This window comes from Rhinolophus hipposideros (genome assembly GCF_964194185.1).
Source record: "Rhinolophus hipposideros genome assembly, chromosome: 23".
Taxonomy (NCBI): domain Eukaryota; kingdom Metazoa; phylum Chordata; class Mammalia; order Chiroptera; family Rhinolophidae; genus Rhinolophus; species Rhinolophus hipposideros.
The window spans coordinates 39,716,404-39,788,243 of record NC_138069.1 but is presented as its reverse complement, the minus strand read 5'-3'; the positions used below and the strand labels follow the sequence as shown (position 1 = coordinate 39,788,243).

General features: G+C 48.3%; 1 protein-coding gene across 1 annotated transcript; it reads left to right on the top strand.

Moving 5' to 3' along the window:
* The first annotated feature begins 36,051 nt into the window (after positions 1 to 36,051).
* STC2 (stanniocalcin 2) lies at positions 36,052 to 50,820 on the top strand. The gene is made up of 4 exons (XM_081035915.1): positions 36,052 to 37,454; positions 39,505 to 39,647; positions 42,157 to 42,368; positions 47,329 to 50,820. Exons 1-4 carry the CDS (start codon positions 37,304 to 37,306, stop codon positions 47,729 to 47,731), a joined length of 909 nt encoding a protein of 302 aa, XP_080892041.1. The 5' UTR covers positions 36,052 to 37,303; the 3' UTR covers positions 47,732 to 50,820.
* The last annotated feature ends 21,020 nt before the right edge of the window (positions 50,821 to 71,840 follow it).

Here is a 71,840-nt window from a genome sequence, read left to right as displayed (position 1 = left end):
TATTATCTCCTTTTCATTCATTACCTCCAAGTAAGGGAAATCTGTTATTTTAGTCCAGCCAGCACCTAGGCCCCCTTTTTGGGGGATAACAACACACTTTCCTTTGGGGGAGTTATTCTGCCCCCCTCTCCCTCCCCACACTTCCCCCACTCCCCACCCACCCATTGCATACGGTCTTGATGGGCCTGCCAATCCAGGTGCCCTGTGCTCCCTTGCCCAAGGAATGGGTACTGGACCCAAAACTGGTCAATTAGAGCTTCTCTCACCCAGGAATTCTGAAGCTAGAGTAGAGTAAGACAAGGCCAAAAAGGTTAGGCATGACGTACTTGTCAGTAAAGCCCTGGCAGACAGCATTTCAGTTCCACTCACCAGTCCTCCGTCCCCCCCCCCCCCAGCGTTGTCCCAGTTCCCCTTCTTTGCATGACCTGGGCACTCAGCTTTTCTTTTGATCCTGTGAATGCACTCAGTGTCCTTCTGATAAATTCCCAGTGTTTCTACAACTTGCTGTTGAAAAACCTTGCCCACTACACAGAGCAAAAACAATCTCAGCAGATTCCCATTTACCTTTCCAAAAATCACTGGACTTAAAATCTGAAAGTGACCAGAAAGCCTCCCAAATGGCCTAACCACAATTTACCAAAAGAGGACACTGCTATCTTGAAAGGGTAGACAACACAGCCAGTGTCCTGCCATTCATTCTCGGCAGTCAGGTTTCCCACCGGCCTGTTTCCTCAGCGGATTCCCAAACAATTCCCATTTTCCATGGAGATACAACCCAAACCGCTCTGGTTAGGAGGTCAGCATTGTGACTATTTTTCCTCCCCGCCTGTGCCAAAACAGGCGCTCCTCCGGAGAGCACATGCAACCTTTAAATAGCCCAGGGAGCATTTGCACCCCCAAAATGTCCACAGTCTGCCGTTCATCACAACCCTTCAGCTCCGTGATCAGAAGCCTCCTACCCTGAATAAGGAGCTCCCAGTATGGAGCATGGCAGTTCCCACCCTAGGGTGCTTGGCAGTGGCTCACCAGGGGTCACCACACCAAGGACATTCCTATCCTAAGTGTGGCCCCAATATGTCTCATTTCACCTGCAAAGCGTGAGTTTACTCTGGAGAGAGATGTTTCAGGCACCTTCATAGTAGCCAATGAGCAGCACATCCTTGTACGCAGAACACAAAATCATCACATAAAAATCCGACCCAACTGCGAGGGTGGGGTTTAAAATAAACAAACTCACCCCTAAAATTACCTCTCTGGGCTGGCCAAGTTTGCATCTCGGAGTCCCAGGCTGCAGTGGCGATGAGGGTCTGGCGGTGCGGAGTCCGGCGGTGTAGGGCCCATGACAATCAGAGCGCCGTGCTCTCCGGTTCTCTGGGAACAGCTGGGGACCAGAGCCTCCATTTTCCTCTGTCCAGCCAAGGTCTTCACTGGTCACCCTGTACACAGTCCAAACCTGCATCCTTTGAAAACAGCAAAGACAAACGAGAGCTGGTGCCAGTTCTTCTCTGCAGGGCTGCCTCGGGCTTTCAGGTCAAGGGCAGGAAAGGAAACCAGACTTGCCTACCCTCTCCCAGGGAATCAAGAAGCACGCTGCCCTGCCCATACCAGCTGGCCAGCCCTGGGTCTTTTCTCATGCTTTCCCTGTGCTCGGGACATCCTTCATTCCACCTTCATTCCAGGAAGCATTCTCCAAACCCCACCTGCCTCCCAACCTGAGTGAGGCGCCCGCAGCCCCAGTATCCCACTGAGCTTCTCTGTACCAGAACGCCATCATGCTGCTTTTTCAGCCCTCTCTCCCACTGGACGACTGTGAGCTCCTTGAGAGCAAGGCCTGGGCGCATTTGTCTCGGTGTCCCCAGTGCCAGCACAGTACCACCACATCCACAGCAAGCACTCAATGGACAGAATGGAGCTAGAGACACCAGAGCACTACGGGCAGTGATGGCCATGCTCCTGCCCCAAGAGGGAGCAGCTCTGTCGAGGGGCCACGTCATTCTGCCTGGGCTGATGCACCATGCCCAGGGAACAGATGACCTGGCCTCACTATCTGCGACTTTTCACAGGGCCAGCATTTCCCAAAGCGTTGGGACACATGGTACCTTTACACTATTATAGAGTAGCATTTGAGATCAAGGGATCCAGAATGAGATAACTAGATTCAAATTCTGCCTCCACTATTCACAAGCTCTACGAATGTGGGTAAGGTCACCTCCTGATGCCTCAATTTCCTAATCTGTGAAATGGGGATAACTGTAACATAACATCATAGGGTTGTTGTAAAGAAAAGTGAGTTAATCTACATAAAACACTCAATGCCTTCACTATATAAGGACTGGTTCTTAACACCTAAAGTGGTTTAGGTGGTACCCTGACAAAACCTTAAATAACACTGGATCAAGGAATTAACTTGTTCCCAATTCTCTTTCACGCTTTCTGATCATGTCAAGGAAAAAGTCACAGTTTAATGCTAATATGACTTCCACACATCTCTAAAACTTGCTGCTCTCCCTTTTAACAAAGAGGAAGAAGACCTCAAGCTCAAGTCCCTGGAAGGCAAAAAGATCTAGCTGAAATGCATAAAATGGCTTTGCCCTTCTTGTATTATTATCTTTTAATAGCAATTGGCACTGGTTTTCTATTTATGATAGTGGAGTAATTTTCCATTGGAAATCAATGTGTTGATATTAAACAGTAGGTTGAAAGGAAAATATGAAATAATATAAGTAGTTGCAAAAGTATCATGGCAAAAATCATGAAGGTGAGACCCCATGCCTCGAGTATGGAACTCACCAATATGCACGAGGTCGGGGGTGGGTGCTAGAAGTAGAAGATCCACGAATGCATGCTGTGCCCGGGAGCGCTCGCTCCGGAAGCTAACCAATCACAACGTCCTGCCTCCAGAGGAAACCAGGACCTCAACGTGCCCCCTCCCCAAGACAGAACACAGCACAAGCTGGGAGTCGCTGCAGAACTTACAGGTGAGTTTCCTGCTCCGGCCTGAGTACAGGTCAGCAGTGGGCGGAAGTAGTTTGGGAAGCCCCAAGGAAGAGGGTAGCTTGCTATGGAGGGGACACTGGCCTGGGAGCATCAATACCTACTGCAAGGCCAGGAGAGACGAAAGCCGACTTCAGCTGTCTCCAAGTTAGGGTCATCCAGGCCCAATGCACTGCCCAGGAGTCCACTGTCTCCTGCGTTCCCGGCCACCCATTCAACTGAGGACAAGTGCTGGAAGGAAGAGGTTTCGAGTGGGCCTTTCTAAGCGGTGCTGCAAAACAGCTCGGCGGCCTCTCTCTGCAATTGGGCTGCTCAGCCCACGCCATGATCCCACGATTGTCTTTGTTTTGGCTCATCTATTTGTGATGCTCATCGGAGGGGAGGGGCTTCGGTAAATACGTTAGCTTGCTCTTCACACCAGCTCTGTTCCTGTTCCTGTGGCTCAGAGGCTGGGCTCCCCCACAGATATAGACAGCCCTCTCATTGTCTTCTGCTGGCCGGCCACCAAAACCACGCCCTCAACATGCCTGGAGAGGGGCGTACAAAGGACTCACTATGCCTCTGTCCCTCGACCAGCACAGATGACAAGACAGAGGCCAGCCTTCCAGGATCGCCCAGGCTCTTGGGCCAGAGTTATACAAGTAGCTCTAAATCAGCAACAGTTACCATGTCTTAAGGGTCTCTGCACGTGATCTCCAACCCTCACGGGAAACTCCCCATCTTATACAGGAGGGAACTCAGCGACAAGGCCACCGGCAGCCAGGAAGTGGCACTGGCCGTTGTGTGGACCCAGGTCTCTGGGCCTCGAAGCCCATGCTGTAGCCATCCACTGCCCCCACTGCCTCCAATGGAAATGAGAGTCTGATGTGCCTTTGAGAGTGTTTATTGGGAGAACACAGATGCAGTTCTGCTTAGGGCAACAAGGGCAGGCTCCCCAGAGAAGGCCAAATTCGAGCTGAGATCTTCAGGACAAGTAAGGACTTTGTGGGCAAAACAAAATAACTCAACTATGTTCATTCATTGCACACTATATTTCTGACACTAGGTTAGGTACTAGGAACATGGTGGTGAATAGACACAGCCCCTCTCCCCAAAAAGCTTTACTTCCTCGTGGATGAGAGAGGGAAAAGAAGGCTGGATAAAGTCATTACTAATTGTGTATGTTGTATAGAGACACGTAAGAAATTGCAATAGAGAATACCTGGGAAACCCATTTCAAGACACTCAGGGGAGGTCTTTCTAAGGAGGTGACATTTTTGCTGAGCCTGAAAGATGAGGTGGAGGTGCTGTCCATGTAAAGTAAGAGGAGAGTGAGGGTTCCAGGCACAGGGAACGGTGTGTGCAAAGGCCCTGGGGCTGGAAAAGAAATCGTATATTCATGGCACTGAAAGATGAGTATGTCTGGAAGCAAGTGAGTCCAAGGAAAATCATCACTCAAGGGGAGGCTGAGAGGGGGGCCAGAGCCAGATGGTAGGATCTTACAGGCTGTGGAAGAGGGTTTTACTCTAAGTGCAGTGGGAAGCTCCTGAAGGGTTTTCAACTTGGAACTTAAAATGATGCAATTTACCTTCTAAGATCAGGCCTCAGTTCCCTCATCTGTAAGATGGGAGTAAGTAAGAGAATGCATAAGAAAAGCTGAGTACCCTCCCTGTTTGGAGAATGGACTGAACATATTCTGAAATGTGAACTTGCATCAAAATCACCTGAGGTGCATGTTAAAATCAAGGTTGCTGGGCCCCAGCCCTGGAGATTCTGACGCAGTCACTCTGGGAGAGGCCCAAGAATATGCATGGCTAGCAAATTCCGGGGACACTGCTGCTCTTGGTCCAGGACCCCACATTGAGAACCCATGGATTAGAGAGAACAATAAAGAAGGGAGAGGTGCGATTGGGGTACTGTTGCAATGGTGAAGAGCTGGTGGAGTAAACTGACGTCAGTGAGGTGGAAAAAAATGGTCCAGAACGGTTCTATTTTGGAGGTACCATGGCCAAGACTAGCTGACGCACTGGATCTTGGGGATGAGGGAAAAGGAGAACTCAGGCAGGACGCTCCTAGATCTCTGGCTTGAGCAATGAAGCAACGGCAGAAACTGGAATGGAGAACACTTGAGGCCGAGCGGATTTGGAGCCAAGGGCTAAGACAGTCTAACTTTGAGATCTCTGCGAACCCAAATGGCAATATCAAACCGGCAGGTGGAGCCTTCCGGAGGGCAGCGGTCCTATCGTGTACTCTCCATTATGTCCCCAGACCTGGCCCTGGCCTCCTGGCACAGAATAAATATTCAGGAAACCCGGGTTACAGGTTGAAGAATAGAGGCGGTGGAACTAGGATAACCGAAAGCACTGGGGTACAAATATGCCACCATGTTTGAGGAGACCGCGAACAGCCATTCTACTGAGGTGGCACCACGGGACCAGCTACACCGTGAGCTCCATCACTTCCTGCCCTTGGCACGTACGGTGACCTGGGGAGGTTGGGGGCAGGAACAAGAGACAGAAGTGAGCCACCCAATTCATGGTAGGGTTCCTCCTTCCGACGTCAGAGCTGTCACACTTGAGCCTTTCTTGGGTGGGTTTTGAGACGGAAAGGTTTCGACGGTGAACATCGTGATCACGAAGGCCAGAGAAATCTGGCTAATGTGGGTTTTCTTTATAAAATAAATCATGGGAAAACCAAGCTGTGCAACTCAGGGAAATGAGGAGGGAGGGATGGGGAGCCAGGGAGAGAAGAAACAGAGGCCAGACCGGAAAAGCAGCTTAACCAAGAAGATTTGCCCATCAAGGGTGGAGGGGACAGCCTCCAGGACGTGACTTCCCAGGCCGACCTTGACCCCGGGATGCTTGCCACCTTTTGAGCAGGCACCATGGACCCTCAGCCTCCCCACTTACCAAGTTGTAAATTAACAGGCTGTAATTCCAGCCAGGGGTTCGGTGACATCATAACCCACAGAACCACAAGCTCAATTCACCAGAAGCCCCAAGATGGAATTACACCCTTTTTTCCTAATCCTGGCAGCTCTGGTCACTGCCATTTTCTCATGATATAATAGACGCAAGCAATATTTTAACCATTTGTGTGTGGCCTTTCTTCTCCAGCCACAGGGCCCCCTCCCCCCCCCCCAGTCTCCTGGCCTCGCGCCTCATCTCCCACCCACTGTGTGCCTTCCTCCTAAGGGACTTCCTTCAGAGATGTCCCCTGCTGTCCGTGGCTCCCCCTCATGCAGGCTGCTCTGTTTCATCTTTCCTCCATATCTCTTCTGCTCTGCTGTCTTCTCTTATGAGCTAGCAGTTCCCTGGCTTCTTCTACCTTCAATCTGCGTTTCAAGAGAAGCCCAGTCTCTTCAAGTCTAAGGCAAAATCCTGGAGACAGACCCCCATCATGTGTATGAAATACATTCCCAAAAGTAGTATGAAAATGAAGTCATGTTCTAAATGAATCAGGGAAGTTTACAACTTCAAAGAATCTCTCTGAAAGCAAATGACTGCTTCCCAGATCCCTTTGTTTTGGTTTGGTTTTGGGTCCTAATTCTCATAGTTTTGCTTAACACAAAATATACCTGGGCTTCACATGACCTGGACCCATGCTTCACTTAAGTTCCTCCGGGAATCTCACCGAGGGGGAAAAGCCACAGGGAGGGTAATAATAAATACAGCAATTATGTGATGGATATTCCCTACGTCTCAGATGCTTACGCTATTCTCATCACTTTCACAGAGATATTCTTTTCCTCATTTTATGGAAGACAGAAATAGGCTCGGAGATTGGAATATGCTGCCCAAAGTCCCACAGCTACTAAGTAAATCCCTTGGATTTGACCCCATTCTATTTGACTCAAAAGTCTATGTACTCATATACGTGCTCTTTCCGTGCCCCTCCAAATAAAATATTTTGAGAATCAGTGTTGCATGTGACTCCAAAAACACTTTAAAGATTGATCTTCGAGTAACATGATTTCTTTTTTAAAATTTCAGAAGTGAAGTAAATTATTCACTATTTTAGGGTACAAGAGTCAAAAACACATTCCAATGTTCTGTGTATTTAAAAAAAAGTAAATTATTTCAAAAGGGTTATGACTGCCCCCAAACAAAAAAAACAAAACAAAAAGAAGCTTAACTCCACATTGAGATAATTTGGCAGAAACGAGGTGGACCAGTGACTGCTTTTACACAGTGTCATGCATGAAACACCACTTCTAGAGATGGTAGCTTCCAAAAGACTTCACAGGCACAAGTCTGTCTACCCAGGCTCTGCGTGGTGTGCAGTGTGAACTCTGGGCATCTCGCAGACGTCCCCCAGGGGGAGAGGTCGGGTGCCAGGGCATCTTGGACATGTCCCCCTGTGGCTTGAAGGAGATGAGCTGCAGAGAGTTGATACTTCAGGGGTTAATAACATCAGAACTTTGTTCCAGCTGAACAGAAAAGGCTCCAGGTCAAGTTCTTCATAAAGACTAAGACACATATTTGGCATCGTTGCAGAATGCTGTCCGCAAACATTTGAGAACACAACAGTCCTGGAGAAAAGTTGGGCCAGAACAGAAAAAAGACAGCACCCATTTCGTCTTCCTCAGAAAATGCATCTCTTTGCCTAATGAAGCACGTGTTAGGATGGTTTAAGGAGGATGTGTGAGGCAGTGGCCTCATTTTTTTCCGCTAGCATCAGGGACAGTAAATAACGTCTTCCCAGAGAATACAAATAGGGAAACACCGTCAGCATATATTACATGAAGTTACCAAGTAGAAGTGAATGCCACAACGAACAAGCTGGCGTCTCGCTTCCCCAACTTCAAAGTGAGATGACAAAATCTCCTAGTGATGGAGAACAATTTCTTCACTCCCAGCAACAAACATTTAATTACCAAATTAATTCCATCTCATTGTACTGCATGGTGGAAAATCATCGTCATTTTCTAAATGTGGAAAGACAATGAATTTGGAAACATCTTGTGGGTTTTCATCACAGACTGAACGTCCAGGATCCCACTGGTTGTGCACACACGTGGACCTGCCACAGAGCCAGCCTTGGTCGACTGCAAAGAAGGCACCCGACCTTCATGGTTTGTACCCAAGGGTTCCCATGAGGCAGGCTCTGGGCCCAGACTGCCTAGGGCCAAGCCTGGCTGTGTGACCCTGGGCAAGGTTTTGCCTCCATTGGCTTGTCTGTAAAATGAGGGTAAGAGTGCCCTACCTAATAGGCTTGATGTGAGGATTAAATCCAATAATACAAAGTTCTTAGAACAGTGTGTGGTGAGCACTCAGTAACCAATATCATGAGGCTTTTCTCTCCCATTATGCTTGGGGATTGGGCTAGGACTAGAGCTGGCTAGGACTCTTGCCAGGGATCGAAAATCTGACTTGACTTTGTTCATATAACTGAAAAGTCCAAGGTAATCCAGCCTCAGGTACAACTTGACCCAGGGGTTGCAATGGCACTGTACGCCATGGTTTCTCGCCACCTCTTGTATCTCCTTCCTCAGATGTGGCTGTATTCTCAGACAAGCTCTCCCCTCACGGTGGCAAGATGGCTGCCATAACATCAACCTGTATCTTTCCAAGTTGGAGTCCAGCAGGAAAGAACAGAGCGCAGGCCTCAGTAGGTCCTGCACAAACTCGAGAACTCAGTCTAACCACACCAGTATGAACCACTGCTCTTCATTTCCCTGATTACTGACAAGGTGAGCACATTTTCATATGTTCACTGGGTTTATATCATTAAACGGTGCTAACGGCATCATTTTATTCAGAAGACGTAACATTCATTGTACACAATGTGAGAGGAGGGTATATTTCCTTGCAAGTAAATTAGTGTGCGGTATGGGATGTGCCTGAATCAGGCAAAATGACAGGTGCCCCCCTTTCTGCACAAGACCTCCACGCCTGCACTCTGTCACTCTACGGGAGCATTCTGTTAAAACAGTGACCCCCATGTGGCCATGTTCATGCTCTACCTCACTGGAAACAGCTACCATGCCCAAGCCTCTTCCCCTCACGTACTTGGCACCCCTAAGTCCCAGTCTGACACCCTTTTGGCTCCTGAGGCTGCTAATTTCCTCTAAGCACCACGGAGAAAGCCTGGCATTAGTTGTACCCATTCCTTTTGTCATCACATTAGATCAAGTCCCTGCTCTTGATGAAATACTCGATGAAAACTGCTTCCTCGGCTGCCCATACCCCCATCCCTCAACAAGAAGTACTGGAAGAGCTGACCTGCCAAACACACACAGATTTCCTGAACACCATGGTTCCAGGGAGTTCACTGTCTAATGCTTCTAGGGAGTCTGGAGCCAAGAATTCTCCCCACCAACGCACTCAGTGCCCTTGGTTTTGCTCCCAAGCTGTTTTTGGCCCAGGTAAGGCCTGCTCTCTTCAAGGACTTGACTCAAATGTCACCTGAATCTCCAAAACTAGGGTTAGTCATTCCGGCCTCTCTACTCTTGGGCCATCTGGCTTCTGTAGGAACAGTGCTGGGCCGAGCTTGTTGGCTTTCCCACCCACGTCTTCCCCCACCTGCCTACACGGAGCACAGTACCCAACACAGAGTTCCAGTGTGGCACCAGTTGGCTGAATGGGTCCCCATATGAATGATGATACATGTCTGCACCCAAGAACCCCACCATCCTGAGGCCCCACTGCAGCGCTTCCCAAAGTGTGGTGGACATCAAACTATCTGGGGGAGGGACATTTATCTGGAAATGTCAGGCCTAGTAAGAATGAGGGGACTGAATCATTTAGCAAATTTCCTCTTCCCAGTCGCTGTGTATGCATGTATGTAGAGAGACTGAAAATTCTCCCTGTAAAGGTTCTGAAACTAATACTGAAAATCCCAAATGACAGCAATTATGTTCAGAATATTCCTTTGCAAATTTCCATTTTAAGCTGATCCATTAGAGAGTGTCCTTCGGAGTCCTCAGTGGTGGGTGATGATGGCTTCATAAACTGACGCCTTTGTTATTATTCTTTATGTGCTAGGTAGAACAATGCCCCTCCCCAAGATATCCATGTCTTAATCCCCCAAAACCTGTGACTATGTCACATTACTATGGCAAAAGGAACTTTGCCGCTGTGAGTAAATTAAAGACCTTGAGCTGAGATTATGCTGGATTATCCAGCTGGACCTAATGTAAACCCAAAGGTCTTCATAAGAGGGAGGCAAGAGGGTCAAAGGCAGAGACATGTGACAGCGGAACCAGAGACTGCAGTGATGCACATGGAAGATAGCGGAAAGGTCCCTCAACCTCATCAACTCTAAGCCAAATGCCTTGTCAGTCTCCCAGGGAAACTGTCAAGGCCCTACGAGGTAATGTTATCTCAGTGCAAACAGACTGCAGAGTGACACTAACAACCATCCCAAAGATGCAAGAAGTCATGAATTCCAGGACAGTGATGGTGGAGAGCTGCTCAAATTAAGTGCAAGGCTGCTGGCAACAGGATCTGGCCAAAGTCAGCCAGCTTATAATTAAAAAGGAAAAGTCTGTAGGGATGTTGCTAAAATAAAGAGTTTCAAAAAAGAATGATTTGAACATCAGAATGCGATGTCCTCAAACATCAATGTTTTTTACCATAAGACTCTTGATATCTAGTGCAATCTTATGATTTGGTTTAAAAAAATTACACCAAAGTAATCAACATTTGACTCTTAATCTGTAGGTACCAAGAGTTAGTACGCAGTTGCCCTTATAAACTAAATTTGGTTAACTGTATGGTGCATTTTTCCCAATTAAATGGGGTGATGGGTAATCTCATTGAGGTCTTGATCTGAATTTCTCTGACCCTAATGATATGAGCAAGAGTTCATAAATTTATTGGCCTCTTGTGCTTCCTCTTCTGAGCAATATCTGTTCATGTCTTTTGCCCATTTTTCTATTTTATTTTCTTATTGATTTGCAGGCGTTCTTTTTATATTCTTGATACTACTCCTTTGGTGTGTGTATTGCAAATATCTTCTTTTTGTAAGCTATCATTTCAATTTGACAGTATCTTTCAATTAACATTTTGATCAAGGGTTTTTGTTTGTTTGCATGCTTGTTTTAGATTCAATAAGAAATTTTAGCCCCTATTTTAAGCAGGTTTACTTTAAGAGTTGTTTCTCACTACCAATTACTTCAGATAAGAACTTCTGCAGTCCAAAATCAAACTGTTTGCCTTCACATCAGTGCAAGAGGCTTATAAAGTTTTACTTTCTTTTTCTTTCAACATTCTTCACAAGCATCAGGAAATAACCCAACCTCTTTCCATGGGGTGGACCAGGTCAGATGTATTTAACAGGATTAGTATTTCCCTTACAGGATATGGTTTGTTTTAATACTGATCACTTCTATGGAAGATCTTCAAGTAATTTTAAGTTCCTTGCTGGGAATTAGGAAACATTCTAATTGCATCAGTATTACACTTAAAAATCATTGATTAGTCTAGCCATTTTCTAAGATATCTATTTTAAAAAGTCAATCTTCTCATTAGTTTCCAATGTAGAAAATAACATGTTATCTTTATGAAAATCCTATAATTACATTGGATTTCATTCACCATCATACATTAAAAATATATATATATATTTCTCCATGTAGCAGAAAAAGAAAGTTAGACCCTTACCTCACATCACATAAAACAATTAATTCCTGACAGAGGAATGGTCTAAATGTAACAATAAAACAATATCAGAAGAACATTTTCACAAAGTTTATGAAGACCTTCCTAAGTAAACAGGCATGAAAGTTAGAAACACCCAAAGAAAGAACAGGTAAATGCAAAAACAGAACAAGTTTAATTTTTTAGGCTGTAAACTTCTTAATCAACTCAATTGACATGAATAAGCAATAAGGACATTTAACCACCAAAACAAAAACAAAAAACAAACAAACAAACAAACAAAAAGCCAGGCTAGATCCTGGCTTGGTTCATTTGGTTTCCGTCATGCCATTGAGAGCCCAGGCTCTTCCTTTCTCACTCTGCAATCCTGAAGTCGCAGGCTTGTCCCAAGATGCTACAGCTGCTGCCATCTCCACATCCTTCCACGACAACGTCCTCAGGCAAAAGAAGCAGCTCTCCTTGGGTCCCTTTTGAAGAGTGGGAAACCCTCCCATTGACTTCCCTTCTCAGAAATCCCCCAGTAGACTTCCCTCACGTGGGAAGTCTACATTCCCCTACATCTCGTTGGCCACAATCCCATCTCAAGCCTATGCCTAAACCACAGAACTAGTAAGAGTGAGATAATCATGGTTGGCTTGGACTCATCAAAACTCACCCTCTGGGGATAGGGAGAAGCCCACCCCCTCAGCCCTGACACCCACAGCTGCTCCTGTTAACAAGGAAGAAGGGGTGACAGCCATTGGTAAGCAAGCCACCGTAACTGCCATGGATAATATAAAATCTCCTCAAAATAAACAAATATTTGCAGAGTTTAGAATGAGTGCCAAGATGCCCTCTAGGGCGAGAGTTGGCAAACTTTTTTTGCAAAAGGTGAGACGATAAGTACTTTAGCCTTTAAAGGGCATTTGCTCTCTTGCACAACTACTCAGCTCTGCCCCTGTAGCTCCAAAGTAGCTGTAGATAGAACACAAACAAATGGGCGTTGCTGTGTTCCTATAAAACTTTATTTACAAAAACAGGTGGTGGGCCAGATTTGACCCAAGTGCTATAGTTCGTGAACCCCAGGTCTAGTGGAAAGATAAGCATGTAAACCAAAATCTCACACTGGCTTGTCGGCCTGTTTTGTTCGGCAAACACCAGGTTTAAGCAACACATTCCCTTTCCAATGACCACAGTCCGTACTATTCCCTATTGCCTTAAGCCCTGCGACTTTTCACATTTACTGGCATGATTCCTGAGTAAAGGTACAAGGCTGTTTCACCCAGAATTCCCAGAAATACCCACTTGCTTCATTATGGCATCCTTAGAGACAGATTTCTTCTGTACATAAATTTCATTACTACCACACAATGAAACCATTTGTTCCACTGTGGTCCTTCGTACACTATGGGACCACAGACACACACGCACAATTTAACTAAGTTATTTGGGCCCTGATTTTTCTAGTCATGCCGTCCACCGGAGTCCTGTGATAATCCTTTCTCGGGAGCGATCCACGGCCGCGAATGGTCCCTGTGGAAGAGCTCGTGGTAACCCAACCTCTGCATTCTGCTGACGAGCCGCACTCCCGTGGTTTATGAGCTCAGTGGAATCCTCAATAGAATTATACCCTTTGATTGAGCCCTGAACCATATATTATCATGAATACTAAACCAGTTCAAATGGTCCGTCCCCTCTGCCTCAACATTAGACAAAGCCTTCAGCAATTACCCTCCTCTTCAAAGAATGTGTTTTCTTTGGCAGTGAAAGCTGCTGAAAGCTGATGTGCCCAGGCCTTAAGCACTGTCCCTCCAGGCTCCGAGAGGCTGCCCCCAACTCACATCGGTGAGGACTACTGGGAAGCTAAATGTCTCCCTTTCCATAAAGAAGAGGTTAGCAAGGATTTAGAGCGGGCTCAACTTCAGAGGGAATGGTTACACCCCTTACAAAGAGCAGCTCTTTGTCACCCGACATCTTCAAGTGATGTGAGGCACTTAGTAAGCATGCTTTTCTCCCCAAGGAGTTCTCCAGAAAGTGGTGCTTTCTTCAACAATTCTAAACAAGGAGACACTCCATTTCTTTTCATTCATTCAATAAATACCTATTCAGCGTCTGCTGGGTAGGTCTTTATTGGGCTGGGCACTGCAGATTTAGTGGGGAATGGACAAGCCCCGGAGCTGGCAGTGTTGTGCAGTATTGAGGGGGAGTCGGGAGCAGGTAATAAGCAGGTCACCAAGTCCGTGACGTGAAAGTGAGTCGTTGTAAGCAATATGAAGGAAAGGGGCAGGTGTGTGTCCTGTGGCTGCTGTAACAAATCGGGTGGCTTCAACAATACATTTATTCTCTCACAGCTCTGGAGGATAGAAATTCAATATCAAGGTGTGGGCAGAGCCACGCTTCTTCGAAGGCTCTCAGGGAGAATCACTCCATGTCTCTCCCAGCTGCCGGTGGCCCCAAGTGTTCCATGACTTGTGGCTGTGTCAATCCAGTCCCTGCCTCCATCTTCCCAAGGCCTTCTCCCCACATGTTTCTCCTCGGTCTCTCATAAGGATATTTGTCACTGGGTTTAGGGTCCAACCCAATAATCTAGGATGCTCTCATTTTGAGATCTTTAACTTAATCTGCAAAGACCCTTTTCAAAATTAGGTCACATTTGCAACTTCCGGGACATATCTTTTGGGGACCACCAGGCAACCCTGTAAGAAATAATAATGGGGTAGTCTACTCTAGATCAGAGAAGGCCTCTGAGAGGTGAGATTTTAGCCAAGACTAGAAGGAGGAGGAGGAACACACCTCGTGTTCCCACCATGCAGAAGAGACGCGGACTGTGGGGAGGGAGAAAGGTTTTGCCCACTGAGGGCACAGCACAGGCCCTGAAAGCAGCTCAATGTACAGTAATCCAGAACCTAGAAGAAGGCCAGAGCAGAAGGAGTACAATGGCCTGAGATGTCCTGGGAGGGGTGGGCAGAGGCTTCTCCTGAAGCTACCATTAGCAAATGGACTTTTCCTTCCAGTGCAAGGAAAAGCCACTGAAGAGGTTTCAGCATAAAAATAACATGATGAAATTTACATTTCATCTTGGATAGATTTTCAAACAGCCTAAGTGGCTTCCGTTTAACTTGGGAGTTGTTTTTATTGCAGGCTTAGCAGTAACAAATGCATGGTGTTTCATGCATTAACTCATTTAATGACTATCATGCGTGTAACCCAAATACAAGCCAGGGCACCATGGGGTCCGGGGTCTGTCTGATATCACGGTTTAGGAGGTGCAGCCGAGAGATCAAAGATAATTCAAAGTAATTCCAGTCTACCAGTATCTCTTCTAGAACATCAAAGGGGGTCTAAGTCACAATCCATGCTAACACTTAAACGCTCTTTCCCCACTGCTCTCCTTCTCAGCGCTCAGCTCTCCTAACCCATAGCTTCCCCAGAAGCCTCCCTCCTCATGCCCAGCCTTGATGAATATCCCATCAAAATCTCTCCCCTAATGCCAGCCTAAGGTTCTGGACTCCATCGCCCCTACACTCCCTTCCTGAACCCAGCTGGAAGACCCATAGCCCCCCTTAGCAGAGGCAGGAGACAAAGCCTGAGCAGCCAGGAACAGAATTCAAAAGAGAAAGAGAGAGAGAGAGAGAGAGAGAGAGAGAGAGATTGATTCAGATTCAGATACAGATATCTGGAGAGGCAACAATTGTTATGGCTTATCTGATTTCTTTACACATAAAACTTTTTAAGATTTTAATTATAACCTCCATGCGGGCAAAAACTACATCTTACACATTTTGCATTCCCTACACCATAGAGCGGATCGCTTTGAAAAAGGTGAGACAGACTGATGACAGACGCTTGCCTGAGACCCCGAGTCCATGCTCTGTGATGGAGCATTCTTCCTACATCACTCCAAAGTAACTGAGCTGAAACTGTCTGGTCTTAATTAAGCTTTGGCGACATCTGCCATGAGTGATTGGTGACATTTTTCCATCCACTCATCACTCCTAAAAATGGATTCGTTCCTGCTAATGAGGAATCAAGAGACTAAGGCCACCCAGAGCACAGGTAAAGAAGGGTGCGGGAGTCACAAAGGGGGCGTGCAGAGGGGAAGGGGCAAAGCAGCTGTCACACTGGAGACGCTGCTCCCAACTTCGGCTAGCGTGGACAGCAAGGTCCCCTTCCACCAGAAGCGTGTTCTATCAATGAGACATGGTCCTAAAGGGATGGAAGAAAGCAGAGAGAGAGAGAGGGCATCTCCAGGAAAAGCCTGGAAAGACCAAGAGTCTGTGTCTCAGCATGGACTGCAGGCTTCTTAGGGGCAGGAACTGTGCTTAATGCAACTGTGCACTTCCTGCCTCCCCTCCAACCTCCACCCCCAAGCTCCTGGGCTCCTAGCCTAGGGCCTGGCATTCTGTGAACTTGGTGGGTCGGTGATTGGTGAGTTGGTTGTTGGTTAAATGAGCAACTATAACCTCTAACAAGAGCCCTATATTCCTTTCCCAAGTGCTATTCCTCTGAGATTTGGCAAAACCATAGGCCACATTTGCCCCTTGCTTCCTTAAGCAAATCCCCAACTTCCCAGACTGTGAAAGATTAATGATTTCTTAGAATCCCAGTGTGGAATAAAAAAACATATACAGAGGGTGCCAAAAAAAATGTATACACATTTTAAGAAAGGAAAAACTGCATTAATATATACCGATAACAAAAGATGAATACAAGTCACGTTTGACTTCTGCAATTACAAGAGGTGCTCAAAGTGGTTCCCATCAGCGTCCAGACACTTCTGATTGACGGCGAACTACTGCTCGAGCAACGCTGAGCAAAGTGTTAACATCTCTTAAAATGTGTGTACATTTTTTGGCACCTCTGGTATATTTGGTCTTTGTCCTGGGTTGCTGGCACTGAGCTCCTAAAACCCTTGACATTTTCTGAGTGATAGGAAGGTCCTGTTCCTAATGAGCCCTTGGAACATACCTGAGTTTATGCTGATAAGGGGACCACTAAGAGGCATCTAGATCGGTTCAGGATGGGAGCTGGACGCCAGAGGAACCCAGCCCACCCCACTCTGCACAGCCCTCACCTGGGGAGAGAGGAGAGAGGCTGGAGATTGAGCTCAAGTACCAACAGCTGATGCTCTAACCAACAGAGACTGAGCAAATCAAAGATAATTCACTGATCTTCCTTCAGGAAGACAAGGTAATTAAACTTTGATTAAATTCTGAAATACGAGGCTAGGGGAGTTTTCAGGCTGGGGAACACATGGATGGGCTGGGAGAGTGGCACCCAGCGAGGGCAGAGAAGCTCTGCCCCGACCCTAACCCGGCGTCCTTTGCATCTCATTCTAAGCTTGTAAGACCGCTTTAATTTTATCCTTTGGCAAACTTCACTTAAATCTCTTCTCAAAGCTAGGGGAGGATTCAAGACAGCAGAGTAGATAAACACTGTGCCTGCTTCCTTCCCTGAACACATTAACTACAACTAAATTATAGAACAAACAATCTGGAGATCCATCTGAAGTCCAGCGAACAGAAGCTTTATAACTAAGAATATAAAGAAAAAGTCACGTCGAGACTGGTAAGAGTAACTTATTAGGGAACCCCCATAAAGCTGTCAGCTGATTTCTCAACAGAAACTTTGCAGGCCACAGGGATTGGCACAAAAAATTCACATGATGGAAAGCAAGGACATACAATTAAGGGTGATCTACCTAGCAAGGCTATCATTTAAAAATTGAAGGACAGATAAAGAGCTTCCCAGACAAGAAAAAGCTAAAGAAGTTCACCACCAAACCAGTATTACAAGGAATGTGAGAAGGACTTCCTTAAGATGGAAAAAAAATATCAAAATTATGAATAAAACGGCAATAGCTATGTATTTATCAACAATTACTTTCAATGTAAATGGATTAATTGCGCCAATAAAAAGACATAGGGTGGTTGAATGGAAAAAAAAACAAAACCCTTAATATACTGCTTACAAGAGACACTTCAGATTGAAAGACACACACAGACAGAAAGTAAAGGTGTGGAAAAAGATATTTCATGAAAATGAAAATTTTTAAAATTTTAAAAGCTGGGTGTAAGCTATACTTACACCAGACAAAATAGACTTTTTAAAACAAAGGCTATAAGAAGAGACAATAAAGGACCCCGTAATCCCACTTCTGGGTATTTATCTGAAGAAACCCAAAACATTATTTTGAGGGCTCCTGTGTATCCATATGTCCATTGCAGCCTTGTTTACAATGGCCGAGATGTGGAGGCAGCCTGGGTGTCCATCGGTGGCAGAATGGATAAAGAGGAGGTGGTACACATGTACAACAAAATATTGCTCGACCATGGAAGGGAATGGGTTCTTGCCATCTGTGGCAGCATGGTTGGACGTGGAGGGTATTATGCTGAGTGGAGTGTCAGACAGAGAAAGACAGACGCAATGTGATTTCACTTATATGTGGAAGCTAAAAAACAAAACTAAAAAACAAAACAGAAACAAACTCATAGATACAGAGAACATTTTGATGGTTGCCAGATGGCAGGGGTGTTGGGGGTGTGGGTGAAAAAGGGGGAAGGGATTAAGAAGTACAAATTGGTTGTTACACAGTAATCATGGGGATGTAGGGTACAGCATAAGGAATATGGTCAATAATACTGTAATAACTATATATGGTGTTAGATGGGTACTAGATTTTTTGGGGTGGGGGCAGGATAACAAAGGTGAAGGGATTCAGAAGTACAAATTGGTAGTTACAAAATAGTCTTGGGTACGTAAAGTAAAGCATAGGGAATAATATGGTAACAACTATACATAGTGCCAGGTGAGTACTAGACTAGTCAGGGGGGTCACTTCTTAAATTATAGAAATGTCTAACCACTATGCTGTACACCTGAAATTAATATAAAATAATACTGAATGTGAACTGTGATTGAAGAATTTTAAAAAGGAGGGAAAAAGTGAAGGGGAATAAGAGGTCCAAATTTCCAGGTATAAAACAAATAAGTCATGGGGATGTAATGTACAGCATGGGGAGTATAGTCAATAATATTGTGATAGCATAGTGTGGTGTCAGATGGTTGCTTATCATGGTGATCACTTCTTTAGGTATATAAATGTGGAATAACTATGGTGTACACCTGAAACTAGTAGTATAATATCGTATGTTAGCTATGTTTTTAATACAAATCTTTTTTAAAAATCCCTTCTCAAACATAAACATTTTTTAAGCACCTACTATGTGTAAGGTGCCACAGGGCAGGTGATCTGCAAAGTTTGAAGCTCATATTAGTACTAAAATAATTCTGATACGCTATGTAGACCCTTGCACATTTTTATACATTTAAATAGTACAAAGGATGCAATTCCCACTGTATTATAAATATCAACATTACACACATACATATGTACACAAACTGTTACATCATTCTTTTATGTTTTCAATGGGATCTAAATGACAGTAATTTGATACCCACCATCAGCTATTTAAAAAAAATACATGAACAAATCTTCTTTGTAAGTCAGAAAAGTTTACATTTTTCCTTTTTCCTCCTTGAAATTTCATTCGCTTTTCCCTGCAGAATTTTACTGTAATATAATTGTTATGACAAAAAGTAGTTCACTATCACCCTATCATAAATCTGTGTAGGAAAAATGTATATAAACTGAAATTCTAGTTTACTTTTTAACTTCTGTAACTATTAGACTCTGAGTGTTCAAATGTTTTCCTCTGCAATGATTATTTTACATAATTGATCATGGCAATATAGACATATTACAAATTTGGGTACATAGGTGTTAAATATACAGGCACAATTTATTGAAATCATGTCTTAGTCGGGGTGAGGGACCACATGAAGATACTGGTATTTTGAATGTCACTGGAACTTTGAGGTGAGGGAAGGCTGAGTCTTTTCTTTGTGAATGTGAGAGAAAAGCATCTGGAAGGAAAGGAAGGAAAGGAGAACGGGGCTCCATGCCAGGGGTATTTGAGCAAGGGACACGTAAATGGAAACTCGTTTTGCTCACAACCCCTTAGAAAGTTCTCCCACACCTCCAGGGAGACCAGCAGCCCAGGTATGAAAATCAAGTTGTAAGCAACTGTAAGAACAAGACACAATTTCCATCTTGTGGGAGTTTGCATCTGGATAGGGCGACAGGCTATCCACACGTCATCAGAGCTCAATTAATAGTAAAAGATCTAAAGAATTGTTCCAGCAATAGATGTGGCAAAACGGCCCCAAAGATGTCCACTTCCCGACCCCCAGAACCTGGGACTGTATCACCTTACATAGCCAAGGGTTATTAAAGTTGTTAAGAAGCTGATCTGCAGATAAGGAGGTCATCTGATTAGAAACATGACGTTCTTTTAAAACTCATTTTAAAACATTGTAGACAGATGAACCTTATGACATGGGATGGGGGCTGTTTACAAAAGGAATGTGTAAACAATTCTCATTTGGTGCAAATATACACGTCTGTACATGTTTACACGGGAAGACTATACACCACTGCTGACAGGAGGGTGGTTTTTATTCTTTCTGATTATCTGGGTGTTCTGAATACTTTATCAGGAATTGGCTTTGCTTTTGAAACAAGGGAAAATCAAAGGAATTGGTTTTTAAAGCAATAGTTTATAATAAATTAAGATGTTTGAAATTCTAACCCAAAGTATTTTTGTACCTAATCCTATATTAGTGAGGGTTGCTAAGGAACCGTGTGATGCAAATTGGGAAGAATCCCAACTGTAGCCGGCAAGGCTGAAAACAGAGGCATGCAGGCAGGCAGGCAGGTAGACCAACGCCTATGGATGGTAGGAAGGATTCTGAGGGCTGGGTCTCATCTTGCTGGCTCTTCTCCTCCAGTTCACATGGGGGGGGTGGGGGGGGGAAGACAGCCTGTTCTCCAAAGCTCAAACGCTTGGGTTTTGAGTGCAAGACAATAAAGGCCAAGCAGCCAAGTATCTCCAGATAATAGCCAGGGTCGGGAGGAAAGAAGTAATCATCAGTACTGATCAGATACCATGTGCCAGGCACTGGGCTCAGCATTTATTTAATTCTCACCGCACCCCAAAAAGGTAGCGTTGTTATTATACCCATTCTACAGACAAGGAAACAGACACAAAGAGTTAGGTGACCTGCCCCAGGTCACACAGCCAATAAGTGTCAGAGTTGCCCTCTGAGCCCAGACAGCCTGATTCCGGACACTGTGAATTGATAACTGAGCCCAGAGAAGGCAAGTGAGAGCTTTCATTCTGTCAGAGGCGAGAATAAGACTCAGGGCAGCCTTCAAAGCCCAACTAAGAGTGAGAGGAAGGGGCAGCCCCTCTCCTTAAAGCAGAATGAGAAAGAGAGAAGGAAAAAAATGAAGTATTAATAGTGAAGGAGTAGAGAGAAAAGTACGCAATTTTATGGTGACATCTATTTTATTAATTCCTGCTCGCTTTGTTGTTTCTATAAATAGGGTGTTGTTTGATGTTTATGTTCGCTTGCTTAACAAAGTAGTTGCATGGTGAGTGTGTGTCCACGTGTGTGTGTACTTGTGTATGAACGTGTGCATGTGCGTGTGGACACATGCCCACGAGCGTGTGCGTGTGGGGTGGGTGCGTGCATGTCTGCACATACGAGGGTGTGTGCATGCATGTGCGTGTGTGTGCGAGCACCATGAGTGACCTCACCCATGGGAAGCCTGACTGCCCAGACCATCACCAACACACTTGTGTTTTCCCAGCGGCAACCTGGTCTAATTCCTCCTCGGAAATAAACAGCCTCCTGGGAGCCAGCCCTCCACCCCGCCTCAAAGTGGCTGCAGATGTCTCCTCCTCTGTCTCCCCATGCGCCCACAGAGCCCCGCGGACAGAGCGGCTCAGTCTCAGTTGTTGACAAACTGACAGCAAGCGGGGCTGTGGCCGGGGCAGGGGGGGTGGGAGTGCCAGCGGCACAGCCAGCGGTCACTCCTTTCTGGTCTGACACTCGCCTTTCATACATTCCTCAGATTGGAAAGCAGAAGAAAGCTTGCTTATTCCACCCTCCCTGCAGACACACAGGGTGGCAAGGACCATGGTTGGTTGTCAAGCAGAGGCCCAGGCAGCCCCACGTGTCCCGGTCACCAACCCCTCCTTCTGGATTGGATGCACAAGTTAACACACACGGTCGAGCTGGGCTCTTCCGGCTGTGACGATGGCCACACACTCAGGTGTGTCCATTAGACCGTACTGTACTTGACCCCATGGGAGGGGGTCCCACTTCTGGAGCCTTTCTTGGAACCAGGCAAGTAGCAGCAAAGCGAGACCTGATGGAAACTTCTTAGCAAGTAGAGACCTCCTTCGCCTACCCCTAATAGTTGTTAACCTCCAAGAAAATTGCAAGGACTGAAACAAAGCAGTTTTGCAGCTTTTCCTCGACTCAAGACAACAAGCAAAGCCTCCCCCAGGGCAGCTTGTGGGAGACTCCACCTTAATGTGACAGCAAGAATCACCCAGAAAACAGGTCAGAAGGAGAGGCAGCCCAGAGAGCAGCCTCTCCACAGACTTAGGGAATCTGAAGTTACACCAGAAAGGATCCTCGCCCATCTATACAGCCAGAGAGCTCTGGGATCATTTCCAGAGCAAGGGAAGCACGTGGAAGGAGTGGAGAGCAAATTGCAGGAATGGCGCCGACCGAGCATTTAGGTTACTTTTTAAAGCATCCAGAAGAAAGGTCTCAATTCCCCAAGAAGGTAAATTGCAGAGTAAGAAAAGGCCAGTGGACAGCTAATGCACAATGAGACGGGGTGCTAGCTGATCATTAGAGCTGCAGGAAAGACAGCCCCGGCACAAGCAAATGACTGTCAAAAATGTCGCTGAGGACCAAAACCATTCCTTCACCCCACAGACATCTAATTAGCATCTGCTCTGACCAGGCCTTAGGTTGCACACATTCTGAATGTGTGAAGGTGCCAGAAGTCAGTCAGCTCAGCAAGGAAAGCAGTGAGTAAGGAGGCCCCTCCATCTCCCTCTGACCATGTCTGTCTCCCCTTCTGAGGAAGCCAGCACCCCTTCCCCTCCTAGGCTTCATCCAGCCCCGAGAGACCAGCAAGGCCCAACCTCCTCATTGCAGAGATGAGGGATGGAGGGTCAGGCCCCACCACACCCAAGGGGCAGAGGCAGGACTAGGACCCAGATCTCTTTAGGCCTGATTCATTGGTGGCGCCATTTCACACTCAAGGACCCATCCCACATAGGAGTCTGGAAGCAGAGCATGCAGCCTGGCTCCCTTTGCCCCTCAAATTGTGCTCAATAAGACAGACCTCCAAAAGCACCCAGTCATAAGTGGGGTGTCATCCCAGGCTGAATCTGACACCACTTCTCATCTGTAAAATGGGCGCGAATCCTGAACCCTGATCCCTCAGGCAGCACATATTCAGAGACACCCCCCCCCACAACACTTCTTGGGGCCTGTGTACCAAGTACTGGGCTACAGGGTAAGAAGTTTTCAGTGCCTTAAAGTGCTAGGCTAGTAAGGCCAGGCTTTGTCCTGTAGGGACGTTATATACTGTGAGAAAGATGGTGGAAAGATTCTCAAGGGTAGCAGAGAGCAGATTTGCATTTTAGAAGACATGGTCTGAGCCACATTGGGATTAGAGAGAGAGAGCAGAAAGCTGCCAGGCCACCATAATAGTTCAGGTGAGGGAGGACGAGGGCCAAACTGAGGTACGGACAGCCAGCCATGGATTCTGGAGCTTATTTTCGTAAAATTAAATTTTCTTCTGTAGATGGACAGTAGTGATGGTTGCACAGTATGAATGTACCTAATGCCACTTAACTGTACATTTCAAAATGGTTAAAACAGTCAATTTTATGTTTTGTATATTTTACCACAATAAAAAAGTATATATCTTCCCCCTCCAAGTTACACTTCTCATTTGTCAAAAGGACAAAAGGCGTAAATTCCAGGACCACCCTCCCCTAGGTCTCAAACATTATGAAAAATGAAGACGGGTAACATTTATGGAGGGCATTTACTGTGTCCAGGCATTGTGCTAAGTACTTGTATCAACTCATTGAACCCTCGCGACAACCCTACAAGGTAGATACTGTTATCATGCCCATTTTACAGATGAGAAAAATAAGCACGGAGAACTTAAATAACTAGCCCACAGATAGTATGAGGCAAAGCCAGGATTTGAACCCAGATCATCTGACTTCAGAGCTTGTATGCTTACCCACTACACTAAGTTGCCTCTGTGAACTTAGGTGCTAAATATCCAAATAAAAACAAAAAACTGTTGTCTACTGACCAGCTAGCCCCACTATTCCATAATCTGGCTTCACAGAGAACAGAAACCCAGACCGCTAACTGAATATTTTTTTCCATTTTCATCCAGATGTTTGCATCACATAAAAAAGATGACGTACCTGTGAGCGGGAGCCACTCATGAATGAGAACTCTGTCACCGATAGAAACACTGTCTTACTGCAAGGTTGTCATTTCAGGAATTAACATCCTACCCAAAAAGGTTTGCCTAACCTCCTAGGGCATTGGACTTTTTGAGGGTTCATTTCTGACAGTCTTTTGCTTAACTCAGTATAGGTTCAAGCACTAGTTAACAGATATCTTGCCCTCTTCTCATCCTCCATCCAGTATTAGCTGAAGTCACATTAGATTTTTCTTTTCTTCTTTTTTCTTTTTTTTTTTTTTGCATCACAAATAACAAAAACCATGCATATTTTAACTTCATCTCTGGGATTAGAGTAAATACATAATTTTGGCAAATTACTCAGAATTACGGGCTAGCAACATCTGGTTCAGATATTCTCAAGTCAATTATTGGCACGGTCTCTGCCACATTTTTAATCTTAACCAAAATGTCCTCAGAAACATGTGTTTTCTGTCCTGTTTGCATGTAATCAGGTTGAGAGGGGTTCGGAGTTTAAAACTGGGGTTTCAGGAATTAGCGGCCCTACCTGGGCACTGCCTGCAGGCCTGGAAGAGCCGCCCTCTGTACTGGCCGTGGAGAAGCGGCAGCCCTCTGTTCCTGACTCCAGCTCTTTGGCACGACAGCAGCCCACAGGTACTGTGTGTACACGTTCCTCGCCCTTCACTCTGCTCCCAAATTACATACCTCGCTTTTATGTCAAGTCCAATATAGCCTCCTTAGCAGTTTTTTTTTCTCTTTATTCCACATCAAGAGTACCCAATTACTTTTATAAATACTTGTTTTAAAAATATCACAGTTTCCTGCTGCTTCAAATTCTGAAGGGCTGTGCAGGATTTTAGAGTCTTATAAATCTCTCAAACAGTTCATATTTTATCAACAAAGTGTGCTTTTTTGTAAACCCTAAGTATAACTCCTCATGGAGGACCTTTGGGTTTTATTTTTTTCTCTTCAATTATTTTTTTCCAGAAAAACAACAAAATAAAAGGAATTTTTGTCATTTCAAATGTCCTCTGCCATGCCCTCGTGCTCATTGACTCTGCCTCGCCCACCACCAAGAGTGGTGGTTTGGGTTAAAAGGGAAAGCCTGAGGATGGTGAATTACCAAACGTCCCAACAGAGGTAAAGCAGGCTTATGCAGTGGGTCTTTAAAAGAAAATTCCAGAAAAACCCTGGCTTTTGTTAGGATGGATAAGCCCCCTTGCTCAAGATAAGGGATTCTTGAGGGAATGTCCACCTTGGTCGCCAGGCTATGTGGTGAAAAAATCATCACCAGGTATGGGGAAGCAGTCAGCGTGCACGGTGGAGGCTGGTCTCCAGGTCCTAAGGATGCCACGGTCCTCCAGTCTATTCCGCCGTCCGCATTCATACAGGCATTTCTGTGGTACTCCACTTGGAACTACCTGAAGATGCCCAAGGGGTGACCCCTTGGAGGCAAATCACAGAATGACATGAGCAAGACATAGTTCTAGGCACAACCATCGTGCTGTATCCAATCAAATGACCAGCTGGAGGCTCGGAGCCTCAATCCTGCTCTCCTCACCTACATCCAAGCCTGTATCTTCTGTTCCAGAAACATGTTGGGCAGAGAGAGTGAGAACAAGGGCAAAGAAATGCAGTCTGGGTATATTTTAGAGCTTTCAGCCTCGGACAAAAAAAAAAGAAAAGAATAAACCAACTCTTTGAAGTATGACCTTGGGTGACATACCCCTGATTTCCTTCTCACCCCCCGGAAATCCAAGGAAATATTTGTATCAGCTTAGTCACCACCAAACCCAAGACACCACCTATCCTGACACAGGCATTCATCCAATAAATACGTGGCAACCACCCACTATGTGCCCCGTTCTCTTGGGAGCTGAGGAAGGTCTAAAGAAGTAGGAAATGGGTATCTCTCCTCAAGAATCGAACTGTGGCGGCACAAGCTTAAAGCTACGTAACCCCACCAGGCAGCAGCTAAGAAAAGTACAGGGGGCATCTAGACAAGAAAATCAGTGTAACAAGGAATAGGTTGGAAGGCACAGCTCCTGGAAGCTGGATACACAGAGAGGGATTCCAGAAAGTGGGGTCTGAGGCAGGCCAGAGGAGGTATTATCAGTTAGGGTTCTCAGAGAAGCAGAACCAGCAGTGTGTGGGGTGTGTGTGTGTGTGTGTGTGTGTACACACATCATTGATTTCTTGTAAGGAACTGGCTCACACGATTGTGGGGGCTTGCAAGTGTGAATTTGGGGGACAGACCGGTAGGCTGGAAACTCCGGCAGAAGCTGATGCTGCCATCTTTAGGCAGAATTCCTTCTCTAGGAGACCTCAGTTTTGCTCTCAGGCCTTCAGTTGATTGGATGGGGTATATTCGGGGTATATACAGTTGATCATCGAGGGTAGATATGGCGGCTGGTTTACCCCCTCGGAAGCCAACCAGCCTCTGAGCAACAGGAACTAGAGGCAGAAGAACGGGGCTCGCCGGCAGTTTGTCATCCCCCTCGAGTCATCAGTCAAGCACACTGGTTCCAACATCCTTGCAAAGACTTGCGCCAAGGCAGGATGATGTCTTCACAGGAGCTGAAGGCCTGGGGTCCGGAGGACACGGGCTGCATGCAGCTCCAAGGAGCAGCAGCCTGGACAATGCTGGAGGTGCCCTGAGAAGCTAGGGGGTCACCTGCCAGGAAGGTCCCCCACCAGACTTCTGTTCAGATTTCAGGGACACCAAATATGCCGGAAGTGCTCAGCTAAGGGAATCGGCCATGTTTCACAACGAGGCGCCTGCCACCGCTAAGGAGTCTCTGTCTGTACTGAGCCAAGGACACAGCCGACGGGGACTTTGGTGGCGGTCGTTTGATCTCTTAACCTGCCGAACCCAAACTGGTAATTCAGCCAGGTCCAAACATCCCACGCAGAGGGAATGAAACAGTATTACCCTAAAAGTCATCCCATTGCTCTTATTTCTGTACCTTGCCTTTTCCTCTTACAGTCTTTCATCTGCTGAAGGGTTACCCCTTGCAATGTAACAACCAAACGTTGCTGTTGTGCTTAATCCACGTAGCCAGCACCTTAAGGCTCAATGGCCAAATATGCCTTGGGCTCCACGCCGTTGGTGGGAAGGGGGAAGGGATGACACCGTCAGACGGCACCTCCATCAGCGTGGCCTGAGTTCAGAAGTTTCCGGTCAGCGAGCCAGCTCACGCAAGTCCTCTTAAGGAGACGTGGTCAGTGAAGAACTCAGCAAACGCAGCCCAAGGCTGGTCAGAAGCTGGCCACACTCTAAAATATGCACAACCAGATTTTGTACACCATGCAAGTTTTATCTGTGATCGTACTTATGGAAACATTATTCAAGAACATTGTGAACACACAAAAATAAATCTTTAAAAATACCATTTGGACGACATACACATACGAATGATTTTCTCTCTACTACAGCAGTCCATTAAGGCATTTTTAAAAAGCAAATGTGGAAGTTAACGGCACACAGTAACCCTCGAATCAAACCATACCCAGTTACTACCCACACAGCTACCCCCAGATGAAGCCCACCCCAATCTCGCCATCTACATGGTGAGGAGGAGGGAGCAGCCCACCCCCTCTGCTTGCAGCCTGCTGAGGAACCTGATAGCGCCCAGAGCAACAGAAGGTCATGGTTCTTACTCAGACACGAATGTGGGCCAGCGAGTGGCCACAGCCAGCACCTCCTGCTTTGATCACTGGGGAAAACAACGGCTGTTCACTGTCTGCCAGGTGCCAAGCACTGAGCAAAGCATTTTGCTATCTCATTTAATCCTACAACAACCCTATGACGTACACAGTATTATCCCTAGATTTAGGTTAAAGCTCAGAGAGGCTAAGTAACCTGGCCACAACCACACAGCTAACCAGTGTCAACACTGAGACGGAACCCCACAGCATCTAGACCCAAAGCCCCTACCTTCCTCTCCCACTCAGAAGCAGTGCCCCCACACACACCATACATTACTTCTCCTTGCCTTTCTTCATTTCTACCATCAGCTAAGTGACATCAAGGGCCCCACACCTCCTTCTTTTCTGTCTCTCCTAAACACCCACCACATGCAGGCCCACAGTGAATGTCACGCCCACATTGCTGGCAGTGTCCCCCCTTCTGACCAGCCTTTCCTTTCCGGTACCTCCCCGCAAGGGGCTGTGTTCTCCTCTTTTACTTTCTCATCAATTGTCAGGCTTCTTACTTTCGTTTTGTGTGCTTCATTTATGTGGCTACCCACTTGTTTTTGTCTGTAACCTTGCCAAAACACAAGAAGAATCTGAAAATATTCTTTGGCTTCTTTTTAGATTGTAATCTTACCTTTGTTCTTTCCCATTTCTTTCCTCTGAGGTCTTTCTTTTAGTTTTCTCTCTTACTTTTCTCTGTTCCTAGTTCTACTTTTCTCAAGGTTTTAAGATCTTAGGGAGGAAAATATACTCGTATATATACACATACATGTACACTTACATGAATACTGGATTCCTCTGACCATCAGGCTAAGTTCACTTTGATCAGCATCAAAATGAAAATGTTTTGTAACACAACCTGTAATCCTTATTGTTCACTGGTGAGGAGGGAGAAGTCTGTTATGACGTCAAGAACAATAATAAAATACAAAGACCTGGGAGTTTGAGGATCCAGGTCTAAATTTTTGACTTGGATCCTTCCCGCTGTGCATGCCTTGAACAAGAATCTGTAAAATGGGAATAATAATTCTACTCCCTCCAAAGGTTGTAGAGAGGTTTAAATGGGCAAGGTATGTGAAAGCACTTTTAATCTGAATAATTTCAGCACAAAGAAGGTGGGATCAGGCCTTGGCTGAACTATGTGACGTCACAAGAGGTGGCAGGATGCCTGTTGAATTGTTCACTGGACATCACACCCCTGTGGCCCACTAATCCTTTATATTCACCACCTTCCCCCAAAATGGGCTTCCTCTCTGTAAGTCTCAGTTCGCTAATATCATCCAGTAACCACACGCAAACACACACACACACACACACACACACTCTTATTCTGCTGCGAGTCAGAGACTATAGTGGGTGCCAGGGATTGACACTGGACATGGCAGACAATATGCTGTCCTACGGGGCACTTATAATTCATTTTGGGTGGGAGAAAGAATAAGACGAACGACAAACAACACAAATAAACAAACAAGGTAATAACTACACAAGGCCCCTGACTGTGGGAACAGCCAGTATTGAGACCCTAAGGCAGAAAAGAAGTCGGCCTATTTGCAGCATAGAAAGAAGGTGCTGGAAGGGAATGAGCGAGGGAGAGAGAGTGGTTCCCATGAGGTCTGCGAAACCAGCAGGGCCAGACCTTACAAGGTCTTCCAGTCCAGTGCATGGTGAGGGGTGGGGATTTGGTTCTAAGGAGGCCTCTGGCATAAGCACCTGAGTGATTTGGTTTGTGCTTTGTTTTGGTTGGCTGGTTGGCTGGCTGGCTGGTTGGTTGGACTGATTTTTATCAACGGGCTACAGTGCAGAAAACTTGGATCGGAGAGTGTTGGTTGGTGAGTTAAGTGGAAGCAGGAGACCAGCTGGCCAACTCCACGACAGCACAAGTACAGACATACATGACTTGGATGGTGGAAAGGAAGAAAGGTGGCCGCAATTCATGTGTATTCTGGAGTCAGAAACGAGTCCTGGGTGAGTTTCATACCAAAGGAAGGAGAAAATGACTCATTTTCATATCAAAGATGACTCCTGGGGTTTTTTGCTGGAGCAACCAGAGAACCAGCAATAGCACTGATTGAGATGGGGGGGATGGATGAAGAGGGGAGGGGCACGGGACAGGTGAAGGAAGACTAAAAGACAGGCTTAAACCCCATCATTTTCCCCACTTAGCCCTCATCTGCAAAAGTTGGTTATCTTGCCAGTTTGTCCCCGACGAGCTTCTCAAAATCACCTCTTGCTTTGCATCTCCAATTTGTCACCTGACTTCTCAATGTGTTCCTGCCTCAAGGTCTCCACCTCCAATCCATCTGTCACACCCACACTAGCCTCACATCCTCGGGACTTCCTGGAGTGGGGGTAATGAACTTGTCTTCATTAAGATTTTTCTCATTGGGTTTTCTGTTACTTGCAGATGCAGGCAGACGCACCAGACCCTCAGGGTCTAACCCAGGTCAGTGTTCAACCGCGATCCCTCTCTTTACAAGCACCATCCTTCTCACCACACCAACCAGCCAGCTTTCCACCCTGCTCTCACTCGCTCTCTCGCGCTTTCTCCCATCCCCCCACCCCCATACCCCATGCACACTCCAAGGATGGCCATGTGAGTATATAACCAGGAAGCAGGCCTTCACCAAGAACCCAACATGCTAGCAGCCTAATCTCATACTTCCAGCCTCCAGAACTATGAGAAACAATGTTTGTCTAAGCCTCCCAGTTGGTGGTGTTCTTTTATAGCAGCCTCAACGGACTAAGACACTTAGGTTCTAAAGTTGTCAAAGTGAAAAACTTGAATGGTCAAAATTAATCTTAAAAATCCTATATGCCACACACTAAATACAGTATCCATGTTCTGTGTCCTCTATAGTAATTCGTATTCCCACTGAATTTTGAGAAGCACTGAGTTCCACTAAAGGGAAGAATAAACGGAGAGGTTATAACAATAAGTCTCACTCATACCACCCCACTTTAAAACAATCATCAATCCTTAATGGTGAGCATGTGTGGGAAGGTGGGGTGGGGACAGGGTTGGGAACGGATGGAAACTTCTCCTTGTCCAAAGGAGTATACCGGATTTTTGTTTTAATATTTTGCCTCTGCAACCTCAGCCCCTAGTACACTAGGAAACGTTTATCATCATTTCCCATCAGGGTCCAATAGAGCCTTTTTATTTCTGTGAGTAATTTACAGAAGTCATGAGAAAGGGATACTTAAAAACCTCTATTAGAAAATGTAATAATTTAAGCATAGCAAATTTTTACCCTATTTCCCTGGAGTTGAAGATCTATAAACCCAAAAAAAGCAATGTTCTCTGACTGGAATTCAGCTATTCATCAACTGCCTGCATGTACTTGGGACAGACCCATCTCATAAATACTGATTCCAGATTTCAAGGAAATCTCTAGTCAGTTCTACTTTATCATTATTTCTGCTTCTTCTTGCACTTGCGTCATAAAAACCAGTTACTTTCGAAAACTTTGGGGGCTCATAATTTTGTTTAAGAGAAGGTGGTCATCTTCTTTTCTCCATAATTGCAAAGCATTTTCGTTTTTAAATGTATAAACACCAGTAAGAGGGATTAATCCATTTTATTTTCATTTCTGTATCATCTGTTTCCTTTTGATCACCTTTACAAACACATCTGACTTCATCATTTGTTGCCTTCAAACCGTATCAAAGAAATTTTGGTAAACAGATGCCACAAAAGGTAAAAGAATATTGGTCCCCATTCTTTTAGCAAAACAGGATGGTCCAGGTTCTTGCAAAATATTAAGTGATGAAATCCTTCCTGTTGAATAACTAATTGGATGAGAATATCGTATTTTCTTTTTGTCCTCAGAAATATATTGTTTACTCATCAATTCTGGATTTTGAGAAAATTCATCCAGGCTATTGTCTTGTGAGACTTATAGTCTGAGACTTTGCTTATAAAATCCATTTTACTATTATCATTAGAGTCAATATCGCCGCTGTCTCTTCTGATTTGTCTAACTACTGTACAATATTTTTCTTTGTCAATTTTCTTCTCTTTACCATTCTGTGCAGGAAGTGAAAAATTCTATATTCTCAACTGTATGCAAATAAAGCGACAATAATAAAACTATAAAGATAGTGTTCTTTATCTTTTTTTTAAGTCCCTTCTTGAAAGATGATACTGTACTCTCAGCAACGTAATAAGAAAACTGAAGGGTAATAAAATAATGATGATTTATTCCATGGTTGCGTCATCCTTCTAGGTGGTGATTCCGTCATTCTTCCATTTCTTATTAATTTAATGTTTTTAGCATAATTGGCAATAATCGATGAGTAATGATGAAATAATTCCTAGGATAATAAAATGGAAAATATTTTGAGATATAAGAAGAATAAGATCCCATGAAATAGCTTAGATTTATAAATGGCTTGACTGATCCCAGATGGTAAATTCAAGATACAATGAGTTTTGTTCAGCTTTTATTAAAAAGTAAATGTTCTTTTTGGTCTTTGGAAGATTTCTTTGAAAAAGAACAGAAGTCATGAAATATCAACCTTCACAAATAGTTATAACTGCTCAGGAAAAACAAACAAACAACTAAGATTGGGTTTGATGGACTCTGAACGTATACTGATGGTTAAGTTACATTAATAGATTTGGTCATTTTGTGAAAATTTTCAAAATCTGGCTCACTGGAAAACTGCCCCACAAAAACACTCTTCTTTCACCCACTTGAAATCCAAGAGTTCTCAGACTAAAGTTGAAACCCAGTCCCAGAGAGCTCCACACCATTCCAACACCATGATGCCCATCTCTGAGCTCCTCCAGGGCTCCCCATGGGGACCAGGCAGCCCCTCTCCCCAGATGTCTCCTCCTGAGTTCGTCTCCACACACGATGAGGAAGCAAGATTTATGACCCAAAGAAAACAGAGAGGGCTTCTGGAAAACTGGTCAGGCTTCAGGGCAAGGCTCTCACAACACTCAGACCACGATCAGACACCCAGTGTGTACAGATTGTATATTCTTTCCAGTGAATGGATTTCTTGTGAGGCAGACAGTGTTTCTAGTCTTCTGGGATTTTTTAAATTTCTTTTTTATTTTTTGTTGTTTTCAGTCAATCCCAAAATACAGCTTGACTATTAATCTATGACACAGAGGAAATGTCCAATTCACAAAAGTGGTATGTTCCAAAACGATGGGAGTCCGTTGTTTTGGGAACTCAGAATATATTTTCCTCCAATAAACAATATTATTAATGATGGTGAGGTTTCCAGACCACCCCACAGAAGCCTTCTTAACTCAATGTTGCTGAGGCCTGTACTTTTGCAGTAAAAATTAGTAGAAAGAAATTTTGTTGTAGTGCGGACAAACAAGCTCAAATGCTGAAGACAGATTCTCCTGTATCCTGAATTCTACTTGATGAAACAACTGGTTTAATGAAAAAAGGTAAAGGGGAGACACCACTGCTTTCAAGAATTTTGGAAGCTGGCAACAGCAGTTTCTTATTTTGTCTTTTCCCGTTTCACTTTGATACCTTTTTTCATTTCCTCTATATAGGCGTGACCCCAAGGAGCACAGATTTGGGGCTCACAGGGGAAGATAGCCAAGGATGGGGGAGGAAAAGCAAACAGTTTGAAAGAGATTTCATGAATGGAGCGATTAAACCATGTCATTGTGAGGAGATTACCTAAATCAGCACTAACTGATTTGCTAAGGAAATTGAGGAGAAAACTGGAGACCCAATATTAGTGCCCCAGGTCCCGGATCAGGTAAGATCAGTACAGTCTGGCAGACAGTTCCCTCTCTGACCATAAGGTGGTGCCATCAGCCCAGACAGTCAGCCCCAAGGGGGCTGGGCCAGCAGTAGGAGGAGCTCTCCACGTGGAAGCCACGTTTTCCACCCAGGCTCTGGAACTCACAGAAAGCCTGGACTAGGCAGCATGTATCAACCTACACGTTATTGCCTCCTCACCGCACAACTGTTCCCATCCTCCAAGGCCTCCCCTGCTCACACCTGAGCAAGAACAGCTTCTATGCCGCTGGGGCATCAAAACCCACACGAAGATTCCAACAAATTTCTTCCATTCCTCTCATCCAGATTGTCCTTGCCAATGGCAGCACTAGACCTCTCACATTTCCTAATTCCAAAGGGGAATCTAGTCTGAGAGCTTCCTGGAGTCTTATCCTTCTATGCCGTCATGATGAGAGAACAGGGTCTTCTATGGTGAGCACAGATTTGTCACAAAGGCCTTGACAACAGACCCCAGACGCCTTTGGCAGCTTTATCTTCCAACTCGACACCAAAATGAGCAACCCTTATTCCAGATGCAAGTCCCCCCACGTCCCCTCCAAGCATTTGCCCTGCGGGCCTTCCTTGCTGTGAGGCCCCTCTCTCTCTTCCTTACCCACCCTTGTCAGTATCCTCTGGCCTTTGGAAGTCTAGCCTAAATTCCCTCTTCCCCAAGAACTATCACTAAGTGTTTAACTGGATTTCACTGGTGAATTGGAGTTGGAGAGGAAAATGTGGGTCCCATGCATCAACCACAGAAGTCCTGGGATGTCACGAGGCATGTCTGCCTAATCCTCTCTAAGGCTGGTTGGGTTTTACGCTGAGTAGGGCCCATCCAGGCAGACTCCCTGCTGAACCTCAGGGCAACACCAGCTTGTCTGGCCGCCGCTCCTCCCAAGTCTCAATTCCCATCTAGGGCGGACTCGACACCAAAGCCGCAAGCTCGGTGTGTGGCACAGTGTCTGTTCTCAATTCGTGTTAGCTTTGTAATAGTAATGTTGCTATTATTGCTGTCCTCTCTCCACCCCCACTCTCATCAGCCACAATCTGCCAAACCAGGCCTGAGTTGCAGAGCTAGCTAAAAGAATGAGGGGGGAGCTAACAACAAAGTCTCCAGTTGGACTCCCTTCCCCACTCACCCACCCACCCACTCCCAGGCCTGTGGCCTAGACTGGTCATCTCAGCAAACTGCCTACTGATTCTACAGAATTTGCCCTGATGGATGACTGGGATGGGTAGTCTCTGGATGTTAGGCCCTGGCCAAGTGGCCTGGAGATAAAACCCTTAAGAACTAGTACCTGTGTTTGCCAACATTTCAAAATCTAGCTACCATTTGTTTTTCACTTCTAAAGGGGCAGTTAGCTCAGGTGGGAGACACAAATGTCCTCAGGGAGGCTGGAGCAAATAACCTCAAGATGAATTTTTAAATTGTGCAGGTCCTGTGAGGGCAGCCCCAGGGCCTCGTGGTGATAAAAGTCAGTAGCCAGCCAAAGGCCAAGAGACTTCCACCTGCCTGGTCACTGCTCCAGGTGCCCTCGGCACCTTCTATCAAGTAGACTCGGTGTCTGCCTGAAAAAGTGGGCTGGCTCCTGCCCCCTGGACCTCTCCTACTTTGCCCAAAGAACCTAGTGACCAGATAGATGCCTTTTTTACTGCCAATATCGCTCATATTCTCACCTACAAAACAGGCTCCCTGGAAAGAAAGCCTACCCAACTAATTCAGGGGCCAGAACGCTGCTGTTTGTTACGTTTTGTCGTTTAAGGATCTACAGGAGATGCTTTTTTGTGAACTAGTTAACTATGCAAACAAAGCTGGGTGGGAAATTTCCAACCATCCATTTTAATATACTTGTACCCCACCTCCTTCCACAAAAGCTCTAAGGCTGCAAGAAGTCATTGCTATTGGAATCGTGGACATGAGTGGTCAATTTCTTGCCACCGCTGTAGACTCGGACCTTAAAAGTGACCATTTGTTAGGGCTCTGAAAGTATGGTAGGCATGATGGACAGCGGCTCTGGACGCTGCGACCCTGGGGAGAGCCCACTCCAAAGGGGCCTGCCCCACCCCCTCCTCTCCTTCCTCCCAACGCAGAGCTGCGGGACGCACCGGACAGCTGCGTCCAGCTGCGGCCAGCCTGGGCCTCGCCTCTACCTTCACTGCGCCCAGGTGCAGCCGAGACCCTGGGCGGGAAGCCTACCAGCAGCACAAGGGTGACCTGGCCCGCACGTCTCCGCACCCCCTCCCCCAATCGTGTCACATGGCAGCCCCAACGAGGCGCACCGTGCGTCCCGCCCTGGAGACCCAGGTCTGCATGGCTGCGGACAGGGGGTGATGAACCTCCCAGGCGTATTACCGCGGAGGGCGCGGATGGGAGCAGGTACCCGGGGCTCACCTGTTCTCCAGCAGGAGGGCGGGGCGGCGGGGTGGGGGGGGCGAGGGCGCGTCTCCCCGGGTACGTGCGGCGGCGCGCGCAGCGCAGCTGCGTCCCCGCCCTCCCCCTGCCCCGCTAGACCCCGGGCTGCGCCGTCGGGCTGACGGTGCCCCGAGCAGTTCCTGTCCCGGGCGCCGGCGCCGGGGAGACGTGAGCGCGCACACGTACGCACACAGCTGGGGCAGAGGCGCCCCGAGCGACGCCCAACTGTCCCCCTGCTTCCGCGAGCCGCGGAGGACGCAGCCGGGGGCGACCCAGCCCGGCTGGGTTTCCGAAGGGAGCTCCGACGAGGAAGGGGAAGGCATGGGGACGATTTCCTTGGGTTGGGGGGGATTTTTTTTTTTTAACCATTTCCATCCACTGGCTGAAGCGTAAAGGGAACCCGAAGCGGGGCGGGGAGTAGCGCTTCGGGAAAAGGGAGGAGGGTTTGGAGAAGCGTCGCGTTGACTTTCGAGCTCCCAGGCAAGCGGTGCTCCACGGTTGGCGGGGTGCGTCAGGGCCACCGGAGCCTTCCTGCCACCCGCCTGGAAATGGTGCAAGTCCAGCCTGTCACCTGGATCCCTGCAGCCCAGCCCGAAATCTGTCTGGATTGGGAGACCGGCAAGAAACTGGTACCCTACGTGTTGCAGGGCCCACCAAAGAGGGGCAAAACTGATGGGGGGCCGGGGGCAGCTGCTCGGGCCAAGTCCTCCATCTAGTCCTTTTGCTCCTGTCTTAAATAGTGTGAGCGTTTGTCAAGGCAAAGTGTCGCAGCGCCAGCAGTTCCCGTCTGTGCTCAGCTGGCCCCAGCATCACTGTGCCCAGGAAACTCCTCCAAGCCGTCGGAGCCTGGGAGCCTCAGGGATTGCAAAGGGCGGAAAGAGGAAACTTTCCCAGCCCGATGCGGGTGTGATGCGAGCCGGGCCCCGGGGACGCTGTCCCAGCGCGGCTCGTCCCCTGTCGCCCTCTGCGACTGCAACCGGAGCTGCGATTCGCTTTGATGTGAAATCCGTTCGGCCATTGCCCTGGAGCTCCCGCACACGCGCACGCATCTCCGGCCACACTCACACGCGCGCACACACACGCGTGGCCGCCGCCAGGTCGGCAACTTTGTCCTGCGCTCCCAGCGGTGCTCGGGCTCCCGGCGTAGTAGTCGGGCGCAGGCCCCGCCTCCCGGCCGTGTTGTCAAACGGGCCGGGGTCTCGGATTGGTCCAGCCGCCGGGACAACACCTGCTCGACTCCTTCATTCAAGTGACACCAGAGCTTCCAGGGATATTTGAGGCACCATCCCTGCCATTGCCCGGCACTCGCGGCGCTGCTAACGGCCTGGTCACATGCTCTCCGGAGAGCTACGGGAGGGCGCTGGGTAACCTCTATCCGAGCTGCGGCTGCTGGAGGAGGGAAAAGGAGTGGGGGGAGGAGGGGAAGCAGCGAAGGAGAGGGAAGAGGGGGAGGGGAGCACAAAGGTTCCAGGTCCCTGGGCAGGAGGTTTACACCAAGAACCATGTGTGCCGAGCGGCTGGGCCAGTTCGTGACCCTGGCTTTGGTGTTGGCTGCCTTCGACCCGGCGCGGGGGACCGACGCCACCAACCCGCCGGATGGTCTCCAAGACAGGGGCTCCCAGCAGAAAGGCCGCCTGTCCCTGCAGAACACAGGTAAGTACGTGAGCCCCCGAGGCGGGGGGCTGCTGGGAGACCACACTGGGTACCCATGCAGCGCGCCCCGGGAGTTTCACCCGGAACTGGGCGCCCACCTAGGGCCGTGCAAACTCTTGGGGTGGAGCGGGACGTGCAAAGGAGAGCGCGAGGCGAAGCGAGGTCCGCGCCTGGCTCCGTGCGCCCGGAATCTGCACGTGCTGGCAGGGTGATGAAATAGCTGGGGCAGGACTTGTTGCTGTCCTCCCCGGGGTCGAGGGTAAATGAGGCAGCCTGACGCGGTCAGTGCTGGCCTCGGACTTCCCGGTCTGGTGCAAAGCTTCCTGCTGCATCCTGGCCTGCCCGCGGGAGGTACGGAGGGTCCCCGGCGCCTGGCTGTGCGCTGCACCAGGGGAACTTCTCTTCCCAGCCAGCCGACCGCGGCAGGATCACTTCTCCCCCTCCCCAAAAGATGCTCGACATCGGAGAACTTTGTAGGCGAGACAGATCGCATGGGGAACTTTCCCGTAGGCTGCATTTCTGGAAAGGGGGTGGGGTTGGGGTGGCGCAAAGCGTACCTCTGCGGTGCTGCCGCCGTCCCCCGCTCCAGGGCAGGTCAGCAGGCGACGAAATGCTGACACGGCCCCAACTGTGCGCCGCCACTGCTCAACCGGCTCTCTCCACTCGCCAGCAAGCTGCCGAGCCGAGCCAGGCGTGCAGGGCACGGGACTGGCCCTTTTCCCAGCTCCGGGGAGAGAAAGAAAATCTGCCTACAGCTCCTTGGCTCTCTTGGGCCCCCGCCCCCTCTTATTTAGGGGACCTGAGAAGCCAGCGGCTGCGTGCGTGCGCTCATTGCACGAGCAGGAATGCACGAGTGCCCATTAGGGACTCCTTAAGCCGGTGATTCACAGCCCTGCGCGCTCCTGCCCGGCGCGCCGGGGCCGCGCGTGGGATCAACCCGGAGCCTCCCACCTCCGTACGCTAGTACCCGCGCCCAGCACCCGGGAGGACCCTCGCCCACCCTTTCCCCTTTCCAGTTCTTTCCCTCAGAATTGAACGTAATTCTCGGTAGTTAGCGACCCTCGACAAATACATGACCCTCGTTCTCTCCATAGATTTAAACTGAATGCAGATTATTTACTCTGACCCTGCCTTTCTTCCAAAATACACTTTTCTGATGAAATTTTGTGGTTGCTTTAAGTCAGGGAATTGGGTGGTGGGCAGGGACGGAAGAGAGGCTTTGCACAGGGCAGCCGGACAGTTAACTGTCTCAGTCTGTCCTTTCAGAGAGACGAATTAGGGCCACATTCTGCGAAGGAGGGCAACAAATTCCCAGTCGCGGGAATGCTAGAGGATTAAGTGACATCTCACACCGGATCTCTATTTAAAAGGAGCCTCTGACTGCGACCGTTGCGTTTCTGCAGGCGAGCCCCCATCTGACTGATTCCCAAGCTTGCTCCACAACCACAGCTTTCCTAGCCTGGTGTTTTTAATGCGGACAGTTTGGAGGCGCTGCCTTAATAGGAATTTTGTTTTGATTTTTAGGTGTTGAATCATGAAGCTGAATTGAAACTGCTTTTTGGACGCTCTCTTTTGGGGGGTCAGGAAGGAAATGGCTATGATTTAATGGCTGCAGCTTCAAGTTCCAAGTAGAGAAGGGTATTTCATTGATGGAATACAGCAGGGAGGAGGCAAGCTAATTCAAATCTTATTTTTGTGGGTTTGAAAAGCTGAGTTATCGTCTGTTCTCAAGCTAAGGATTCCCACAAATACTTTAACAAAACGGGACGGATGAAAAATGGGTGCTCAGCCCTAACTTCTGGTTGTGATTTTTTTTTGTAACATAGGTTTGGCTAATTTTTCACAAATATTTACAAATACTGCTATTTTCCATAAGTAGATTAAATGATGAAATTTTCTTTTCCCTGGCTTTTTAGGTCCTCAAATAATCATTCTAACTTTTTTGCCCATATATTTTCTTTTATCCATTACTTTTATTTCAACCAACCTCTCTGCATTCACCAGCATGGCTGAGAATTTTAGATATATTTATATGTAATTCTCATTTTAGCGGAAATCCAGCACTGTTTGGTCAACGCTGGCGATGTGGGATGTGGTGTGTTTGAATGTTTCGAGAACAACTCTTGTGAGATTCGAGGCTTACATGGGATTTGCATGACGTTTCTGCACAACGCTGGAAAATTTGATGCCCAGGTAAAAAACCATATAGAGCACAGACTGTTTCGGTTTAGCGTTGCATGATTGAAACTTTCTTTGGAAAGACCTGTTAACAGATTTCTTTAGCTGATCTTTGTAGTATATTTTAAGAGACTTGTAAGAGACAATCTAGGTGTACAACAGGAAGCCAGTGTCGCCCCATTCCACCCCTGGAGTTCTGCTCTCTGGAGCTGTCATGAAGGCTAAATTCTTCTCCACTCTTGTGTCTACACAGGCAAAGTGGATTGGAGACCAAGTTGAACAATTATCTGAGGATTCTTAGCCAAGAAGACAAAAGTCATGATAAATAGCTTGGAATGGGGCCCTCTATGTGGGCACCCAGAACCCAGTCTGCAAGGCCCCTCACATTAGGAAACATAGGTTGAAGGGGGAAGGGCGGGAACTCCAATGATACATTCCAAAAGCTATTTTCACCTAATAGGTAAGACTAATGAGACACAAAATTTGGAGAGACTCATCTTCTCGTGGTGGGTGTGGGGACAGGCAACATGGATAATTCAGGGCCTGTAGAAGAGCACCTTTCTTCTTCCTAAGCAGCAGACCCTCCTCTCCCGACCTGAAAAGTCAAAACCCTGAATGAGTCCTGCAATTCTAGGCTTTCCTTTTGCTCTATATAATAAATATAGTCAGGGCCTGACCCACTTTGGTTGTGCCAGGGTCCCAAGGGTAGAGCCCAGTTGCCCCATGGGGCAGGAAAAGAACCCAACAAGCAACCTTATGGCTCCAGTGTCCTCCATCCAAATACATTCCAGATGGCATGTGGCATGAGTCACACCTTCTTCATGTCCTCCCCAGCGTATATATGCACTGTGAAGCCCCCTGTTATTCTATCTCAGAAACTTCCTCTCGCATTTCATTGTGGTGACAATCACGTTGGGATGAGGCCAACAGTTTAGGTGTGATGTATTAACGTCACCAGTCACTGTCTACTGACGTCCTGTGAGGAGCATGACAAAGCAACGCCTGGGAACCAGAAAGGGGTGCAACGGGGCTGGCAGCCGATACCGCAGAGCATGTGGGGTGGCAGGAGGGGAACAGAAACTGGGCAAGGAGAGAGGTAGAACATTTGAACTCTTTGAGGCTCCCTAATGAAACAGCCTTTCTGGATTCACTGGAATTAGGAAACGTAATAGAAAATCCGGAGGAAAGATGTGTCTTTCTGGGCAATCCCACAGGATGTCAGGATGGAATACCAAGAACAGACTGCAGCAGACCTCGCATAAATTAATCTTCCCTTTTTTTTTTTTCTTCTCAACCAACAGGGGTATGTTCTCAAGTTAGAAGCATCCCTTTCAAGCCTGTTCTCAGTGCATAACTACTTCATAAACTGGCACACCCTACCCTTCATCCTATTTGGCTCCCACTGGAAAGTCAAGAGGGGGGGCAGGGCGGGGTTTAGTGACCAGACACTATCTGTAGACATTTCAATTGCTTCCAAAGGAGAAAACCGAAATAAATGTGCTGGCTGGCTTCCCACTCCCAACCTAAACCTGTTTCCTTTCTTAACTCCATGCCTTCTGGGCCTGTCTAAAAACAGAGGGGTGACCTCTCCAACAATAGCTTGTTTCTATAGTAATAGGAGTTGTGGGGATCCCTGGGCAGGTATCCCACAGTGCCTCTGTCCCCAGAGGTTGGTAAGGGAGCTAACAGCCACCGAACTTGCCTGCACACCCCCAACAGCTGTCTCCTTTCTAGGATAAGAACAATCTAGAGGGGTTGCCAGGAAAGAGAACTGTGAGCCAGATGTACGCCTGGCTGCCTGAGCCACTCAGAGGCAGGGCGCGTGGGGGAGGGGCTGGCCGTCGGACCGTTCAGACTCCAGATGCTGCCAGGCAGTGTGCCAGGCGGGCCTTTTAGAGGCAGTAATCCTAACAATGTAAAGGAGTCGAATCATTTTCCAAAAGGAAAAGAATGCGCCTCCTTAAAGGATAGGAGGAGACGCGAGTCTGGGTTGGGGGTGGTAGGAGGCACGGAGGCAGAAAAGCACAGGCACAGTTCACAGTGAGTCTTCACCTCACTCGTGGACTCCAAGGAAAAAGGAAAGGCATAAGATCTGGACCAGCAGGCCCCTTCTACGTGGGAAAAGCTCTGACTGGGAACCACCAAGGAGTTCTGGATTCATGTCTGGCCCAAATCCCCTTCTGTTCCAGAAAAGTTGCCAGCAAACAGCCAATCCTGGGATGCCTTGAGGACAGATGGCCACAGAAGCCCCCACATGAGGGAAACTAATAGAGCAGCTGGGGAGGAAGGGGGCAGATGTGTTAGTGTCCCCAAGTGACATCCTCTGGCCAAATGCCAGAGGTATTGTGTCACTCTGTATGCACCTCCCGATGTAACCTCCATCGGTCACCTGCAAGGACATGGGTCTGAGGCGGGGCCTTGGGGTTCAGTTGTCAGAAAGCTCCTATGTAAGCCCAACAAGGGAAAATGCCGAAGTGTGTAACACGGACTCTCTCGCCTGCCCTTCTCCTTTCTCTGTCCTCAGGGCAAGTCATTCATCAAAGATGCCCTGAAGTGTAAGGCCCATGCTCTGCGACACAGATTCGGCTGCATAAGCCGGAAGTGCCCAGCCATTAAGGAAATGGTGTTCCAGCTACAGCGGGAATGCTACCTCAAACACAATCTGTGCTCTGCCGCCCAGGAGAACACCCGGGTAATGGTGGAGATGATCCACTTCAAGGACTTACTGCTACAGGAGTAAGTGCTGGCCCGGGGCCGGGAAGGGTGGCCTGCAGGGCTCGGGGCGAAGCCTGATTCAGTTGGAGGGGCTGGTTTGCAGAGCCTGAATTCTCCTGTCAAACGGGAGAGTTGCCATTTACCTCAGAAAGTTGCACAAGCTCCCCCGGGGAGTGCCTTTCCTGCTGACCTTCAGGAAAAACGAAAGAAATTTCCACCCCCGGTTTCAAAATCATAGGCAATAGAAACAGGAAATTTTTGTACTGAGCAAGAAACGTGTAGGATTCAGAAACACCCTTCATCTTCCCCTCAGCCAGGATCCCAACAGCTCTCTGAGTGCTCTGAGCAGTTCTGCAGGACCCCTCCCCGCCCCCCCGCAGGCCGTGCAGAGCAAATAACATTGGTCCGGCATCTACCAAGGGTCCGGTGCAGTGCCAAGTGCTTTCTGTGACTTTCCTAGTTGATCCTCACAACAGCCCTGTGGGGATCCCGTTCTCATCTCCATTGTACAGACGAGAAAACTGAGACTCACTGAGGCGAAGTCACAGACAGTGAGAGGCAGAGCCAGGATCGGAGCCAGGCAGTCCGGCTCCACAACCGACGTTCTTCAAGGTCAAACACTGAAACCAATAGCTTTCTTTCTGCCCCCATAAGCTCTCCTTTCCCTTAGAAGGTTCAATTCACCTTCTCTAATACATTAATGCCCTCCCAGAGAAAACTCAAAACAAATGTCAAAAACTTTAGTCAGCTAAACCCCTTTAGGCCGAAGTGAGGAAATAGGACCATATTTATTCAAAGACTTGAAATTCAGTAATAAACCGAGGAGATCTCATTCCTTAAAGAAAACATGCCATCGACAGGATCCTAAACTTTGCAGAGTGGTGAAGGCTGTGGCCAGACAGCTGCTCCTAACAGGTCAACAGCCATGGCTCTTTCCTCTGAGACTTAGGGCAGAAAGCAAGTTACTAGTTAAACAGCCTAGGACAAGTCATTGCCAGCTTGATGGCACCGTGGGTCTATTCACAGTGACTCATGGGGCAAATCAGTACAATTTCATGAAGTCATGCTCCTTCGTTCGTGCCGTGGCCTTCCCCCAGCTGTGTCACTCAGCAGGCTACTCCCCACCCCGCCCACACCTCTTAGGTCCTGGGGGATAGCAAGCACCTCGTCACTTTCCGCTTGGTCATGAGGTTCTATGTATCTTGTAACACCTCTGGTCCAGTGTTAGAATTTTACCTTCACTGGGACTCCACGGGCAGCTCTAGACAAGAGCAAAATAACGTTGCCTGGAGTTACACTAATGCCTCAGAAAATATTCCTTATTCTCCCAAATACCTGTAAAGAAACAAAGCATCCACCACTATAATACTAGCTATCATTTCTTGAGTGAGCCAAGCCCTCGGCCAGGGGCTTTCCTTGGATTATCTCAATTATCTTTCCCAACGAGACAGAGATTACAATCCCTTATTAATCAGAGGAGGGAGATGAAGCTCAGAGGTTCAAGACCTCCTCTGAGATTGGATTCCTACTTTCCAACCTGGGAATTGGTGAGACACATGACTGACACCAGCTATCAGGAACAGACGCCAAACCTCCTTGCTCCTGGCCTGCTCTCTCCCCACTGGACCTGCTAAATAAAGGCTCAGTAGTTCCCAAAAGTGGCCAGGGTTTTTCCCTTTTCTCCAATACATTTCCATTACATAAGGAGGGCACTGTGAAATTCCCTTTCTTCCAGGTGCTCTGGAAAAGGCAAATGGCAGCATATGGCTGAAAAAACTCATGAAATTCATTTCTCCTAAACCCACGTTCATCCATTAGAGATAGTGTGTTAGCCTCAAGAATGGACGATGGGATGCTAGTTCATAAGTCTATAATATATTCCTGGAGCCAAGAAAACTGTCTTTTTAGAGAAAAGTCTTCTTCCAGAAAGCTAGAGGTTGTGAAGCCCCCAATCCCCAAATTTAAGAAGCAGGAAAGCACTGTGGCTTTCTGGTGTCTCCGCCATGGAAATATGGCCCATGGGGCCATGGGCCCCTGAGTTCCAAAGAGCTCCTCGCATCATTTAGAATGAACACATAGCCCTCCACTGCAGCCCACTCTGGAAATGCAGGTGGTCCATCCCAAAAGGAAACCTGGGCCTCTTTTAAGGACACTCACTGTGGTTGCACCTGGGTCTTCTGGCCTGCTAAGCCAGCACCTCTGGGCAGTGGGGTCCATCCAACTCCAGCTCCCCACAAACCCCCACTCCCTCCCCTGTGCAGCACACCCTCTTGTTCCTCAAACTGAATTAACTGTGTTTTTTGTAACTATCTGAACTGATTTGGGTACAGAGGATCCTGTCAGTCCCCAGATGGCAAGAAGACAATTTAAGAATGTGTGTGGCATCGATAGGTCCCAGACAAGAAAATGAGAACTGCATTTGTTTTTCACTCTCGAGAGGAGGATATCATAGTCACTCCAGAATCCACATCACCCCCATCCCTCAACCCCATTCTCCAAACACTCTCACGCTCAACGTGGTTCCCCTCTACTCCTCTCACCCCTTCCCAACCCACTTTCTTCATATCAACTGTCCCAACCACCACACACCCTGTCACTGGGTGCTGGCAGCCTCCAGGCATGTCCCCTTCCAAGTATTTTTAAAAATCCTTTAGCCTTGCTGACACCCAGTTGAGAGCTGGGCTTTGTCATTAGACACGGGCGGAGCTTGCAGCCTGAGAAGGCACCGAGCCAGCTGGGAACAGGGCTTAGATTAACACACACCCCTCCCCACAGTTTGCAGCTCTCTCCTGCAGAGAAAGTGCCAGAGGCAGAAAAGCATGCAGGCTGCTCCAGCCTTCTCGGGTCCACATTGGGTTCTGAGAGCTCATCTGGCAGGCAGGCTGCCCTGGCAAAGGGTCCAAGAGGTGGTGTGGTCACCCCCCAGAGAGCCCTCCCCTTATTTTGGGGAAAGAAACTTGAAGAGGAGTATCAGTTCAGTGTCCCCCAAAGACAGACAGGTTCTCAGCCCCTGCAATTCACTTATCTTGCCCCAGAGAAGTGACAGGTACCATCACGTGCCCAAACCCTGCTGCTGCTGTAGCAGATATATGAACTTGAGCTCCCTGAGACCACCAGGTGCTAGGAAGCTAGCACAGATGGAGCATTTTCATTGTGTTGCCTCATGTCCTCCTCTCTTCACCCAAGGAGATGAGTGTCACCACTGTCCTTGACACAGTTAGGGGCCTGCCTCAGAGAATGTAAGCACACTGCCCATCAGCCATGCACAGACTCTCTGACTCCAAAGGCATCAAATAGGCCTTAAAAGGCAGCCTGATCTTCCAGCCAGAACAGCCCTCCTCTCCCTGCCCCACGCCTTCCCAGCCCAGAAGCTTCCAAAAGCCATCTTCTCCCCACTCTGGATCCATTTTTACATCTTTGAAATGAGGACAGTTCACTCAATTACAACTTGAGGACTGATTCATAAAAATGGCAGTAAACTGCTTCCCAAGTATTAAAACATAATCTGCCCTTCCTGCCTAGCAACCACTGCCAATTTGCAAAGAAAAGATTAAATGGGCCATAACACAGCCACCCAGGTGGTCCATGCCCACAGAGGAAAAGTGTCCTGCTCTCATGGTCCTTATAAGTGATCTCATGGTCCAGAGTGATTTCTCTGCCCAGGGTGATGGCCCAGAGCTGTGATGTTCATGGTCAGATAGATCCAGAAACTTTGCTAGCTGAGGTTTGCTCAAGAATGCGGGTTAGCTACATGAAACATTCCATACCCCATTTGGGGATTTCAAAAGACCAGTGAGAAAGGCTTCATGAGTGGGCCATGAGAGCCCATTGCTGGGGACACCTCTTCCCAGATGGGCCCATAAATGTAGACAGCAGGCACACTGCTCCCACCTTTTGCACACGCCTCCTACCCCCAGGAGGAAGGTTTGCATGATGTGGTCATGCCTCCAGCACTTTTCCTAAAGAAAGACCCAGGGTGGCTGGAATGGCCTGAGCAACTGGCTCTCCCCTCCAGAACCGAGCATGTTTATTTCACACACAGCTGGCTTTCATTCCAAAGGCCCCTCCTCGCAGCAGCCCTCACCTCCAGTTCTGGGGAAGCCCAGAGTGGAAGAATGGAGATGCTGACTAGTCACTCCGCTCCCTCCTCAGCATCTGGTACCAACAAAGAGAAGCGCTCCTTGGGAACTGACCTCCCGGGGAGGCCGTCTTCCTCCCAACCTGTCCTCCTGCTGCACCCTCCCCCAGGTGCAGAGGGCAGTACATCCAGTAACTTCCCAAAACACCTTTCATCAGAAGCCTACACCAGGGGTCAACACAGACATGAGGAAAATGGTTTCTTGGTAGCCTTGCTTAGAGAACGCGTCCCTGGGAGAGTAACAGCCCATGCAGAGCCAGCCAACCTTCTGGACGCCATGTGCGAGGGGATAGTGGGAGACTCCCTGAGTCCTAAATCTTCAATGGCTCCCCTTTCCTGCCAAAAAGACTCCTCAGTTTGGTATTTAAGGCCCTTCACCATGGGCCTAAGTATTACTCCTCTGGTCCCCGAGACCCACCTCTACTCCAGTAAAACCCTCCTGCTAGCACACCCGACACACGCCTAGAGCTTTCCTGTGCTCTCGTTATCCACACAGCCATCCTACCTGGCATCGCTGCCCCGTCTTCTTCCTTTACCCGACATACCTGTGACCTGTCACTGGCCCTTTTCCTTGTGGTGGGTTCTGTCCCAACCCTCTAAGTCTCTCCAGTGTCTGGCATGGAGCTTTGTATGTAATTGCCACTCAGGGAAGGTAGTTAGGACCAGTACTCCATAGAACATGGGCAAAGGCTAGAAGTAATTTCAGAATGCTCTTCCACCAAACCAAACCCAAGCCAAGCGTTGGGTTTACCATCTCTCTCTTCCCTGGTGCAGTTACTACCCTCAGGCCTATTTGGAACTGGCTCCATTCTCGGTCTCGCTCTCTCTCCTCTCAATCTCTAGACCTTACGTGGACCTGGTGAACATGTTGCTGACCTGTGGGGAGGAGGTGAAGGAGGCCATCACCCACAGTGTGCAGACTCAGTGTGAGCACAACTGGGGGAGCCTGTGTTCCATCTTGAGCTTCTGCACCTCGGCCATCCAGAGGCCTCCCACAGCACCTCCTGCACACCAGCCCCAGGGGGACAGAGCAAAGCTCTCCAGGACCCACCACGGGGAAGCAGGTCACCACCTCTCAGAGCCCAGCAGCAGGGAGACCGGCCGAGGTGCCAAGGGCGAGCGAGGCAGCAAGAGCCACCCAAACGCCCACACCCGGGGCAGAGTGGCCGGCCATGGGGCCCCAGGAACTTCTGGAAGCAGCGAGTGGGAGGATGAACAGTCCGAGTATTCTGATATCCGGAGGTGAAACGAAAGGCCTGGCCAGGAAATCTTTCCTCCACGCCGTCCATTTTCTTCTCTATGGACATTCCAAAACATTTGCCATTAAAGAGGGGGGATGTCACACGCAGGATTTGGTGGGGACAGCGGACTTGATGAAGGTGTATGTTAGCAGAATGAACAGGTGAGGCGGAGATTCCCTGGGCAGCAGCGTCGTCTCGGCTGGACCCAGTGAGCTCTACACTTGTGCCTCCTGAGTGAACGTGCCACGTGTCCTCCTTGCGACTTTGTCTTCTTTGTATCCGTGGAGCCACTGGGCAGCGGCCTGCGGTTTCCTCTGCTGGGGGGATGTTGGGCCGGGGAGGGGACAGGGGGCACCAGGCCCACCTGGGCTGGACCACACACTTGGCGCTGGGCTCGCCCCGCAGCTTCTGGTGCTGTCTTGGTGGAGAGTGGCTGGGTTCCAGGGCAGGAGAGGATGTGAAAATCTCGGGAATGAGAAGAGTGAGGGAGTCAGAAGCCGTGTGGGTGGTTGGTGCCAAAGGGAAGTTCAGTTTCTTGCATGGGACCTTGAGGAGCTGCTTGCGGGGGGAGGGGGGACGAGGGTTCTAGGTATAACTTCTGAGCCGTTGTCTGTATGGGGCACCCTGTCCAAGGGAGTGGCCCTTGTATTTGTATTTTAACCACTGCTTCAAGTCTCCATTTCACTTTTTTATTTACCCAGTTACATCTACATACTACATATCTGTCGTCTAAATAAATGGCTTTCAAACAAAGCAACTGGGTCATTAACACCAGCTCAAAGGAAAAACAAACCCCCCCAAAAAAGACAAAACCCAATCCGTGTTTAGGGGCTGATTTTTTTTTAAGTGCTATTTTGAAAGGAATTCCTGAGTAATCTTACTGTACATCCAGCTGCCCAGTATGGGCTCTCGTAGCCACTTCCGGGGAAGCCCACACGTGGAAGATAATGTACACACGGAGAGCGCCTAACAGACCCCACTCGGCATTTTGTTACCTCGGCCCTCAACCAAGATGGATAAAACACTGTAGCCGGGATTCCGGGAGGCCAAGTTGGAAAGCTGGCTTCTCTGTGCTAGAGGATGGAAAAGGGGACAAGAGAAGGAAGCGCGCAGTACTTCCCATCCAGGAATGCCAACCTTTCACACACATGGAGGAGACGGCAGCAAATCTCTGAGGGACAGGATTTTCCAGATCCGGATTGGAAATTTAGCCACGAGGAAAGGAGTCAGAGTGGACAAAAGAAAGGCAGGGAGGAGAGACAGAACTAAAAATACAAGGAGAGGCGGGAAAGGACCAGAACAAAGTGTCAGCAGATTTCTTGCGGTTCCTTAAACCATTTCAGAGACAGGCCTCTCCTTTTTCTCCTAATAGGTATCAAAGGTTATCCTTTCTTATAGCCAGCACTCACATTGGAGCCCAGGATTGCAAGGAGGGGCCAGGTCCTCCTAGAGCAGAGTGGGCAACGTTTGAGAGAGTATATACACCATTTGCAGTTTGGCGGGTCACGTGGTCTCTGTTACATCTACTCAACTCTACCATTTAGCACGCAAGCAGACATACGTAGACAACCCATAACAAACAGGCTTGGCTCCTCACCAGTACAATTTTTATTTAACAGACCCAACTGGATTTGGCTGTTGGGCCTGAGATTGCTAACCCTTGTTCTAGCGAGCGGTGAAAAAGCATGTATCCTCCGTTTGTACCAGCTCATAACCCTCCCTCAAAGCAACCTGAGGCCAGAGATAAAGAAGCTAAATTTCTCTACTCTAAAATGACTTTTTCCACAGAAATGCCCTTACCCAAAACACAGCTACCACGTATGTACCCCAAATCCAGTCTCGCTGCTGCCAGGACACGGTGCTGGAGTGTAATCCCCCCAGTCTTTCATGACCCGTGTTGAAAAGAAACCACTTGGGTGCTGGGGCAGGGGGACGAAATGCTGGGAGAAGCAGCTAGAAAGAGCTGGAGCTGCAGAAAGCAGGAGATGGTGAGCTTAAGCCAGCTCTGCCCGCGGGGGAGAAGGACCGGTGTGTCAGGCTCTGCCATGGGAACCGAGCGTAAACCATGGCTGTCTCATGCCATGGGCCACTGCAGCACGCCGACTGCTTTACTCACATCACTCAAAAGCTGAAGCAATAACATTCTCCCGCATTGCTGGGTCAGCTGTTCATTTGTTCACCGGCTCCCAGGCTGGATGTGTGAAAGGCATCACTTTTATATTTCTCTCGGTGTCAATGTTTTATGTGTTCGCCTACTGATGTCCCATTTGTTGCCTCTATTGTAAATACTTGTCATTGGTATTTATTATCTCAGTGTTTTCCCCTTAAGGCATAAAATTGCTTACTCTGTTCATTTCAACCCTTTCACTGATCTCTGTTGTCTATTTTTCATGCCAGAGGTTTGTTTCTTCCCAAAGGTCAGGTAGATAGCATTTCATTCTGCTTCCTAATGTTCTGAGACATACAACAGTACGTATTGCTAAGGTTCTTTTGCTCAAAACTGAGGAACGTCCAAATTCCTATGAGCAGTGGCAGAGACATTTGTACAATCTAAAATGTAAACAAAGCCAGCATTAAAAATAGAACCTTAACTTGGGCTTCGTACTTCATACAAATTTACTCGGGAGCCTTCCTTTGAGGAAGGATGTGGATTTCCAAATAAAGATATGATGTTTGTTTTGAGCTTTGCATCTTAACAAGATGATCTGAACACACCTCTCCTTTGTATCAATAAATAGCCCTGTTCTTCTGAAATGAGGACTGAATATAGTGAAATGCTGACACCCAAAACTAAATAAATAGAAAACACCAGCCCAGAACTGTAGTCATACTTTGACACATACACACAGATGGAGAAAGAGAGAAATTTAAACTCGAACCACACAAACGGCTTCGCTACAACCACTTGGAAAAACAATGCTTGCAGGGCCCATTTCCTAAGGAAGAGCAATGTCGCCTGCTCTCAGAATTGGCACCACGTGGGCTCGCTAAGTCATAATATCTGTTTCTGTTATGGATTTAGGCAGCAGGACCTGTATATTGTCACATGGCATTAATTTTCTCCAAGCATTAATAAAGGCTTTAAATAAATGGCTTCCACTCAGTAACGTTATTGTCTGAGCGGGCTTTGGACGGCGCATGCAAACGGGGAGGGCTATGAGCAAGGGGGCTTTGGAGTCCTTTTTAAATGCTGGATGTTCAGTTTACAGGGAGGGGAACCCGGTGAAGGAGACCACTCTGGGCTTCTCCTTCACAGGGACTCTGTCCCAACTCTGTCACCCAGACCAAGAGGAGACTGAACTCCATGCAGCCGGCCTGGAAGCTCCAGCCCCATGGCCATTAGGGAGGGGCTCGCAGTTCCCTCTCATCTCCCCTTTGCATCTCCCCTGGGACAGAGCCACAGTCTTCCAGACCAAGTCTGCCACATAAGAGCAGAACTGCTCAGTGGCCTGGCCCAGGCAGGGAAGTTTACCACCTTCCCCCCAACTCTTCCTGCTTTACGTAGACCGCTGCTGGCATACTTACTCTGTGCCAGGCACCATTGTAGGCAATTTGCATACATTATCTCATCCTGACTATGTCCCACAAGTAGCAGATACTATTATCCCATTTTACAGGTGAAGAAACCAAGGTCTAGAAAGGTAAAGAGACTTGTCCCAAACCTTGTGCCTAGCGAGTGGGGCGGGGTGTCTGAACTGAAACCCAGCTTGGCGATGCTAAGCCCACATGCTTTCCCTGCCTTTCAGGCCCAGATTCTCTACACTCAATTTATTTTTACTTTAAACCGATCAGTATTTTTCCTATTTTACACGAGGCTTCGAGAAAGAATAATTATACTCTTATATTTATAGCACCCGGCCTCCGGGGAGTTCTGCCTTAGAATGGAAAGGAAAATTGATGTTCTCACCTTTCCTTTCTGCAAAGACTCAAATTTTGGTTCAGATAAGGGAGAGCAGGAGAATCGTGGAGTCTCATCGCTTTTCCGTGCATGTGGGTAATTTTTTAAAAGGCTCTTCTTAGGTGCCACTGAGGAAAGCATTTGGGGAGTGGCTGCGTTTTGTGACTATGCAGTGAGAACTTTCTGCACTAAACCCACCGGTGCCCAGTTCTGTCCAAGAAGCCAGGCTCCCCTGAAATCTTCACCACTGTCATCATTCATCTTCATCACAATAATTGCAGTTTCTTCTGCATTTGTTATATACCCTATGTGCTGCCTGGTGCTTTGCAGATATTATTTCTAAGCCCCATTTTACACATGCAGAAACTGAGGCTCAAAAGTATCTTCATATGCCTAGAACCGATCACGAGGCTAGTGAGCTCTGGGGGTGGCACACCAACCTACCCCAGGGCTTACTCTGTCCCGTCTTATTCAGCATCTCACTCCAGGTGTCAAAATGTGGGTTAAATACACTGAGTTCAGTGAGGCAGCTGCCTCCCCCAACCCTCAGGACGGTTCCAACCCATCCACTGGGGAATGGTTAGGCTGTGGGAGGAAGAGAGCCGAAGGGCTTCCAAATACGCTGGGATTTTAGCAAAGTTTCCAAAGGAAGCTGGAGCTGCGCGCCCCAAAATCTGGAAACAGAAATCTGAATTTGTTCTAAAGTCAACAGAAAAGAAAGCCCCCTACTGAGGAGGGGAGAAGCCTTGGCCAGAGAAGAGGTTTCATGCGAAATTATTTTTTGTGGGTGGAGAAGAAAAGAAAAGAGCAATACAAGCCTTGGGCTAGGAGACCTACGTTGCTGCTGCCATAAGCAATTCAGTTTTTATCACTCCCCCAAAAAGAATACACACCCAAAAGTCACTCCCTAAAGAGAATGGGGGTGGGGGGAACCACAAAGACAACCTAAGCTTATGCACGAAATGGGCCCCACCAGAATGAACCCTGCCCTTCCACAGAACCCCACCTGGTAGTCCCTGAGGGTGTATGCCCACCTAAACACCATTTAACACTGGCACTGCCCAAAGGAGCTTGAACTCGGGAGAGAGAAGAAGGCTCCTCTGAGGAATTCTCAGAGGCAGGGCGATTGCTCACAAGGTACACAGGAGAATCAGCTGGTTCCATTTTCCATCAGGCAGTTTCTGGGGTGTTTCATAGTTCTGCAAGTGAAGCGGGCGGGCCCATGTCAAAAGAAGTGACACCCTGAAGAGGATGGAGACCGCTGGACTGTTTGCCCTCCTGAGTCAGGAATAATATTCAGCCAAGGATGAGGGCAACTGAGCAGGCTTTCCGCCAGAAGAAAGATCAGAATTCTAGAATTCTGTCTTGGTTGTTTATTGCTATGTTAATAAACTACCCTCAAAACTTAGTAGATTGAAACAACCATTTTATTGTGCTCAGTTTTGTGGGTTCAGAAGTTTAGAAAAGGCTCAGCTGGGTGGTTGGTCTCTTTTCCACATGGGACAACCGGGGCTGGAGGGTCCCCTTCCCAGATGGCCTCTTCAGGATGGCACCTCGGTTCTCCCAGTCTCCCTCTTCCTCCCTCTGTCTCTCCACGTGGCCCCTCATCCCCTAGGGCATCTTGGAGCATGACCATCGCAGGGTAGTTAATCTCCCTCTTCCATGGTTGGGGACTGGACCCCCCCAAGAGAGGTGGGAGGAGTTTTACGGCACATTCCTCAAATCTAACTGAGGGTTTTGATTTCCTTGGTATTGTAACAACCCCAGGGTCTCACCACCATGACGGCAGTGACTGGGTCACTTTTGCACAGTTTCACATCTCCCCAGCAGCCCCAGCATTGCACGGTGTGAGTGAATGAATGAGTGAATGAATGAATGAAACCTCTTCTCTAAAAGGTGCAAATTGTCAAGTGAGATAAGTTTCAATTCACTTTAACTCCTGTGACTGTATCTACATATATACCCTGTGTGCTGATGAAGGGCACGGACACGTCACAGGATCAATGAGCAGGCGTCAAAACTAAAATGCCCTGGGAAGTTCGCCATTTTGGGGTCAGGAGTCACAGACGGAAATACCAATCCAGCCACTTACTCGTGTTCTACCAGGTAAATCTCTTTTTTTCTTTAAATAATAACTGAAAAAATAAATCGGGACTGGCCTTGAGACCTTGGCAAATCAGTTAAACTTTCCAAGCCTGTTTCCTCAGCTTCAGAATAAGGACTCTAACAGCTTCCCTGCTTCCTTCAAAGGGGCGGTGAGGATAAAATGACTGAGGCTCTATGAAAGTCACAATACATAGGAAGTGCTCTGAAGACTGCAATGCTCTGTAAACGGTAGGTATTATTTCTCCTGGCCATGTTGGAAGGCTTCCGCCTAATGCTGCGAGCCCAGATGGGACAGCCACCCCATCCTTTCTTCTGTCCTGACGGTTCTCTGAGGCAGTGAACCATCTTTCATGGCCAGACAGAGGACTAGATGGGGACCCTCCCTAGGACGGAAGAGTCCTTGGCTCTTCCAGGCGTGAGTTCCAAGAGGAGCTCCGAGTGGCAGGCTCGGCCGGATTGCGACAGGGCCATGTGGGGCACAGAAGGCCTTCCTACCAAGCTGTCTGCAAACCTCGAGGCGAGGTACCCACAGAACAGCCAGTATTAAAGCTCCTTAATGAGAAAGGAAAGCAGAAGCTGACAGAGACGGGGGAGGAAAGCGATTCGGGGCCAGAGCCCACTCCACTCCTGCCAACGTTCCTAAGAGTCTGACATTTGGAAAAGAGCTGGCCTGGAGGAGCCAAGGATTTAGGACAGGGCTCCTTCCGGCTCCCGGGAGTGTCAAGAAGAAGAGGAGGAGGAGGAGGAAAATGACTCAGCTGAAATGAAGAGAAATGTATTTTTAAAAAGCACAACGATGAAAGGCACAAAGGAACGAAATGCAGCCCCAGGATGGGGTCCAAATGCCTTCTCAGAGGAAGTGGGGCAAATTTGCAAAAAGCTAGAGAGCTCACTAGGGTTTCTAGACCAAGAATAACACCGTGCAAGTGGAGAGAGTCCTCTGGCTTGCCAGGCCCGTGGCCCCCTAGGGGACTGGTGCCCACCTCCACAGGAGAAATGCCAAAACGACCCCGCAGTGCAAAAGCTTCTCCACTTTATAGAGTCTGAAAATGGTGTGAGTTCTGTCACAGTGGAGGTGGGAAGAAACCCAGCTCACATTCAGGCTCAGTTCACCTAGCAGGGCAGGGCTGCGAGCAGGGTCCGTACCCACCTGCCCTGGCTCCATTCCATCCACAGAGCTGTGCCCCAGGAGGGAAGGGGGAGGGAAGGGAGATGGAGAGAGGCTCCCTCCCCAGAAGTTGGCACAACCCCATCCCCTCCCACAGCCAAGTTCCGATGACCCTGATTGCAAAAGTATCATTTTTGAAGTATTTAATGGAGAACAAGCGTGATAATGAGGAGAGATGAGAACGGAGAGGAGCTGCCGGGTGACAGGGCTGCCTTCCCCCTCCCCTGGGTCATCCACTAAGTGTTGGGCGCATGCCATCTCCTCCCTGGCATGGGCTCCATGGAAATTCACATTTCTAGAAAAGGGGAGGTTGGGAAGAAGAGTTCAGCTCAGCACGAACCGTGACCCCCTTCCAGGAGTGTGTCAACCCTGCCGGCCTTTGTAAGAGTCTCCCAGTGTTTTATCCAGAGGCCCTGCCACTGGGAAGAAAACCATCAACGTTGTGTTCTCCTGGGAGGATGGAGGGTGGGGAGGCCAGCCTGGCTGGGCACACAATGAGGGACGTAAAAGAGAACCCCCGGAGGGGGTCAGCTGACAAAGCTCACTGCCCCAACCAGCCTAAAGCAGGGAAGGGGGGAGGAAGCCTTCCCCATCCCCGGTGAGAGCGCTCCCTGACTGCACCCTCTACAGTCTGCCAGAAAATAGGAAATCTGCAGAGAACACAGTCCTCCAACCCTGGGGCCCGCCAGCACCTCCAAGGAGAGAAGCCATTTCTCTGGCCATTCAAACACTGCCAGCACTTGACGGGGGTCCCCAGACTCCTCATGGCTGCCCTCTGAGTCCCCTCCCTGCCAAGCCTCACTGTTCTGAACTTCCTTTCCCCATCTCTGCTTTTCTACATGGACACCTGAAGGCACAGTGTATTTCCAGGGCCTGGGCCTCGGAGGCTATATACTGGTTAGGTGAAGCGAGACAGAACTGAAAGTGCAAGCAATGAGTAGGGGAAATGCTATGAATGGGCAGGTGGAAGCAGGAGCGGGCGGGGAGAGCCTCAGAGCACAGTGCAGGCCTGACACCGGCGAAGGGAGAGAGGGAAGGAGGAACCGAGGGCAGGACAGCAGCTCAGCTCTAACAACATGTCAGCCAGGATGAGGGGAGCCCAGAGAAAAGTGCCACCAGAGGGGGCTTGGGTCGAGCAGGAATGGCCCGTGTGCGCTGTCTTGCAGGGAGCAGCCTGAGAAGAGTAGGGCTGGGCCTGAATACGGACAGGCCATGAAAGCGGGGTCAGGGAAGGCTGAGCTAACAGCACCCTTCACACAGGGAGATCTGAGCAGCACACTCCTGTAGCTACCTAACAGCCAACGCTTTTTCAAAACACCCTTGCTCAAGCGCTACACTCAGCTCTTGAGACAGGTGACACCCATGGCCAGCCCTCTGGCACGAGGCTATTGTGAGAACACATGAGAGACGAACGCAAACGAACGGGCACACTAGAGGCTCACAGATTGGTGGCTTACAGGTCAAATATTGCCTGTGAGTATATTTTGTTTGACTCACCTATTGATTTTTTTAAAAGCCACATTAATTGCCAGCATGGACAAGTCATGAAAACCCAGACTTCCAGCTTCTCTGTAAAAATAAAAGCATCTACTCATCCCGAGCCCACACTGCAGTTCACCACACTCCCCACCACTCCCTACTGCCTCACACCCTACCTGCTTCACTTGTACTTGGCCAGACTGGCCCCTGTAGGACCTCCTGCTGAAACTCATGGATACATCTAAGCCATTCACGGTCATTCCATTGGTTAGGGGGATATAAAGAGAAACAATTAGAAAACCTAAAAAAGAACTTTGGGAAGTTAAAATGTAAGAGAGAAAAATGAAAAAGTCAGCAAAACAACTGGGAGATTAATTTGAAAAACTGTCTCAGAAAGAGATGAATCATGAAAGAGAAAAGTTAAGAAAGGAGATCAGTCTAGGAGATTTAACATCCAAACAGCAGGAGTTCTGGAATTAGGGAACAAAGAAAATGGTGGGGAGAAAATTATCTAAGAAATTGGTACAAAAATGAAGGGAAAGAGTTTTCAGACTGAAAGGCCTAAAGAGGACCCAAGAGAATGAATGAAGCCATTCCCTCCCTCCCAACAAGATGCATTCTTGTGAAATTTCAAAATTCCTAGGGCTAAATAGGGAAATCCCAAAAGCTTCCAAAGAGTGGGGGAAGCAGTTACATAAAAGAATCGAGACTTTGATTCTTTTCCACAGCAGTTCTGGAAGCCGAAAAACCAAGGAGCAATGCTTCGGTACTCTGAGGAAAAGGAACTGTACACCCAGTGAGGTCATCGATTAAATGGAGTACAGTCCAGATACTATCCAAATGTGCAAGGTTTCGAAAAATCTCCTTCTCAAATATCCTTTCAGAGTAAACTTCCAAAGGCTTCCAAAGGCTGTGCTCCACCAAAATGAGGGAGTAACCAAGAACAAAGACACCATCAGATCCTGGAAGCAGAGACCTAGCGTAGGAGAGACGGAAGGTACTTCCTGGTAACAGCAAGCAGAATCCAGGGTGACAGCTGAGCAGGCATCCCACTGGAAACAGGGGACAGAGAAGACAGCAGATGGCCACTTTGTGGTTCTGTCAGAGGGTGGGGGTATGTTAGTGGTGGTCAATTAGTAGTGGAGATCAATTAGTTATAGGAAACTAAACGAACCAAAAATGAGCAAAAGACTTGAATGGCATTTCACAAAAGATGTCTAAATAGCCAATAAGTTCATGGGAAAGGCCTCGACTCATTAGGAAAATGCAAACTAAGGCTACAATGATAATCGCTGTCCACCCAGCAGAACAGACCAGACTAAGAAAGATGGACAGTCTCAAGTAAGATGAGGTAGTGATACCACGGGACCTCTCGTACGTTGCTGGTGGGGATACAAATGGTACCTGCATTTGGAAAACTCCTTGACAGTTTCTTAAAAACATTTACCCATCTTGTGGCCCAGCAACCCCACTCCCAGGAAAATGTCCAGAGAAATGAGCACATACAGCCACAAAAAACACTAGTACAAAATATCCAGCATAGCTTTATGCATAATAGCCAAAAACTGGATCCAGCCCAAATATCCATCAAAAGGGGAACAGATAAATTCTACATTCAAAAGGACTGGACAACGGATACACACAACTACATGGATGAATCTGAAATGCATGGTGAGGGTAAGAAGCCAGACAGAAAACAATGTATGTGGTGTGAGTCTGTTTATATAAGGTTCAAAAACAGGAAAAACTAATCTATGAAGTTAGAATTCAAAATAGTGGTGATCTTCGGGTGGGGGTAGGGCAGGGGTATTAACTGACAGGGACACAAGGAAACCTTCTGGCATGACAGATCCTGGTGTCACAAGTATATCATGTGTAAAAGTCATTAAGCTGAGCACTCAAAATAGTTCCTTATTACTACATGTAATTTATTCCTCAATAAAGTACTGAAAGGAAACTAAACAAACCAAAAAGAAAGATGCATTATTAATTCCATGAAGAATAAAAAGTTGTATTGAAAAAGAAAATGTAGGGCCGGCCGGGTGGCTCAGGCGTTTAGAGCTTCATGCTCCTAACTCCGAAGGCTGCCAGTTCGATTCCCACATGGGCCAGTGGGCTCTCAACCACAAGGTTGCCGGTTCAACTCCTCGAGTCCCGCAAGGGATGGTGGGCAGCGCCCCCTGCAACTAAGAGTGAACACGGCACCTTGAGCTGAGCTGTCGCTGAGCTCCCGGATGGCTCAGTTGGTTGGAGCGCGTCCTCTCAACCACAAGGTTGCTAGTTCAACTCTGGCAAGGGATGGTGGGCTGCGCCCCCTGCAAGTAGCAATGGCAACTGGACCTGGAGCTGAGCTGCACCCTCCACAACTAAGACTGAAAGGACAACAACTTGACTTGGAAAAAAGGCCTGAAAATACACACTGTTCCCCAATAAAGTCCTGTTCTCCTTCCCCAATAAAATCTTTAAAAAAACAAAAAAAGAAAAAAAAATGTACTCACAGGATACTCTCTATAGTATAGACTTAGCTGACTGCGGACAATAATTACATGGATAAATACACTACATATGGATTCAACCAGAAATCCGTATTGTCAGGATGGGCAGGAGGGCAGTGTTATGTGTAGCTGTGGGTTAGATGGTGAGCAAAGAGAACTAAATCCTAGTATTTTATAGTAAGAAGTCAATAGACAATGTCTAAAGTCAAACAAATAAGAAATAGCAGCGAGGTGTGCTATTCAGATACCTGGAAGTAAATACTAGAATAAACAGCTGAAGGGCAGTAAGTGCTTGTCTCTGGGGAGTAGTATTCAGTGGTGGGGAGGTGTGGGGAAGGTTTTGGATCTGTTAGAATTAGAAGAGAAACCCCCCAAAAATCCCTTAATTAAAACAGAAATGTGTCACATAAAAGTTTGGCGATAGGCAACTCAGGGCTGCTCCACAAAGTTCTCAACGACTCAGGCTCCTTTTTCTCGCTGCTAAGCCATACATGGCCTCCAGGTCGAAGATCACCGTAATGGTTCAGTATGGCTGCTCCAGTGCCAGCTATCACATCCACATTCCAGCCAATGGGATGGAAGAAAGGACAAAGATGAAAAAGGGTGCAGACCAGCTGTCTTTTTACAATGTTTCCCCAAAGCTACAATATAACACTTCTGCTTAAATCTCATTGGCCAACACTGAGTCCCACGGTCACTCCTAGCTGCAAGAGAAGCTGGATAAAAATCTCTATTCTGGACAGGCCTGTGAGGGAGGAGTCTCTGCCAATAGGGCCCATGTTTAAAAATTTTAACTGTTATATAGGTATTACTTTGACAAAAAATTAGACTGTAAACCAAAAAAATAGCATGAGCAGCCAACAGACAAAATGAAGAGCAGTTCTGCTCAGTGGACCACCATTGCAGGTTGCATTGATCCTGAGCACACACCTGGGCAGGTGGGAGAAATCACCTGATGAGAGCAATACCACCACCTCAGGCCGCCCACCACAGCTGGGAGCCAGAAGTGGGGCCAGAAGGAAGACTAAGAAGCTGACATTATGGAATTACGGTATTGGGTGACGCACACAGGGCCGGAACCTACCCCAGGGCCGGGTGACTCCATGACAACAACCTTGCAGATAGCCCCAAGCTCTGAAATCTTCCCTCAACTTCCATATTTAGACCGTGTTTGAAAAGATCAAGTTGCACGATGGCCCAGAAAGGTGGAGATCGTGATTCCTCCTTTACAGATAATGAAACAACGTACCCAGAGGTTAAGTAACTTCACTTCCTCCACGTCATGACTGGAGGAGCCAAGACTGAGTCCCAGATTCTCTCCTCCATGACACAGGCACTCCTCCAAGGGACCTGGGCGGCCACCCGCCGCTTTTGGGTTCTCTGCAGGGCCACATCAGGCCTGTCAATAAGTCACAAGAAGCAATGAGTCATCTGAAGACAAGATAAACAAGAGGGAGGCCCGGTGGGATGAGAGGTCCTGTTTCCTAGGAAGTCGCCTTCGGCAGGGCTGAAAGAGTACACAGTTAGCAGGCAGGAACCCCTTCTGCAAACACCAGCACAGCAGTTTGCAGACAAAGAGAAAGTGCTGCTGGGACTAGAAATGGGCGGCCAAGCTGGGAGCTGTAGAGTTATTTCAATCCTGAAAGGGCTTTTGTCAAGCCCGGACCACGAGCCTGGGCATATAGAATTCCAAGCTTTTCCCTTCCAATTCCTCCAAAGCCAGAAGGGAAAGTCATTCTAATGATATTTATTTGCTGCCTCCCATCTGAAGATCTCAAAATGCTTCACCACCATTTCTAGATAAAACTGCAGACGCTCCAAGTGACGTTGGGGCGGTCACTTCCTCTCTCCCTGCCCCCAGCTCTCAGGGGAGAAGCAAATGGCTCTGAGGGAGACTGAGGAGATTTGGCAGAGGGAGCCTACTGCCCCCAGAACCTGTCCTAGCCAGCTCTGCCTGGATGCAATGAGCTCACGGGGACCAGCCAAAGCCCAGAGCCCAGACAACCCAACAGGAAAGTGGCAGGCGTGGCAGGGAGAGCCAGGCAGACAGAAATAAGTGGAGGGCAGGGCACAGCGTGTGAAGGCCGGCAGGAGAGACCCAGCCCAGAGCGAAGGGATAGGGCCCAGCACCTGCAAAGACTCGGGTCAAGATGGGACCCCACCCCCAGAAGGAATCTGCTGTCAGGCAAAGGATCGAGGTAGAGCTCAGTCAAGGCTTGGTCATTGGGAAGTCAGACAGGAGACCGGCCTGCTGGGCTCTAGGTCAGAGTGAGGTGATGTAATGCTGACTCAGCCAGAGAGACTGTACAGGAACTTTTCTGATGCTCCCTGACCAATCAAGGAACTGATGCCAGAGTTTCCAGTTGAGGCAGCCTTAAAAGGGTACCTTTGGGGCCTGTAGGACAGGGTACCTCGGAAGCAATTCAGAAAGGAGCATGTGCTATGCCACCTCTTTCCTGTCCCCCTGCTTACAAGGTCCTTCTTTTCCAAACCATTAAAGGTGACCTTCAAACTAGCCTGGAACTCTGTGACAACACCCAAGACAAAGCCCTACTCACCCGTGACCCCTTCCTGGACTCCCCCAGCTTGAATGGGCCTTCCTAACGTGTGAGTTTGACCTCTGACCCAATCCAAATCTTCCGTTGTTATTTTTAAAATGACTTACTCTCACGCCACCCCAGTACCCAGCACAAAGCCGTGTACTCAGAAGAGCTCAATAAATATCTTTGTTTTTTACTTGACTTGAAAAGAATCTAGTTAAGGAGATTCAAAAGAAAGACCTCTATGAGAAAATGAAATATACAATTAAGCACAAAATGATGCCGTGCAAACAAGTCATATATCCTGAAGGAGCACTGAAAAAAATAAGGGAATCAGAGAGAGGGAGCATTCATCTGGGAAGGCTACCTGGAGGAAGTGAGTTTTATCCAGCTATTAGAAGACATAGAGTTTGGGCTTATATATTAGAATTATTTTGGTTTCCAGGAACAGCAATCTAATTTGAAGTGACTTAAGCCAAAAAAGAAAAAGGAAGGAAGGAAGGGAAGAATGGAGGGAAGGAGGGAGGGAGAGAGAAAGGAAGAAAAGAAAGAAAGGAAAAGAATGAAAGAGAAAAAATATGGTGCACTGTATTGGCTCAGGCAATGGGATGCAGGCATGGCTGGATCCAGAATCTCAAATAACATTGTCAGGAATCTGCCTCTCTCCATTCTGCTTTCCTCTGTGATAGCTCCATTCCAAAGCAGGCTCCCTCCGGGGTGGCTCCCTGGACTTAAATCCTACAGCTTTGCAATGCTACCAGGAAGAGAGCACTTCTCTTTTCTAGTAGTTGGGGTGGGGTGAGGGTGAGGGGTTTAAAAAAATAAACAACTTGTGTTATAAAGAAATTCTGAAGGTTGACTGGTTACTGGAGCTTAAACTGGCCCAGCTTCACTAATACATGACTCCTTGGTCTAGCGTGGGACACAAGCTTACCCCTGCAGCCAGCCAGGTATGGGGCTCTGACCCGCCAAGCTGAGTCACAGATCCACTCCTGAAACCAGGGAGCTGAGGCCAGTCCCATCCTAATCCTGTGGTCTGAGATTTTCCCAAAGGAAAATCAAGATGCTATTATCAAAAAGGAGAGGGCAATGAACACTGGGCAGCAAAATCAGCAACACACAACATGTACTTGGCAATGGGGCAGCAGGAGGCTGGGCATACTTCATGTCAACCACTCCTGCATCGAAGACCCACTTTTCTAAGGACACCCCCTCCCTCCAAGGCACTTATACCAAGTTACTGAGGTAGCAAGCTCCCTGCCTCCCACAGGAGCTTCCTGAAATGAAGCTGGAGTTCCAGAAGAGAGCTTGGGGCTCCCAGAGCAGGGATAGGTCTGCACCTCCTCCTTGCTGCCCACCACCTGCTCTGGCCAAGTCTCCCAGCTGTGAAATCTCCGAGCCCTGCAGGAGGCCTGCAGGTGTCCCCCGTGACCTGGAGGCCCAGCGCCCACACCTGCAGCCTCTGCAGACCACCAAACCCCCTCCCAGCAGCAGGCGCACAGATGTCACACGTCATTCCAGCAGGGCCGGGCCCTCGGGGAGTACATGGGCAGTTTCAGCACGGCCATTCCCTTACATATTTTTAACCTCCTGAATGAAAGAATTCAATCTGGCTTGTCTGCCTCTCCCCAAGGACCTCAGAATCCAGCCGGAGTCCATACGTCACACTTCCTGCAGCAGCCCAGGGGTCGGGAGTTCACCGGTTGAGCCATTGCCTGGGGAGTGAGGGTCCTAATAAGCATGACATCCTCCCCCAAAGCTCCAACAGCTGTGAGAAGGGAAGAGACCAAATAAAGCAGCAGGAGGAATTCTGTGGAGCAGAAATGCTCAGCGGGGGGTTCCAGGTCCAAGGATCAGACTCTCAGTTACAATTCCCAGTGGTTTGGGGTTTCTGCCTCGGTTTCCCCATTGGCAAAATGGGAGTGAAAGAGATCATTTCAGGGAAGGGAGCCCGTCTTTGACAGAGTAGGAGCTTCCCCATCCAGCTTGGCCAGGTCCAACAGCTGTCCAAAATCACGCCAACCCTTTTTCTAAAGAAACTTCTAGACTCCCAAACCCACCTTAGGAGAGAGAACTTCAGTCTAGCTCACCTTGGATCTTCCGTTCTCTCTCTAAAGTTGGCCCTGGATAAAGCAGAAATGTGGGGGGCTGTAGGCTTGTGGCTCCCCCAAGCACTGTTCAGAGGTGACCGGAGGCGGGCAGAGGGGCAGAAGCAGGACAGACCCAAGTATTGCAAAACTCTGGGGTCTGGCCTCCTACATTATACCTGGGTGCACCCAAGTCAAGGGGGGCTTCTGAGGGCTCACAACCCACTGACAAGATTGCATGTGTTTACAATGACAATGAGAAGCAGAGCAGTGAGAGACTGCAGAGTTCAGGGAGGGGGTGGAAGAGAACTAAATACACGACCAGGTCAGAACAGGCAAGACAGAGGTGGTTCCTGGCTGTTAGTCTAGAACTCAAAAGTTACTCATTGGAAAACAAAAACAACAGTAGAAAATTAAAAGAACAAAAAAAGTGATGAAGTGCCTTCTATGCTCTAGTCTGGGGAGCAGACAGCTAAATATAAAGGACGGAGCCCACCTGGGGGCGAGACTGAATGAAAGCCCTTTGTATAGAAGGTGCTTCAAAAGGACAAGTCTAACAAAATCACTTCAATGGGAATTGGGGCAAGTCCTGGCAATTATATTAGACGATCTGGGTTGCCAGTGGCAGAGGCCCAGTTTAAACTGGCTTCAGCCAACAACAAGAAGAATGTGTTGGCTCGCTCAGCTAAAAAGGTCAAGGGTCCAGCTTCAGGCATAGTTGGATCCAGGCTCCACAGAACCATGAGGACTCAGCCACCTCCTCTCCATCTCTCGGGCCTGCCGCCCTCTGTGCCAGCTTCATTCTAAGATGCCGTGTGGTTTCTCTTGGAGGCTGCAGGCTTACTGTCTCCTTCCTACTGGCAATCATAGAGGAAAAAAGGAGCTTCTCCTCCCCAAGGTTCTCACTGACCCAGTTTGTGTCACAGTGACCGTGGCCAGAGAGAAGCAACACAATGAATGCTCAGACTACAGCCACATTGGGAGTCTCACATACGGGTCTGGGACTCTGGGGCAAAGGCCTGGGCTGGACAGAACAAAGGGACTCACAGGGACACACTGCCATTGCCCAGCTGTGAGGCCTTGAACGAGTCAGTGTCCCACTGTTTCGTCGTCTGTAAACGGCGTGACAACACTTACTGCCCTTGGCTGCGTGGAGATCAAGCAAGATAATTTATGTAAAGTGCCTAGCACAGCACACTCAACAAATAGTAGCGACTATTCTTTGTCCTATTGATTCCATTTGTTTCTCACGTCAGTTTCCCTTTTCCCTGGTTTCCACTGCAAGACTGCCAGAGGCTCACCCTTCACACTACTACCTAGTGTCCTGAGAAGTGCTGGGCTAAAGAGATGGGAGGGGTGTGGGGAGCCTAGGTGGCAGGACCCCATTGGCCCATCCCTCCCTCCACTTTGGGAGCGCTCCACCTCGCAGTGGTGGGCTGGGAGATGCGGATTGGGTGTGCCAGAGGCACCCTGAGGGGCTGGCGCTGGAGCCCCGGGTTCTACCCAAGGCATCATGAGCTATCTAGAACTGCGAGGGCAAGAAAAGGGCCATGGGAAAGCCAAAGGCAGAGTTTCTGGGAAGGCACCCCCTCAATTTGGAAGCTTCAAGGCAGGAATGGGGTTGGGACTGCCAGATGGACCAGGAAAAAGAAGCAAAGAGAAGGAGGCAGAGAGGTGACCCCCCCAGCGTCCAACCGCTCAGCTCCAGGCCCAAATCAAGGCCATCCCTGGGTTCCACGATACTGGAGAAATTCTTTGAATTCAGAAAAACGTGTGATGACCCCACCCACTGTCCCTGGAAAGGGCCACACAATGACGTGGCCCAGATTCAGGTGCGTGTCCAGTGAGGACCATGACAATGAAGAAAGCAGGGCAGGATGTGGCAGGGAAGGCTGTGAGGGCCGTGAGCCGGAAGCCTCAGGGCTCCATCCGCTCCCCCCGCCAATCTGGGGCCCCTTAGAGCAAGAACACCCAGCTTGGGGGCCCGGGGGCAACTCTTAAAAGACCTCTAGGTCTTCCCAGTCAGGGCCACTCCTGGCAGCAGACGTGCATCTCATTGGGCTTTTCTGGGTCGGGATTCCTGATCAGAACGACAAGGACAGAGTCCTGGGAGCGGCAGTTCAACCGAGCTCAGCACCAATATTTCGGAGCCACCCTGACGGGCTTCAAATACTAGCTCCATGTCTTATGAGTGATGTAACTTTGGACAAGTCATAGCCCCTTCGCAGGTCTCAGTTTTGCCCTCTGTACAATGGTCAGAACAGTAGTTTCTATGTTAAATGAATTCAACGATTGTCACATAAAAGTCACTCATCATTGACATTGTCATTACTATTATTATCATTACTGATTATTATGTTTAGGGGATGAAAAGGGGTCTTCAGCAAAATATTTCAAAATCCACAGATTCAAGAGAGGTAGCTCACAACCTGAAATTCGATTTTATCGCTCCTTGGACCACCTGTCTGCTTTCTCGTGTGCTGGATGCCTTCTTTGCAAGATTGCCCAAACATTTGCCCTCCAGTAATCAGCAGTATAGAAACGGATGTTAAAAATTCAAACAAGGAAACAGGAAAAGCTAATAAGAGCTGCTCAAAACCCAGACTGACATGCACGCATTGGCATCTGATCAAATGAGTGCGTGCCCGAGCACGCCTGCTGCCACTAGTGGGTCTGACATAGCTCACTCGCGGAATTTTCCAAGGGGGCTTGTAGAGGAGACAGGGCCAAGGCGGTGGCTTCCAGGAGTTGTGTGGTGACGGCGTGTCGTTTGTAATCTATACAGACGACACGACTGGTCTGCAGCCATCAGCACGGAAGCCGTGGGGAGCCCTGGAGAGGGGTTTGCATGGGTCCTGCGCCAAGCCTCCCCATGCCCCCATTTGCCCAAGAAACAGGGGAGCCTCTTTGCAGCTCCACTTGGAGAAGGGAGAGGACAGCGGTGACCTGAGATGAGGGCTCGGGGGAAGGAGCCTCACCCACTCTCGGCAGCACGGGGCCCAGGCACCACCACCATTCACGGACTTGTGAGCACGCACTCCTGAATGAAGCTTTTGATTCTTCAGACGGTGTTATAATGAAGCTGGCTGCCTCCAGAGCAGCAGCGGCTGGGAGTAACCGGAGGTGGCAGGGAGGGTGCTCAGGGCAGCTGGGGCACAGACCAGAAAGACCAGGCAGGAGCTGACCCTCTGGGCCTGGACTCCAGTGCCAGCAGCAGGGCCTGTCCTGGTGTGGCTTCCTGACTAGAAGTGGGAGTGGCGGCTTTGGGGAGCGAAAGAGAAAAGGAAACGGAGGAGGGTGAGGGGAGAGGAGACTAACAGACAGGGAGGGAAGAAGGTGGGAGAGCACAGAGGAAAGATGGGAACCGAGTGGCGGGAGGGGGGTTGGCATGTCCCACGCAGCCTCCCCCTGACCTATGGTCTTCCCCAAGTGTCCCGACCTTCCCAAATCCATGCCCCGCAGACAGCAGCGACGGTTTTATCAGGGTTGACAGATTGTGCCCACACCGTTTTAGAGGGGTCTTAACTATCACGGCCTGTGCAAATGGCAACCTCTGGCTTGTGCAGTAAACAACCTGGGCAGCCCTGTGCCAGGGCCCTGATGATTGCACGTCCACTGGAAGCTCTCCTCCACTCCACCTCTCTCACCTGGGCAGCCTCCACCCAAGCTTTGCCTCTGACATCAAGACAGAGTGGTAACAGGGACAAGAAGCCAAGCCGATGAGAGTAAACAGAGTCTGAGACTCCAGGCTCCAGGCCTGATCTCTCCCGTTAAAGGGGCTAGTGGCCCCATGTCAAAAATAGCCTTATTGAATGCACTGCAAGATAAGGGCCCTGCACCCAGTCCCTCCCCGTGCCCTCCTGCTAGCAGCTGACTTAGGAGCTACCCACGCCCTCGCTCTCAGGTGGGTCCCACATCACAGGCACACACCGGCCATGGCTGCCTCCTCCGCTGCCCAAACCAGGAACCCTGGCAGGCCAGACCACGATCGAGGGGGACACTGGTGATTTCCTTCCCAACAACCAGTCGTCTACATGACCCCCTAACCTGCCTGACCCTTCTCCCTTGCAAACAAAAATGGACATTGTTCAGAAATCTTACTGGGTAAAGCCAGACTCTCTCTCCCAGACCCAGGGGATAAATTATGCTTGGTTTAAGCCAATCTTAGCCGTCCTGTTCCGCCTTGCCAGTGAGAGTCCAGAAACAGTCATGTGACCCAGCTCTGGTTAATGAGATGTAAGAAGCCTGCCAAGATTTTCTGAGGTTGCTGACTGAAAAAAGAGCACTGTAGGGAAATGCCCTCTTTGCCATCTTGCTCTGTGTGAGGATGTGAAGCCTGGAACAGCAGCAGCCATCTTGAGACCTAGGGGACAAATATAAAGCCAAAATGCCAAGATGCTAAAGATGGTGGAGAGAGAAGGAAGAAAAGGCCCTTGTCTCTGGGGTCATCGTGGGGCTGCTGAGCCGAACCTGCACTGCCCTCTCCAGATTCTTTGTCAGTGAGTTAATTAAATTTTCTATAGCTTAAGCCATTGTTGGTCAGGTTTCCTGTTACTTACAGCCAAAGGCGGCCTAGCTGATACAACAGTGGCAAGTCCCTTCCCCTTCACCCCAGGCCAGCATTCTGCCCTCGCTGCCTTCCAGGGTCCATTCAGGCTTGGGGTACTCTTGCCCACCAGCCAGAGCATGCACCCATACCCTTCTGAGACCTGCAGACACCTGCAGGCCACCAGGAGCAGAGACTCCAGCCTGCCTCTGCCTGGGGTCGGCAGAATGACCACTAACCAACCTGGGGTCCGTAGCATCAGACGCACTGTTCCCTTCACTCATGAATCAGCTGCCTCCCAGATGAGCCACACCCTCTTGGTGCCTCCGTTTCTATAAAATAGTGGGGGGTGATGATTTTTTTTTTTAACAAACTGCCTTATTTGCTCACAGGGTATCAGAATTAAAAATAGACGAAAGATGAGCATTTTGTGCATTTTAAAGCACTTGGTAATTGTCAATGAGCGCTGTTACTAAAATAATATCTAGATGGGGGAGTGCTTTGGGGAAAAACACTATGCCAATATAAACAGTCATGGAACTGTACATTTTAAATGGGTGAATTGTGTGGCATGTGAATTACAGTCATGTGACACTTAACAACACGGATGCATTCTGAGAAATGCGTCATTGGGTGATTTTGTCATTGTGCAAACATCATCGAGTGCACAAACCTAGATGGCACAGCTGACTACACACCTAGGTGATAAGGTAGAGCCTATCGCTCCCAGGCCACAAGCCTGCCCAGCATGTTACTGTACTGAATACTGTAGGCACGTGGAACACAATGGCAAGTATTTGTGTATTTAGACATACCTAAACATAGAAAAGGTACAATAAAAATACGGTATAAAAGATACAATGTGATCCACCTGGATAGGGCACGTACCACGTAATGGAGCTGGCAGGGCTGGGAGTTGCTCTGGGTGAGTCCGTGAGTCAGTGCGGAGTGAACGTGAAGGCCCAGGATATTACTGTACACGGCGGAGACTTTATAAACACTGTACACTTAGGCTACGCTTAATTTATCATAAATATTTCTCTCTCTTCAATAATAAATTAGTCTTAGCTTACTGTAACTTTCTTACTTTATAAACTATGTAGTGTTTTTTTAAACTTTTCTACACTTTTATAATAACACTTATCTTAACACTCAAACACATAGTAATATTTTTTCTTAATATCCTTATTCTAGAAGCGTTCCTTTTTTTTTTTTCAGGTTTTAAACTTCTTTGTTGTTAAAAACCAAGCACAAACACACACGTTAGCCTAGGCCCCACAGGGTCAGGACCATACGTGTCACTGTCCCCGCCTCCACTTGTCCCACTGGAAGGTCTTCAGGGGCCGTAACACACATGCTGCTGTCATCTTCTGTGAGGACACTGCCTTCTTCTGGAACACCTGCTGAAGGGCCCGCCTGAGGCGCTTCTTGAGGAGGTGTCACTCTTCAGCAATATGTCCACGGTGGTTGGCCTGGTTTGTTTCTTTTTACATCATAGATTTGCTTGTAAGTAGATAATGCACCAGGGACATTCCGCTCCATCCATAAAAAAACCTTCCTGTGCTGGGGTCCATGTTTTCAAACCTTTTTAAGGAGTTTGTTGAGGTCTGCAAAAGCTTCTGCCAAACCCTTCACTGGGAATTCTCTTGGGGGTTCTTCTTTCTCTTCATCCGCAGTTTTCCTTTTCTCCTGCCCCTTCTTCAGCTGTGCTTTCCGGTTCCCGTGCCAGCAACTCCTCCTTAGTCATTTCCTCGGGAACCACCTCCAGGAGCAACTCAGTGCCACCCTCATCCACACCCAGGGGTGTGACGTTGTTTGCCATTCAGCCACAGCCTTGGCGACTTCTGCAACCTTCACGCTACGACCCTACAATGGCTGCGACATCACTAGGCGATCGGAATTTTCCCGCTCGGTTATAATCGTGTGGGACCACACTCCGGCTCTGTGTGACCCCAGAACCCGCAGGCATTCCCTCCACGCCATGCCGCCTCTCATGTTAGGTTTCAATGACCACATATATTAATTGACTCTCTCTTGCTGTATCTTTCTTCCCCAGTGTTTCTACTTCTCTCTGGGATGTCACCTTCCCTCGTCGCCCTGAATGGTGCACCCTTGGTAGCTGTACGGTTTCAGCTTGCTTCCCTCTTTTCTGTAAAGAGCTCGTCTTTGCTCTGCCTTGATTTCTCCACGCGGAGCCCAGGTGTGAATTCGTTTCCTATTCTATAGCGCCACCTGGCGGCCGTGGAGAGCATAGCGTGTTTTGTATCTAATGGGCAAAAGGAGGAACCTTACGGCCCCGTAGGTTTGAAGATAATCTGAATGTTAGCTCAACAGCAAAACCAGGGCTTCCAGCACAGTCCACTCCACCTCCCCACGGAATTTACATCTGCACTAATTCCACTTCAATCCGCCCTGCCCTTGTAGAACGTGGACGCACAAGCCTTCCCTTCTTCACCAGGTGGTCTGCGAGGCTGCAGGGCACAATCCAGTACAAACCAGGACATTCCTGCCCTTTGATGGAGTCCAGCTGGTCTTGCAGGCCCCAAGCAGGGAAGGGGACACTTCAGCAGCAGAGGTGCCACACACGGCTCTACACCGGCCACTGGAAGGTCAGACGTAGGTTACCCCAAAGCCTCAGTGAGCTGCCTCTTTCCTCCAATTCAGGGGAAGACGCATTGAAAATAGTCCTCATTCTTATGACATTGTTTTAAATGATAAATGCAGAATAGGAAATTGTACATACTGGGTGGTTTTTTTTTATTCTTCATACATTACAGAATTGCACTAAAAATCTGAAGTATGTTCAAATGTCAATGACGGTTATTAGTGAGTGGGACTTTTAACATACTTTTCTATGTATTTCAACTTTTCCATAGTTATCCTGGAATACCTTTATCACGGAGGGGAGGCAGGAGGTATGTTCACATTCCTGGGAAAACTGAAAACATTTCCCATGATGCACTGGGGAGCTGTGGTATAGGAACCAGCCTTGAACTTGAGGTTGACAGGCAGGTCATCTACTCCCAGGCTGGGTATCCTTGAGTAGGTCATCTTCCTAACCCCCACCTCCATCCTGTCCTCCATAAACTAGAAATAATTATAGCTACCTACTCAGTGTTACGGTGAGGGCTAAATGGGACCATGTATGTGAAAACACTGGGATGGAGTAAGTGCCCAGTAAATGTTCCTTGAGTAACAGTGTTTTATATACTTAGGGCGGAGCCATTCGATGCAAGTGACAGAAACCCAACTCAATCCAGTTTCGGGGGAAAAAAATAGGGACAAAATTTACTGTTACAACACTGAAAACCGAAAAGATTTGGGTTTCAGGCACAGCTGTGTCAGGGTGCGCAAATGGTGTCATGAGAGGTCTGCTTTCTCCACCTCTGTCTTCTTCCCCCTGTACTGGCTCCAATTTCAGGTAGGTTCTTCCTAGAAGGGAGAGGATGGCCCCCAGCTCACATCTCACTGGCTCAGGTCTCAAGAGCCCTGATGGGGAGAGTAACCCCCCGTAACCCCACTGAGTAACCCCCAGTGGGGTTACTGGGTCTCTTCCCCAGTAACCGCAACAAAAGTTCCTCGGCCCTCATCCAAACATAACGCAAGAGTCTGACGGACCAGCCTGGGAAGTCACAGCACTCCGCCTGGGAAAGGGGCTCAGGGCTTGCCCTATTCAAACCATATGACTATTTGGGGGTGTTTCCCCAAGGAGACTTGGGGTAGAGTTACCAGAGAAAAGAAGAAATGGCAGACATCCCCCACACACATCGCTCAAACAACACAACGCAAAGGTTG

Bases quoted from the DNA above. Each gene is read 5' to 3' on its own strand.
- STC2 (XM_081035915.1), top strand. From the start codon at position 37,304: ATGTGTGCCGAGCGGCTGGGCCAGTTCGTGACCCTGGCTTTGGTGTTG. The intron at 39,648-42,156 runs GTAAAAAACCAT...CTCTGTCCTCAG, and splicing joins CTGGAAAATTTGATGCCCAG to GGCAAGTCATTCATCAAAGA. The intron at 42,369-47,328 runs GTAAGTGCTGGC...CTCAATCTCTAG, and splicing joins AAGGACTTACTGCTACAGGA to ACCTTACGTGGACCTGGTGA.